The 60,948-nt window shown below is 35.4% G+C and overlaps 3 protein-coding genes across 7 annotated transcripts; 1 reads left to right on the plus strand and 2 right to left on the minus strand.

The window, feature by feature from the left end:
* Positions 1-18,232: 18,232 nt before the first annotated feature.
* Positions 18,233-22,716, minus strand: LOC127809185 (AAA-ATPase At3g50940-like). 3 transcript variants are annotated; one of them, XR_008025090.1, is made up of 3 exons: positions 21,590-22,715; positions 19,806-20,378; positions 18,235-19,433 (listed from the first exon to the last, which is right to left on the minus strand). XR_008025090.1 is itself a non-coding variant. In XM_052347936.1 (3 exons), the coding sequence occupies exons 1-3, from the start codon at positions 22,574-22,576 to the stop codon at positions 20,086-20,088; spliced, it is 1,209 nt and encodes a 402-aa protein (XP_052203896.1). In that variant the 5' UTR covers positions 22,577-22,716; the 3' UTR covers positions 19,939-20,085. The 3 variants fall into 3 exon arrangements, 2 of the variants coding, with proteins under 2 accessions (XP_052203895.1, XP_052203896.1); XM_052347936.1 differs by lacking the exon at positions 18,235-19,433 and having other exon boundaries at positions 19,939-20,134; positions 20,206-20,378; positions 21,590-22,716; XM_052347935.1 differs by having other exon boundaries at positions 18,233-20,378.
* A 4,879-nt stretch (positions 22,717-27,595) lies between these two features.
* On the plus strand, positions 27,596-39,815 carry LOC127809420 (OVARIAN TUMOR DOMAIN-containing deubiquitinating enzyme 4-like). Of its 3 annotated transcripts, none has more exons than XM_052348181.1 (6): positions 27,596-28,429; positions 29,488-29,609; positions 35,835-35,875; positions 36,283-36,381; positions 36,733-36,900; positions 38,634-39,804. In XM_052348181.1, exons 1-6 carry the CDS (start codon positions 28,204-28,206, stop codon positions 38,653-38,655), a joined length of 678 nt encoding a protein of 225 aa, XP_052204141.1. In that variant the 5' UTR covers positions 27,596-28,203; the 3' UTR covers positions 38,656-39,804. The 3 variants fall into 3 exon arrangements, with proteins under 3 accessions (XP_052204141.1, XP_052204142.1, XP_052204143.1); XM_052348182.1 differs by having other exon boundaries at positions 28,346-28,450; positions 38,634-39,815; XM_052348183.1 differs by lacking the exon at positions 27,596-28,429 and adding an exon at positions 28,517-28,757 and having other exon boundaries at positions 38,634-39,809.
* A 16,770-nt stretch (positions 39,816-56,585) lies between these two features.
* Positions 56,586-58,542, minus strand: LOC127810469 (uncharacterized). Its single transcript, XM_052349981.1, has 3 exons — positions 57,415-58,542; positions 57,114-57,317; positions 56,586-56,784 (listed from the first exon to the last, which is right to left on the minus strand). The coding sequence occupies exons 1-3, from the start codon at positions 57,619-57,621 to the stop codon at positions 56,671-56,673; spliced, it is 525 nt and encodes a 174-aa protein (XP_052205941.1). The 5' UTR covers positions 57,622-58,542; the 3' UTR covers positions 56,586-56,670.
* Between the last annotated feature and the right edge of the window lie 2,406 nt (positions 58,543-60,948).

The following is a 60,948-nucleotide window of genomic DNA, read 5'->3' on the forward strand; positions in this document are numbered from 1 at the left end:
CTTCATACTTGGATTCTCACCTAGTGGATGACTTGGAAAATCTGATGGGCCCATGGAAGTCGTACCCCTTCAACTTTGGGATGAAGGAAATGGTAGGCGCTCTTCAAGACCTCGGCGCGATTGAGGAGGTTATGGGTGAGGCTACTGAAGGTGTGCCAGACGTGGTCGAGGCTGAAGAGAGGGAACTTCCAATGGCGCCTATGGAGATTCCTATCGCATCCTTTGGGTGCGCTAGGTGCTCATCTCAGAAATCTCGCTCCCACAAATAGATATTTTTCTGTCTCATTTCTTTCTTTCTTTTTTATGTATCTCGTACTTTCTATTTTCTTTTCAGTAATAAAATTTGTACTTTCAATATCATGTTGTTTCTAACATTCGTCTTCTTTAATTATCTAGTGCAATAAGATTCATACCTTGGGTTTGAATGCCTTTAACTCTTACTGCCAGACTGTGAGTGAAACAATAGGTCAGGACTTACCCTTCATTGTCGGGTCATGCTCTGGGCCAAGAGTTTGGATTCTTTCCCAGTTGTCAGGCTGTCAGCAGGACAATGGGTTATGATTTATCCCTCATTACCAGGTCATGCGCAAGGCAATGAGTTTAGATTTTTGCCCCAATTGTCGGGCTATGAGCGGGACAATGGGTCCAAATTCATTTTTTCCCTAGTTGTCGGGCGATAAGTGGGACAACAAGTTTGAATTTGTTCTTCCATCGTTATCAGGCTGTGAGCGGGGCAACGGGCTTGCATTCATTTTTCCCTTGTTATCAAGCCGTGAGCGGGGCAATGTGTTTGCATTTATTTTTCCCTCATTGTCGGGCCTTGAGCGGGGTAACGGCCTTGAATTCATTTTTCCCTTGTTGTCGAGCTGTGAGCTGCGCAACGGGCTTGCATTCATTTTTCACTCGTTATCGAACCGTGAGGCAACGGGCTTGAATTTATTTTTTCCTCATTAACGGGCTATGAGCGGGGTAACGAGCTTGAATTTATTTGGTTTTCTTTTCTACATGTGAATTTTGCAAATATATACCTAATAAAATAAAAGCGCAAGTAATGAACACATAAGCATTTTTTACGTGGTTCAACCAAATGTGTCTACGTTCATGGCCTCAATTAGGGCTTATATTATTGCTAATACTTATCAGATACAACGTTCATGTATAGCTTGAGATAATTCAAATTCCACGTCTTCCCAAGAGTTTCTCCTAAAATGGTCTAGAAAATACATGTGTTGGGGCTGATTAATCTCTGTATGCGATATGGTCCCTCCCAATTGGCTCATAGCTTCCCATCATCCTTGAGTGCATTAGTTATGGCGAACCTTCTGAGTACTAGATCGCCTTCTTCCATGGGCCTATTTCTTACTCCGAAATTATAATAGCTAGCGATTCTCCTGTGATAGGCAGCCATTCTCATGGCAACGTTGTCCCATTGTTCTTCAATCAGATCCAAATTTTTCATACAATGACTCAGAATTCCCAATACCATTACCTTCCTCATACGCCATCAGCCTAGGGGATTTAGCTGAAATTTCAATGGGAATCAGGGTTTCCATTTCATAAACTAGATTGAAGAGAGTTTCATCAATAGCAATTTGACTGGTTGTTCGATAAGCCCACAGAATGGACGGTAATTCATCATCCCATGTTCCCCTTGTTCCTTCAAGATGAGTTTTTAGGCCATGTAATATAGTACGATTGTTGACCTCTGTTTGCCTATTAGCCTGAGGATATGCCACCGAGGCAAATAGTAGTTGAATCCCCAAGTTGTCACAAAAATTCCTGAATGAGTCACAATCAAACTACTTCCCATGGTTTGTGACGATAACTTTTGGAACTTCGAACTGACACATGATATCTTTTCATATCATTGCTTCCACTTTTTTAGCTGTAATGGTGGCCAATGCCTTGGCCTCAATCCACTTAGTGAAATAATCAGTTGCTACTAGTAAGAATTTCACTTGCCCAGACGCTTGTGGGAAATGACCCAAAATGTCTAAACCCCATGGAGCAAATATGGGCTGGAATACAAGCTGTAACTGGGATATCAGTGCGGACTAGATTGGAGTGTGTCGCTAACACTTGTCACATGATTTAACTTTCTTTAGCGCATCCAACCATAATATGGGCCAAAAGAAACCTGTCCGTAAAACCTTAGTTATCAGGGCTTTTGCTCACCACAAACCCCACTGTGGATTTCTACTAGAGTGTATTCGGCTTCCTAAGGGGCTAAACATTTGAGAAGTGGCATAGTGAAGGCCCGCTTGTACAATACCCCATCAATAATGGTAAACCTTGCAGCTCGTATCTTTAGTCTTCTCTGTAACTCCCTACTTTTCCAATTACACAATGATGTAAAATATAAGCCAACATCACCCCGGGCGTTATGGAAACCCTTGCAAACGGAAGCATTTGGATCGGACCTGAAAGCTTAACGAAAGCTAAATAAAGGGGTTTTCACTAGATTCCTTTATAATAAACCCAACTTGTAGTTATAAACCCAAAAGACACAACTCACTACTTGTAGTTATAATTGCAACACATGCCCAAGCTAGCAAGTAAACCCTCATTATGGCAACTTCCCCATACAACATTTGAAGTGCACCAGTTGAGATATTACACCCACACAACCTGCTCATTTAATACAAGCCCGAGCATCCTAGCTACTATTATAATACATCACTTGAATTACATAATGAAATAAAAACCCGAAGCTAGCGAAACTCCACCTCCTTGCCCACGCTTTGAACTAGAACCTGAAACACCTAATACTTCTGATATACTTGGAACGTGGAACATTCCAGTGGCATCAACCCAAGTTAGATATTACATCTAAGCGAGTGAATCTGAAAAAGGAAATGTATGTGCGTACAAATGCAATAATGCCATTATGAAATCCACCCATGTGGTAGCAATGTCAGGGTGTTGCAATCGCCCTCATGGTCATTGATAGCATGCATATTTATACTATATTTTGGCATTTCACCTCAGTCTTATTAGGCCATTTGAAGTAATTTTTGCTGATCTTTCATTGTTTCTATTTTATTATACTTCAAATCGTCCTTACACTATTTTCTATCTTACTTCTATCAATCCAGGCTTTAGGGAATATTGGATGGGCTAGAGAAGTGGCTCAACTAAAGGAGCTTGGGCTCACTTTCAAGGAGCAGACTTGGGCTGCTCAATTTTGCTACTTTTGGGCTCACTTATTTTCTGTTGGGCTAGGCCCAACCCTAGCCTTCCTAGCTCTTCATTTCTTAGCCATGTATTTAAGGCCTCTTAGCACTTATTTCATGAGGGGGAGGAAGAGAAAAGAGAGAGGATTCTCTGGCCGTTTTTGTTGTTGTAGCATTTTTTCTGTTTTCTTCATTTTGTTCCATTTTGTCTTCCTTGCTGTAATGATAGGCTAGAGCATTTGTAACCGGTTGTGTATCTTGAATCCATGTGGAATCTGAGTCCCGGATGAGCTACAAAAACCTGGTTTGTTGTTTGTTTCTTATTCATTTCCATTTGGTTTAGTTTGAGCAGATTTGTGAATGCATGGAGTTCATGGCAGGTTTGTGTGAATTTGCATGGTTTCATTTTCTGTTAAATGCTTAAGAGAACAGAATGTTATAGTCGGTTGGTATAACATCTCGGAAATGAATATTATGTGCTTGAACGGTTGTTCTTGCATAGGTCCGGATAGGTTGAATAGAGAGTGGATGGTTGCATTTTGTTTATAAGATGTTTCTGTATTCATTTTGTTATTCCAATCATTCTAATCCTTGAACGGTTGTTGGGGATGCTTTAAGTTTGATATCCAGAGATTAAAACATCTAACAAGCTAAGATTTATAGGTTGGACAAGGAAGATTTCACATAGGGGACAAATACACCCGGTTGCATTTCATTTATTGATTTTCATCTATCATTTTGTTTCTGTTTTGTCACTTAGTTTTCTGTCAACCCCCCCCCCCCTAAACAAACAGTTGTTTATATTGGTTCTCTTTGTTGGTAGAAGAAGGTGAGGCTCCTTGTGAGAGACGACCTAGGGTGCACTTTGCTGCAAACTAGAGAAGAGAAGAGAAGATATATATATATTAATTCTGGAGTGGTTCAACAGCCGGTCAGTCATCATAGTCACCCCTGACTCATCGTAAGAGCACGAGTTCTTCCATGATGGCCCAACAACAAGCCACAGTCACCAACAAAAACATGATATATGACAAAGCAGAAGGAATATGCATAGCCAAGGGAAAATAAGACATGTAAGCCACAAAGGCATGTTATGCAAGCCAACATCCACACACAAGTGAAGCAACAAATGCTCAAAGTGTCACAAAACATGCAGGAATCACTCACCTTGATTGCTTTCCCTTTGATAGCACTCTTTACAGCACGATTTCGAGTACTAGGGGTTGTTTCTGCAGAAATCACACGTTCAAGTGAACTAAAACTCAAATATTATTATATGGGGTTGTATATACTTAAAATAGGAGAATAATGGTGAAAATTTAAGATCAAAGGAGGCTAGACGCGCTCTCACGCGCTTCCGAAAGGTGTCTGACACGCTACTTTCAAAAAATCCCAGCTTTGCCTCCTTTTGGTATTTCAGCCATAACTTTCTCGTTTTAACTCCGATTTGACCCCTATTTTTTTCTACATGCTCCTGTTTCATCCCTCTACTAGATTATGGAAATAAATCAAACTTATATTTCAGTTTTACAGACGTTTGGAATGCTTTACGGTAGAGACTCGAACTTTCCGATAAGCCTCATTTCTTCTCCGATTTTCTTCCCCGATTTTGGCAGAACCTTCCCTCTATTTTTGTAGCATTTCCCCTCTCCAAACTCTCTTCTTTACCCTCTTGAATAATGTCTAAATGAAGGCTAAAAAGGCCTTATATTTATAGAGTTCCCCGATGAATCAAAATCTGCCACGTGTCGCGAAGGGATAAGGCTCATCATTTCTCCCATGTGCATCCAACCAAAATGTGCCATGTGTCCTACTTGGAGGCTAAGAAAAAGACTTTGGACTTGGACTTTACCCAAAACTACATTTGATTTGAGTTTGAAATCCAAGATATTTTTAAAATTTCAAGAAACAATACTTTAGCCCGAACTTTTCACGAAATTACGCTTAAACCCTTGCAACTTGGTCCCCAGGCTATTTTTAAATTACACTTTTTGGTCCCTAGAAAATGGATAAATTACACTTAGCACCCCAAGATTTTAGATAAATTACACTTTTACCCGCCTTCAATATTTACGATTTTGCCACTGGTTCAGAAACTGAATCTTTGTCTCAAGGCTTCTACAATCATTTGAAATGACATATTTCCTCAAGTATTAGAACCTAATAACCTTAGGTATCACCTCATATTTGAGTTTAAAAATTCGGGGTATTACATTCTCACTTCTATTGGATCATTGGCTAGTTCACCACTACTTAGATATTGATAGAGGGATGCTTGCCAATCACCTCCTGTATCGACACATGTCACTTTATTTTCTTCAATGCTTGGTCATTGAAGCACCTCAACAAATATTGTCCTTCCGATAGTCTCTTTAGTCAATGCTAGCTTAAACAAGGCATCAGCATGTCCATTGAGTGATCGGTTTATTTGTACCAACTAGAAATTTTGCAACATATGGCCATATCCTTTAAATTCCATAAGTATTATGCCATTATCAGGTTTTTGGTCTCGTACTGCCCATGGAATTGCTGAACAATCAACTGGGAATCACTGTGGGCTATCAACTGTGTTATTTCTAGCCTCCGCGCTAATCTCATCCTGGCGATCAATGCCTCATATTCTGCCACATTGTTGGAACTTGGGAAAGCAAATCGCAGAGAGTATTCCAGCATTTCTCCTTCAAGCAGTATAAGTACTATCCCGGCCCCACTTCCCTGTGAACTAGATGCCCCGTCCACGAACAGTAGCCATTTCGTTTGCTTGTCTCCCCCCGTCTCATTGGAGGGTGTACACTCTACAATAAAGTCTGCTAATGCTTGTCCCTTTATGGCTTGTCGTGGCTGAAACTATATATCATACTCACTCAATTCAATGGACCACTTGGTGAGGCAGCTGGAACATCCGAGCTTCTACAAGATACTTTGCAATGCTTGATTTGTCAATACAATGACAGAATGAGCCTGAAAGTACGGCCTCAACTTTCTAGTGGCAATTAGTAGGGTCAGTGCCACCTTTTTAGTGAAGGTTAACGTGTCTCTTGACCTTGTAAAACCTTGCTGATGTAGTATATTGGTCGGTCCACTTGTCCCTCATTTCTAATCAGTACCGCACTTATTGCCTTGTCGCTTACGCACAGGTACAAATATAATGTCTCCCTAGTTTTTGAATGTGTCAATAGGGGAACCTATTTTAGATACTCGTTTAGTGCCTCAAACAATTTTTGACATTGCTTTGTCCATTCAAATTTTTTCTCGACCCTCAATGTCGAACAAATGGGAGTTCTCTCTCGATTGACTTGGAGAAGAACTGACATATAGCCACCACCCAGCCCATTAGTCGTTGTACGTCCTTAACTGATGTGGGGACTCTATATCTAGTATCACTTGAATTTTTTTAGGGTTCACTTCAATACCCCTTTGTGTGATCATATACCCCAAGAATTTACCAAATTGTACCCTAAAGACACACTTTGTTAGGTTCAATCGCATTTTGTATCGCCTGAAAACTTCGAGCACCTGTGTTAGCTTTTTCACATGTGATTCTCAACTTTTCACAATCATGTCATCAACATATGCTTCCATCGTGTTACCCAGCAACTCCTTAAGGACTGTATTCACCATGCGTTGATAAGTAGCCTTGGCATTCTTGAGCCCAAAAGGCATGACCTTGTAGCAATATGTTCCCTTCCCTATAATAAACGACATTTTTTCCTAATCTGGCGGGTGCATCATTATCTGATGATTTCTTGAGAATGCGTCCAAGAAGCTCAGATGTTGATATCCTGATGTTTCATCCACTAGCCGATCAATCTGAGGCAGTGGGTAAGAATCTTTGGGACACGCCTTGTTGAGGTTAGTGAAATCCACACACACGTGCCACTTCCCATTGGGCCTCTTGACAATGACAACATTTCCTATCCATTCAGGATACAACACTTCTCAAATGAATTCCACCTTTAGCAATTTATCGATTTCTTTTTCTAGCGTTGGCAGCCTATTTGGGGTAATATTTTATTTTTTCTATCAGACAAGCTTAAACTGGGGATCTACATTCAGATGGTGACACATCATGTCTAGGCTAATCCCAGGCATGTCATGTGGTGTCTAAGAAAAGATATCCAAGTTTTCTCGAAGACACTTTACAATCTCCTACTTTATCGGTTCTGGAAGCTGTGAGCCGACATATGTTAACTTCTTGGGATTGGTCTCACTCAAGTGTATTGCTTCTAACTTTTCGACTAGATGGGGCTTCTGGGCGGCCACTCCTACCAAAGACATGTGTATGGCTTGTTCGAGGATACATAAAGTCTCCTCAGTCCTTTTTCCCTTTGTAGATGACACATAGCAAGTTTGTGCCTTCTTTTGATCCCCTTGAACCTATCCTACTCCTTCAAGCGTGGGGAACTTCATCAATAAGTTGCAAATGAACACATCAGCCCTCATATCATTGAGCAAGGGTCGACCCAAGATCATGTTGCATATTGCTGAAGGTGCTCTGACCACCATAAAGTTCGCCTGTCAAGTCACGCTTTGGGGATCCGAGCACAACATGATTGGTAACTGAATAAACCCTACTATAGGGATAACTTCCCGAGTTAAGCTGTACAGAGGGGAGGACATTTCTTTAATTGATCGTGGGATATATGCATTTGCTCAAAGCAATTCCAGTAGATGAGGTTAATAGAGCTATCGTTATCCATAAAGATTCTACTAATAGGGTGTTTTGCAACAATTAAAGAGATTACTATCGGATCGTCATGTGGAAGTATTATATCACCTCTATCATTGGGAGTGAATGTAATTGGTTCCTTATCATCTCTAACCTCCATCAATGAGTTAACCTGGTAAGCCTGACGGGCATATGTCTTTCGTGAGGCTGAAGTGTCTCCAGCCAGAGTTTCACTACCCAAAATAACATGGATGGCTTGGTGAGTTGGCTCATTATCTAGAGAGAGGTCTTGCCTGTGATCCATCTCCCTCTCTTGTTGTCTTTGGTTTTGCCTCTCCTGCCCCTCACGCCTATCTTCCCTTCGTCTGGGTTCCCTACCTTCTTCTTCTTCATTCCGCACATATCTTTGAAGATGCCCTTCCCGGATGAGCATTTTAATCTGATTTTTCAATTCTCTGCAATGATCCGTATAATGCCCACGAGTCCTATGGTACCTTCAATATTCTTCTTGATTTTTTTTCCCATGAGTCTATCAACTCTACGAGACAGCTTAAGGAGACCTACCCTTATATTGCTGTAAGTATGGCTAATCGAGGCTGCAGAAACTTGGTGTACTGATTAAACTGATGTCTAGGTTCATCTACTCTCCTAGCCCTCTCCTATAACAGGATAGAGTCTTTTTCCCCTTCGTGCTCTTTTCTCTTTCGCTCCCTATCTTCATTTTGCCCCACATTTCTCATGATCTTAGTGTGGCGGATATACCTGTTTTCTCTGACAAACAAGTCTGCCAGGGACGTTGGGGATCTAGGGAGAGTGACTCTTGAAGCGAGGTCATTCGTGTCCCCTAGAGCATGGTAGACACTATCACCTGGACCAAAAAATCATGAACTTCGAGGGTGGCATTCTGAAATCTATCCTCAAACTGACGCAGAGTTTCTTTATTCCCCTGTCAAATGCTAAGTAAGTATGTAGTGTCTTTTTTCCTCCAACTGTTAATAACAAAGGCCTTAATGAATTCTATTCTAAGTTGCCCAAATGAAGAGATAGAGGTCTCAGTTACTTGAAGGTTAGCCACTAGGTTTATTGGTTTATTATCTTGAGATGCCTTTCCAGATAATTACCCTTATATTAATCGAAAAAGTATTTGGTAAAAGGGTCCGTCTTATTTATGAGGACATCAAGGAACATTCGAGGTGGATTATGTCGTGTTTTAGCTGCTAGGATTTGCAAGGAAATAATAAAGGATTAAGTTGGCTATATAATACTTTAGTCGGCAAACAAAGTGAATGTGGAGATTGAAATTTTTGAAAGGTATATTAATTTTAACCCTTTTCTTCTTCCATTCATTTTTCTTTCAAAGTCACTGCATATAGCTTGGTCCCTTTCTGATCACAAAAGCCAAACTCCTCTTTGTTCAAATAAATTAGGTAGAATGAGGAGATTATAGTAGAATTTATAGTATATATAAGAAGGACAAAGTGGAGGGAAAGACAACATGCCTTTGTTTGTTTTGTGCACTATAACAAAATTGTCTTTTAGAGAAAATACAACTCGCTGCAAGTTTTTCCTCACAAGCATTTTATGACTAAAAATAGGTAAATAAATCAACAGAAATAGTTGTGTGAGAGAGAGAGAGGGAGAGTCTACCCTCAACCGGCGAATCGGGGATCAAAAAGGGGGAAGAAGGCGACAGGATTGCTGCGAGGTAACGACGGTTTCAAGACGTGATACCAGCAACCAACGAATCGGCGATCGAAAACGATGGGGGAAGAAGGAGACGGGACGCTTGGAGTCTGATTGTTGCAAGGCAACAGTGGTAGTGTCAAGATGAGTGTCTGCTACAACCAGAGCTTGTGACGTAGGGGTCGCCAGTGGGTTGGCGTCGATCGCTGGCGATCCAAGGGTCCAATGGGAGAGAAAGACTGTGGTGGGTGGGTGGGTGCGGGTTAGGGTTTGGGGGAAAGGGGAGAGAAAGAAGAGGGGAAGGAAGGAGGCTGATGCTCGATGGCGCCCGTTTATATTTTATATTTTTAATTTTTAATTTTTTTAATTATATATTATATATATGCGAGCGGTTCGATTTTGAACCGAACTACCGGTTTACCAAACTGCGAACCGTGAGGTTTGGCAATTTTCTAAACCGAACTGAACCACAAATTCAAAAAATTGGCCGGTTCAGTTCGGCCAGAAACTACGGTCCAGCGGGTTTTTTAAACACTCTTAATGTCATCGTCCTATCCGTGCAATAGTATCAACGACTTGTAGTTTTGAATGTGATCATAAGGATCACTTTTGCCGGAATAGGGGTGATCTGGGGCATCTTAAATTTCCTGGCAGTGGCTTCTCCAATATATCCGCAGTAAAGGGAAGTTTTTTACGTTGTTATTCCTTTGTGGCTAGGATTAATTTCCTCCGTTCAAGTACCTCTTCAACTACCCTTTTCATATCATCCCGTATACTTACTATTGTTTGGTTATCTTATCTTCCTCCCTTTGGCGTACTGGCTACAATTTCATGGTACCTCCCCTTTTGTGGGCTCCTTGCCTTATCCTCCATTCGTGGATTATCATTTCTTTTGGGCGCGACAAATATAACACTTTACTGAATTGGATTTTTCATGTAATCTATTATATAGATGGCTTACTCAAATGTGACCAAGTCATTACTCAACTAACAAAAAAGGCACAGAGTCTTTGCATTACTCACTCGATTATAAGGTTAAGATTACTTGACTAACATAAGACTTCACTCAAGGACCAACATTGGTTACTCGATTGCATTTGGGTTTAGAGACTTAGCTAAAAACCAATCTATCTTCACTTGACTAAGACATATATTTACTCAATTGATAAAATACATTAGTCGATTTTAAAATGAGACTCACTCGAGTAAAAAGATGCTCAAATTTATATAGCTTTAAAGATATTCGATTGGATTATACTAATCCATTGGGCCATGGGCCCACAGCTTGGCATCGAGCCCGACCCTTAGACTAGATCTCGACCCAAGAAGCTCGGATAATCTTTCCATCTAAGCCAAGATCCTTGCTCCAGTAACAGATCCTATCAACTCTGAGCAACTTGCATGTTGATTCTCATCACTACCATGTATCTTGGCCCTCTATCCTCCCACGATGACCAGCGATACGCAAGGCACCTTCATCTTTATATACACCAGCCTGATCACAAGCCAAGGTATGTTCTTTCCAAGCCTTACCCACACTTTGTTATCTCAAACTCTCATTGACTTCAGTGTCAGAGTGCTTGTAGGTGCCAGGCACCCTTGCCGAATCGCGACATTCTTCCACCATTGCTACCAACCCGTTGGGCCAAAAGGAACATCAATTATTCAAAAAAGCTCACTCGAATGATGAAAAATCCTTACTTGATTTTGAAAGAACCATACTTGATTTAGTTTTAAGATAATAGAACTTTGCATAACATACTCCAGTAGGAACTTATGATAATTGATTGGAGCAATTCATATACTCAATTGTTTTTGAAAGAATGTCGAGTAATACTCAATTGAGTTTTATCAAAAAGCATTTTTGATACTTTGTTGATTTTCATAAAAGTTTTCTCACAAGATTTATAACATACTCGACTGATACAAAAGTATACTCAACTATTTTGAAAATATTCCAAGTATGAAATTTCCAAACTCAAGACAAATTTAAAATGTTTTGGAAATTATCAATAAACCAAATTTACTAAAAAAATATTTGATCACCAAAATATTCTCTTAATAAATTAAAATACAAATTTCTCAACATTTTGCTTGGACAAAGATTATGAGCTTCTATTCTCTTTTAATCAAGTATTTTTTTCATGTGCAATCGAGTAAAAGTTGATCTATAATCAACTGTTCGTGAGTAATAATCGAGTATCTTATGCATATTTCTATATAATCAAGTGTTTGTTGAGTGTAATCGAGTGCAGTCAAAACTTAGTCAACTAATGAGCATTAATAGTCGAATAATGACCAAATTTACTCAAGTAAAGGCCAATATTAGTCAATTATTTTTGTGATAAACCTTAAAAATTGAGCCGTTAAACCAGCCGTTATAAGTGCTTTTAATGCACTTTTGACAGTTAAAGCTCTAAAATGACTCCAAATTTTAACTCATTCATTTATCTTGATTTTTGAATATTTTAATGATTATTTTATGGAAAAAAAGGTTGCACTTGCAGATTTCATTCTATTGACAGTAAATATAAAAATAGATAAAGATGAAGAACAAGGTTGTTGTTATAATACTTTCTACAGCTGCTTTGATCCAAAGAGATTCTTCAAGCTTTCATCTTCAATTAGAAAATGAGGGAATGAGTGTTTATATTCTTTACATTCTTTCTATCTCTCTTTTCTTTTGGAGAAGCTCATATTGTTCAAATTGAAAACTTATCTTATCTTATCTTTGTTGTGGTTGGTGTTTGATCCCTTAAAAAGCACAGTGTAAAAGGTTTCAGCTACTTCTTATAAAATCTATTTGTTTTTGGTTACTACTAAGCCATTGAAAAGTAGAGGTTATAGTTGCACATGTTAAAAGCTAAGATTATAGTTGAGTCTACAAAACCTATAGTAGATTGTTGAATTCCTTAGTAAGGAGCCAAGGGAGTGGAGTAGGTTGATTGAGCTGAACCACTATAAAATTCCTTGTATGCTGCATTGTTTATTCTCTTTTATTTCAGTATTTTCATTCTATTTTTAGCAAGAATTATCTTACATTTATCTTGTATCAAATTTATCTTACATTTATTTCATATCATTTTCTATCAAGGATATATTTAAAACATTAGTGTTCATAGTTTGAAAATTCCAAACCGTTTTATTCAAAGAGTCTTTAAAATTAAAAAAAAAAAAATGAGAAACCCAATTCACCCCCTTTTGGGTGTCTATTATTTCTCACAAAAAGTGTCACATGCAATGTATCAAATATAAGTATTAACATGCGCAGATTAAGGCATCATGGATTATAATTTTTTTTTTCAAATACAAAGTTAAGGAAAATTAAATCAGCTATAAGTGTCGACATGCATAGATCAGGCAACATGGATTCTATTTCCCCAAATGCAATTTTAAAGAAATGTCATCACGATAGTATGTAAAGAATACCAGGATGATTAGAAATATGAATGCAACAATTATCACCATAATACAATTTATCCACTCATAGTGTTATATTAGATTTGAAGCTCCCTCAATTGTCTCTTGGCTGGGTCACGTTAAAATTACCTAACAAAATTATTAAACTACGTGAGAATTAAATAAATAAAAAATACAAAATCTGTAATATTCCACTATCTAAAACGTCTATCTTAACTGATTAACGGGCCATGGATGGGACGAGCATGAAAAACGGAGTGAGGTGAATATAATTCTAATGCTAGGACTTTAATGGAATATGATGATTAAGTTTTACCAAGTGAATTTTGATTTTTGAAAATAAACTTGGGCCTAATTTGAAATAAAATTGGGCTTGGCCCAAATTAGGTTTGTTTTAGTTACTAAATTAAAATTGGAATTGGTTAGCCATTGGATTTGGCTGACCAAGGGTAACATACATCTATTTTAAGAAGCAATTAAATTAGGGATATCATAAGTTAATTTAAATAAATCAAAAATTAGACAAAAAAAGAATATCATATCCTAATCTCAATAATATGTATTAAATTAGGAATTGGATAACCATTAGAATTGGCCATCCTAATTATACTTTATTAATGTGGGCATTAAATAAATCTGGATTGAATTAAAACAGGAATTAGATAACCATTGGAATTAGCTATCCTAATTACCCTTTGTCAATTTGGGATTTCAATAAATCTAGAATAACTTGGTCCAAATCAGTTGCAGCCTATCCATGAATTGGATTAGGCTTACACCCACAACCAAACACCCTAAATTAATTTTAGGGTTTGGAAGTTTGGTAGCCAGGTGTGCACGTGGGTGTGTAAGTATTAGGATAGGGACATTGGCCGACGGCGGTGGCTTCCGACCACTGTCGTCAGAGTCACCCAGCCATGGTCAATTTTTTATGTTTAGGGCAAGGGTTCATAGCAAAGAAGAATAAGAAGAAGAAGAAGAAGAAGCCAACGCAGAAGAAGCTGAAGAAGAAAACGACGTAGAAGAAGTAGAAGAATAAGAAGACGATGCAGAAGAAGCAGAAGAAAAGGCAAGATCGGACATGGCGTCCAAGATGTTGGGAAATCCAGAGAATCAATGGCAATGATAGAAGAGATAAATGAGAGGAAAGACCAATCTTTTTTGCTCGAATAGATTTACAGAAGAATTACAACCAGAATCTCTCTGTAACAAAAAACTCTCAAACGAATCTCACACACTCTCTGGATCCTCTCAGATATTCTAAACTGAGATCTATCCTCTTACATGGGATTATCCCTCTCACTGGGGATTCCTCTTAAACTGGGAATCATTCATGATCCTCTTACATGGGACTCATACATTTACAAGCAAATGGAGAAGCTATTTATAAGAGAGAGATGGATAATAAGTCAACAAGATTAGGCAGATTGCCTAACTCGCCTGATGCTTCCAAACATGCCAAACTTCCCACTGCTTGACAAAGCCAAAATAGCCTAACTCCCTACCAAACCCACTGCCAACATTCAAACCATGTGGCTTGACTTCTACACAAGAAGACAAGACCAATCCAAGAGAAAGTAAGGAGGATTCAAAACCACAAACCAAGATACCATTAATCTTGGTTGTGGCACAACCCCTCACAGAATCAAAATCAATGGAATAACGACACAACGCTACGCTCTTGTGATTTTTAGCCACCCACAGCACTGAGAAGAAGAAGAAAAAGAAGAAGAAGTTGAGCGAGAGAGAGATATCATGAGAGAGAGAGAGCAAACGATCACAAAAGAGAGAGTGAGAAGAGGGAGTTAGTTGTTGAAGAGAGCATAAATTCGCGTAGGGGGTTGTCGTTGCTACCATGGAAAGGAATGCTACGTGATTGAAGCCAATCTCGACATTGTGATTATGAATGGAAGATAAGAAGAATGAAAGTTTGATCCATGCCATCGAGGAAGGAGTTGGCAACTGATGCAAAGAAGAGAAATGGAGCTTGGAGCCCTAGGCCTGTCTTTGCCCACGAACCTGGCTCATCCCGATCCTTCTTGAGAATAAGGCCTAAATCACTCAAATCAATCTTAGTTACATCCTAGGTTACACGGAAACAAAAATAGAAAACATTTTTGATATGAAATAAAAAAATAGTATTTTTTTAAAATGTAGGAAACGAAAATGCAAGGTAAAATGTGAATTTTAAAAATATAGAGGTTTTTCTACAAATTTTAAAAATGTAGAGGTTTTTTTTTTTTTTTTTTGCAAATATAATTTTTAATATAAAAAAATTATAAAAATAGCAACTAATTTTTTTGGCTATATAAATTTTGTAAGTACTAAGGTGAAGCACCACTCTAATTCACATTAGTATAAGAAATTAAGAAGCAAAAACAAAGCAGTACATTGTCAATAAAATCATAAATAACAAAGTAATCCAGATCTAAAAGGAACACTAACCCAAATAATAAAGTAATCAGTAAACAAACACATAGCTTAGACTTAGAGAAGGAACACAAACACATAGTTTAGAGAAGAAAGGAATAATAACAGTAAGCACATGAACAAAGAGAGAGATAAGGGGTTACTTTGAGAAGGAACGACTGGCCTTCAGGGACAAGGGAGCCAGAATTGGAAACTGGAAGTGAGGGACAATTGTTAGTGAATGAACCAGAATCAGAAGCGACAGGGGCTAAAAGAAACGATCGACAAAAGGAACTGGAAGCGAGGGAATAGTGAAGAATTCTCCGGAAGAGAGGGAATGGTGCCGAGGGAGAAGAAGAAGAATCGAGAAAGATGTGACTTCAGGATTCATGTGTTGGTTGACAGCAATCGTCGAAAACGCATTTTCGACAAATTTTTGTAAATTGTGAAATGACCCCGAACCATTTTGCAATTTACAGAAACGGCCCAAACACTGTTTCATGGCCGTTTTTCGCGTTTTCAAAACAGGAAACGGTTCAAAAACATCGAAACGACGTCTCACAACCATTTTTGTGCTTCAAATGTTACATCCATATAGCTTATTTGTAAACACCTACTTAGCATTTGTTAAAATGAGCAAGATAAAAAAGTATTAAGATAAGATTGAAATGCTTTCTAAACTAAAATATGAAATGATCAATATAAGACAGGAAAATATTTCAAGATTTCTATCAGACTGTTTGTTAAATTTTTTGGAGTCTATTGAGAATTGTACGTTTTCTTTTCATATGTTTGTTAAATGTATACGATAACCATTGAGATAAGAGTTTTTTACTAAAATATCCCTATTACTAAATTCATTCAAAACTGTATGTTTACATCAACAACAAATTTATGATTAAAATAGTATTTTATAATTAATGTGAATTGAAAAAAATAAAAATAATGTTTTATTTTCTAAATCTATATTCAAAAATAAATTTAAAAATACTTAAAAAGTAGAAATAATTATTGGTGGAATTACAATAATTCCACTTAAATAATTAAAAATGGCCAAAACATAAAATAATAAAATATAAAATAAAAAAACAGACTAGCAGACAAAGGAAGATCGAAGAAGAAGAAGATCGGAAGAACATTGCAGGAAGATCAATGAAGCAAAGAGATTGAAGGAAGATCGAAGAAATACCAACGGACGGACAAACGAAAAGCAAAGAGGGAAGACCAACAATCACTGGACGGTAAAGCGAAAGAGAAAGGGAGACCAATATTGGTTAGACGGTTCAGTGGCAAGGAAGAAGATGAAATGAGAGAAAGATCAATGGCTGAACGAACGGTGGGAGGAAGAAGATGAACAGTAACTTTCGGGGAAGAAGATAAGCAGTGAGAAAAGAAATGGGTGAGTGATTTTATACAAGGGAATATGCATAATTTATGTTTATCTGTAAAATATCAGATAAATTTATTTGTAAAAGTCAAATAAAGAGTCACATGATAGTTTTTTCAGAAATAGTCAGATAAATTTAGCAAACACGTTGGAAATGACAAAAGTCCGAGATGTTTTCCATATCTTTAATTTTTCACCCCATATCTTGGTTAACAAACACTACCCTATAAGATAAACTAACCTTTTAAACATATTATACCAAAAATAGAAGCTTATCAAATAAATCTTTATAAACATAAAAGGCCAAATATATGAAGTCCAAATCAAAATCAAAACAAATAATATTGCAAAAAATCAAGGCCATATATAATTCCCATTGTAGGCTATCTCTAATAGTTCCCAGTCGCTATCTCCAAATTTGGCGAACGAATGCCCATTTTTCTCCTTCAATAGCGCTCGCCATCGCCATTTACAATCACCAAATTTTTGGCAAAGCTAAAATGGGTTGCTAGCATTGGCAAACGACTTCTTCAAGGTGAACTATCACCATCTCTCCCCCCTTCCTCCATCCCCACAACAACTTTCAATGGAAAAAAAGAAGAAAATGATGGGCTAGAAAAAATGACGACATCGACCAGAAAATAGAAGGATCAACCAGATTCGGCGGTTATGGTGACCAACGGCGGTTGCAGCGGCCATCGGAGACCAATGACAAGCGGCGACCATAAGCGAGCAGCGAGTAGCGACAACTATAAGTGAGTAGCGATGACCAGCGGCAGCTTGCAAAATGATTGCACAGAACTTCTATTGCGTTTGTGAGGCTTTTCTAAGTTTTTTTATTTATATGTGTATTGGATAAGTGATATTGTGTATTTGATTATTGAGTTTGTGTACGTCCGTATTTGATTATTTTGTGTATTTAATTATTTATTTTGCGTATGTGTGTATCTGATTATTTTGTATATTTGATTATTAATTTTTATATTTGATTAATAAGTTTGTATATGTTTGTATTCAATTATTTTGTGTATTTGAATATTGATTATGTAGATGTGTGTATCTAATTATTTTGTGTATTTGATTATTCATTTTGTGTATGCATGTTTTTTATTATTTTGTGTATTTTTGTAGTGTATTTTCCATGGAGAAGGATAATTACTATACAATTCATGATTTTGTATATTTTTTTAATATCGTAATATTTATTAATAAATTGTAAAATAAATAATAGAGTTTTATAGTAGTTAAAAATATATGTAAAGTAAAATAAATAAAATTGAAGGTTATTGATAAATAAATGAAATAAGGAGTTTGTTATGAATCCCTGTGAAATAAATCACACAACCAAACAACCACGGTAGTACCAACGATCCAAGAAATCCGAACAAATCAAAGATACGAAAATGAACTCAACACACACAACACAACGAAATAGAAATCAGAAAAGGCATCTACGTGTTCGGATCAAAAGATCCTACTCACGGCAAGGCTTCACCCTAGTCAATCTACTAAAATATGTGCATACATATTTACATAGGATTTATAGAGATAAACAATACGACAGAAACAAGAACTCTCACAAGATCTTACAACACTCAAGAACAATACACTAATCAAAAAGCTTAAGCGATACAAATGCATCAAACAAACAGAGTACAAATCTCAATAACCAAGCAACCCAAAACTCTCAATCTCACCAATCTCTCACCCACCAAACCAAGTAAACAGGTGATATACTTACAGAGATTAAACCGAAGATTCCTTGTGTTTCCTACCTTTCTGTTCGTCGTTCTTCTTCCGATCTTGCTTCTTCTTGGTTCTGCTCTCTCTCTGTGATATGCGTGATTAAGGTTTCTCGTGTATGTGTAAAAGGTGCAAGAGAAGAGTCATACCCACTTTGATTTCCCCCCAATCTTATCCATATATATATATATATATATATGCGGGCCAAGGACATGAATGGGATAAATAATGGGTTTGACACAATAAGCTTGGGCTTGGGCTTGTTGGGCTGCAAACACCAACGACCCAACCCAACTTAATTATACACAACCCAAATAACAAATCCACATGCAAATGAAATTACGGCCACGTGAAATGCACATGAAATGAAACCCAAATTAACTATTAACATATATCAATTATTTTGAATCATATATTAATAAAGTCAAATAGAGAAGAGAATAGGGAATATTGTTAGAGCAGACACAATTTTTGAGATAAAATCATAATAAAGAGTAAATTGTTTATAATATAGGAGGTGTTTGGCTTACCGGTTTGACCGCTTAAAAGTTGTTACAACTTATAAACTATTAAGAAAAAGTTGGTGAGGTGTTTGGGTGCACATCACCAGCGTTTAAGCTAGGTAGCTTAAACACTACGTACTACCACAGCATTTTGCAAAAGCTGGTGGGGGGAGCTTTTGAGAAACGCTGCTAATTTATAAGTTGCGTTAACCAATCATTTTTGCTATTTTACCCTCATCCTTTTTGCTAATTCCCAGCGATGTCTTTCTTCTTCAACCTCTGTCCCCTGCCACCTGTCGCCTCAACTCTTTCAACCACCACCGTCGGCTATCGCCATCACCCCCACCGATCACTTCCTATTGACCATTGCCCCCATTTGCTTCAACTTCTCCTCCGTCGCCCCATCGACCGCTGCCTGTCGCCGTCCCCACCCTCATCTCCTCCGTCTGTGTTTTTTCTCCCCGTTACCATTGTTTGTGTATATGTATATATACAACACATAATAATATATATTATTGTTATATATAATACATATAATAATATTGTATTAATATATTTTTAATAATCATATATAATTTATCGACATTTAATAGTAAAATTTTACATCATTCAACATTATATCTATTTTGATTTTTTTGTCAAGTTTTGATAACTTATCAACTTTTTTAAATCAAACACATAATTATTAATTGATAATTTAAAATTATATTTAATCAAATATATTATCAACTTAAAAGTTATTCAATTTTTAAATTTTATATAATTTAAAAATCAAATAGCTTAAAAATTATAATAAAAAAAAGGGGTAAGCCAAATACCAATCGTGAGATAAGAAAAGCTGCTGGGTGTCAGCCCTATTGCCGCGTTCATGTGATAACGCGTAATTTATCGTAGAGATATCAGCTTTTGCACGTGCTCTACTGTGAGCTCTTTCTTTTTCTCAGGGTCTTTTTTCTTCCCAATTTTGCTTTCGCTCTTTGTTTTGGCTTTTTATCACCCGTTGCAGTTTCTTTGTCTCCTTCAATATTGGCTTTGATGCGCTGTGCTTTCTTGTCTTGCAGGAACTTGATCAGTCCGGCAAGAGCTATATCTGGCTCTTCACTTTTCATAAGCTCTTCTGCTATTTCTGCTGGGGTTGCCTCCACTTCTGTTATAAGATTCTCGATCTCAATGAACATAAAGTGACTGGTTATGTGGAGATAGTTGGAAGCAAGCAACCTGAACCCGTCAGCAGTGCAGTAGGACATGTGGATGTGCAAGTCCATTCGGCCCGGTCTCAGCAATGCTGGGTCTAATCTGTCTTTGTGATTTGTCGTGAATACGATTATCCTCCCATCGCCACAATTCGACCAGATCCCATCAGCAAAATTCAGGAGCCCCGACAATGTCAACTGTCAAAGAAAGATTATAGTCAATATGGATGATACCTAGCTAGTGTTAGAAATAACTCAAACCAAATTATTCACAAAAATAAAATCGGGCTTACCTGATTTGCACAGTAAAAGTCGAATTAGTTAGGTTAAATTACTAATATCAAAAATGAAATCACAAATCAAAGTCATTTATTTTCCAAAACCTAACATTCATTGCATTTGAATGTTTGAGAGTATTTCCAGCAGTTTTCTGACCCATTATCAAAAACTTTTTCAGTCATTTCTGCATCATCTCTTTTTTGTATATACAAACAATATATATACTATTTTGTTTGAGAAATCCTCACTCATTTGTCCACTTCCATCATGGATGGAGGAAATAGGGGTTCAACTAGCGATTGCAGTTGCTCTTTTTGTCATTGCAAATAGCGATTGCACCTCAAATTCTGGATCTAAATTTGGATTCTATTTCTTCTAGCCCAAAAGGATGGTCAGATAAGGGCTTGCAACGGCAAGGGATAGGCTCCAGCGAGCGGTCTGCCGGGAGGTAGTAGTTGTTCCATCTGCAACTGCAAACAGCGATTGCAGATCAAATTCTGGATTTGAATTTGGATTCTGTTCCTTTCGGCCCAAAAAGATGGTCGGATAGGGGTTTGCAACGGCAAAGGATGGGCTCTGGCAAGTGGTCGGCACCTATAAACACTCTGACACTTAAGTAAATAAAAGAGTGAATTGATAAAGTATCAGTAGATTAGAAAAGAACATCCATTAACTTTGAGGAGAGCTGATTTGTATAGGAGGAGAAGTCCTCCTGCATACATGCATCATGTATTTGTAGGATGATGGGACTGAATATACAACGTCGACGAGACTCCTTGACAATGGTATGGTGCCAACGATACTCTCATTAATATAGATAGGATCTGTCATTAATGAGCATGGGATCTTATGCGAGCATGAGAGTACCCAACGTGGGACTATAATGATATTGTTGTAGACTAACACAGGGCCAAGATTTGGCTGCGAGTCAAGGGTCAGGCCGAGTGTCGAGATTGGTCTGATACGGTCCAATTTCGATTCGAATTTTCATTTGGAGTTCTGGAGACCTTTTTGGGTGGATGGAACTGGGTAAATAACTCAGAGTTACCGCACCTAGCTATCAGATTGAACTGAAGATTTAGTAGAGTTTGTTAAAAAAAAAAAAAAAGAATGAGCTTGAAAATTTTTACCTGGCTGTCAAGCTGTCCCGGTGCTGTGTTTTTGTTACGTCGGCTCTCGAAGTCGGCGCTGCAGTCAATGTCCTCTATCACAATAATTGATCGGCTTGTGGTACGGAGCAGAGCCCTTCTGAGATCTGAATTATGACGGAGACTTGTGAGCTCCAAGTCGTAGACGTGGAATTTCAAGTAATTGGCCATGGCTGCAATCAAGCTAGATTTGCCTGTGCCGGGCGGCCCATACAACAGGTACCCGCGCTTCCATACCTTGCCAACCTGCTGGTAGAACTGTCTTCTCCTCACGAACCTGTCCAAGTCCGCCATCAGCTCCTCCTTCAGTGCTGGATCCATAGCCAGCGTTTGAAAAGTGGATGGATGGTCTAGATTCCATGACCCCGATGGTGAGTGGAGCTTCACTACCTTGTTTTCTTCTTCCAGGTCCTTTGATCGCCGTAATACGAGGGGCAAGTAAGAGCTCAGTACCTTGTCCTTGTACGTCTCGTGAAAGCTAAGCTCAATTGATATTTGCTGAGTCTCCTCAATATCGACGCTACCGTCCGTAGCGCCTGTGTTTTTCTTGTCAATAGATACCATCTGCCAAACGAGCTCGATACCTTGGAATGTATCGATGATCTTCTCCCCCTTGTTGACTCTGATAGTGAGCCCCTTTTCACCTGGTTCTTTGGATACCTTAAGCCGTTTAACAGAAGGACCGATCTTTGTCTGGAGGTAGATTTCAGAAGCCTGAAAGATTTCATTGTTAGAGAGCCCATTGTTATATTGGGGAAAAACTAGAGTCATTTGGGATGAAAGGTTTCCGGTGAATGCTTGAAATTTGGATAGGATTTTCTCTCGGAGTTGTTTGGGTATGAGGCGGCGACCCATGCTCTGGACTTCGCTGATCACTCCGTTAACCAGCATTGCCGATGCTTGGAAAGAGGTGTATGACGACAGAACTGATGATGCTGAAGGCATGCTTGATAATGAAAATATGGCCATGGCTCCTGAATGGGAATCTCTACTCTAGCTATTAGAATACCCTTTTTTATAAGGATCGAATTGCGCACATCCCAAAATTCTACTGGGTACAATAATTGTAGAGAGAGTTTGGCTAAAAACCGTGACTCGCAATAAATAATTAGAGCATCTGGGTGAAGCGTCAATTGCAGTACCAATTATAATTTGACGTAGAAACGTAAGGAATACCTCAAAATGGTATCGAACACAATTTTTAATCATCAAATTTGATATTGAGTAGATAATGTAACACTAAATTTGGTATTATACTATTCACCAACGCTAAATTTTTTTTTTTCATTTTTTTTCAATTTTACCCTCTTTGTATAATTTCAAAATAACTTATTCCTTTTATATCTTTTATCACTTTTATTATATTTATATATTTTGATTAATAATTAAAAATATAAATTAAATTATTATAAAAAATATATACCGACAGAAGTATTTTATTAAGATCTATAAAATGAATATAATATTGAATATATTTTAAAATATTTAATATATTTTATAAATATCATATTAATATAAAATGAAATATTTTTGTTTATGTATATGAACTTTAGTATTTTAATAATTGCTTAATAGAAAGAAAATATTCTTAATGCAAAAATTCAATAATATAATGAACTTCCAAATGAATTCTCTTTCATTTTTGTAGAAGGTTGATGATGAAATAGATGGTAGTGTGTTGCCTTTTATAATAGAAAAAAAAAAAAAACTTAATGAAAGGTAAGTTATCATACATTAGATAGAAATGAGTGTTATGTAGTAAAGTTAGTTGTGAAATAAATAGGAAAAAAATATGTGGATAAAAGAAGATAAGAAAATTAATTGAAATATTAAGTGAAAAAAATATTTATGGGAAAAATAGTTTCTTTGATTTAAAATATTAGTTGAAAAATGAGATGGATAAATAATTAGGTGGATAAACAATTAGTTTGATAAAAGTTAGGCGAAAATAATTAATTAAAAAATTAGTAAAAAAATTAATTAGAATAACATATTTTGAAAAAAAATTAAAAAAAATTATGACTATATTTTTTAATTTTTTTATAAAATATGACTAATTATTTTTAATTATTATACTATTAATAGTTATTAAATATTTATTTATAAAATATTTTTTTAAAGATTCTCTTTTACACTAATTTGATGTTGCACATTAGAGACAATACCAAAATGGTGTTAAAATTTTTGGTATAAATTACTCTTGGACACCAAATTAGCGCTCAATTTGGTGTCCAACATCAGAGACAACACCAAAATAGTGTTAAAATTTTTGGTATAAATTACTCTTGGACACCAAATTAGCGCTCAATTTGGTGTCCAAGATCGGAGATGCTCTTAGCACACTAAAGAACAAAAACAATATATATATATAATTATGGGATTAGGATTTCTTAAACATCCCCTAATCAAACTGATCATTAGATATTCTATAAATAGCATGTTTAGTTTTGGTGGGTCAAGTAAATAGGGAATAAAAATATTTTATAAAATATTTAGGATAAAGAATGGCGTCACCTCTGATTTCTAATATTGTCATTTCATCGTTTAATTCATAAAATACAATGTAGTTCTATAAATTATTTGTAAATTTATTTTAAAATAAATTATATAAGCTACACTCGAGATTTAACCTAATTACTAACTACCATTAACCTCTTATTTTAAAAATGACAGTGACCATTAGTATTGTGTGCCCTCGTATTAAATTTAGATAACATTTAGCGGGTTTATTTGTTATTTTATGCATTCATTATATCTTTGTATAAATTAATAAAAGATAAAAAAAAATATTTAAATTTTCTTCAATCAATTATACGAGTGAGTTCATAAATTTTTTGTATGAGAATCTTATTCTCAAGGTGTTAAGATTGTGTGACGGAATTATCTGATAACAAAACTTTTTAAATTATTCTTATTCCTTATATTTGTTAGATGAAAACTCTGATTAATCGAGTATGGACTAGCAAAGGGATTATTACCTCGTTCGGTATGGGAATACTAATGGGAGGGTTCTCGCTAGTAGACTTGTGGGTGGTCGTTGGGGAATGATCAACCGAATGTGATCCCAATGACTAACCACATGACATGGTGGATAATAGTCAAGTCATCAGGTTATGATGGTATGATGATCCTTAGATTTGAATCGGCACAGTTGTTTTGTGTATCAATGTACCGGATTTGCTAATGAGTTAAACCATCTAATTGGGATGTGGAAACGTTCATCTATGCGATTCCGTACTATTGTTATATAGAGATAGATGTTGGGAATAAGATCTATCGCCCTCATCAATATTTGATTAGGGTGAACATTCTATGTAATCTACTATTAATGTGATAGGACAGTCCATGATCAGAACAGATTGAAAGTCAGGAAAAGTGTTTTATTAGGTGTCATCTAATCACATTAATAAAGTCTGATACATAGTTACTGAGTTTATGAGTTTATCGCTCAATGACTCTCGTTCAATCGGGACGTTAGGTGATGGAAAAATTATAACATATGGTAATCGTCAGCCATAATAGATTCACTTGAAGTGAAATTTCACTACCACCTATATTGTTTTGAACCTTTATTAAGCATCATTTAGGAACTCTCGAAACGTCATTGAGATTCAGAATTTCTGGCGATGGGTCAAAGGGTTGACCGATACTGAAAGAGGTTTTGGTATTATCTGATTGTTAATGGGTAGTGAAGCTAAAAAGTCACATACCATATAATGTTACATTTGGTATCAATATCATGTGCTCAAAATACCTCTAGAAGTGATTGGTCAAAAGTTAATCATTGAGCCCAGCTATCAATAATTGAAGTTTAATGATTGAAAGAGGAAAATTAACAATTAATTGAATAGTTAAGAGAGGAGAAAGAATGGTTGAGTGTGAATGATTAAGAGCAGAGAGAGAGAGAATTATTGAGGTAGGGTATGGACGATGAATTTGACTTGAAATTGAATTTGGCAAAAGTGATTAATTATTAAAGAGAAAGACAATCTTCTTATTGGCATTCTCCTCTCCTTTACGTCTTCTTCTTCTTGTTGTTCTTTTAAAATTCTTCTTTTGTCAAAAATATTTTACGAGTAAAAGTCATGTGTAAAATTTTCAAACGCGAGTATAGTGATATGCGAATCTTTATGTCTAGTACAAAAAGAGATGAACAAAATGATGTTAGATTCCATACTACGTGTGGACAGACTATGACCACCACAGCGTGAGGTGGACACAGTTTTAGTACATAAATTATTTTTGTACCCCAACTTTACATCGGCCAATAGAAATATTTTACGTATAAAGGTCATGCATAAAATTTTGAGACATAAGTACTGATGATACACGAAATCTTTGTGTTTAGCACGGGAACAGGTGACCAGAACGATGTCATACTACATACTAAGTGTGGACAGATTAAGACCACCACAGCATGAGGTGAACACGATCTCAATACAAAAATTATTTTTGGACCCAACCTTACATCGGTCAACAAGTATAGTTTAATTTATATTTTCAGAGTTAAAATATGTGTGCTGCATAAATACCCAAGTTATGTATGACATGTATATTATATTCCGTTATGTGTATCTGATACACGATAAAAAATTTATTTTTGTCTATACCTCCACACTATTGATTCCCAACAGTGACATCCTTTGTTAGTACATGCTTTTTGTATTCTCTCTTTTAAAAATAATATATTTCCTTATAATTCAACTAGTAATATGATGTATATAAGTTATATTTTATTTATTATTATATTAGATTAATACAATTTAGATGAACATATAAAAAATTGATAACCCGCCCAACTGAACCAAACCACTTATTTAATTAAGAATAATACTAGGAGTCATAATTGTACCATTAGTTATATGGCACTTCCTTATTAGATGAGATTAATGAGACCATGTGTTATTATCTTATCTGCATAACACTTCATTTAATGAGAATATGATACATGACTAATGATACCGTCATCAATCATGACTTCTAACATTACTTTTTAATTCAAGGCCCGTTTAAGGGCTTATGATATAGTTAAACGTAAATAATATTTTATTAATTTTAATTTTAAAAAACTTCTTTATATTAAAATTATAGTAACAAAAATAGTTAATAATATTCTATAAGTTAACCATGCATTTGAAAAAAAAAATACTTTTTTTTTTATAAAATTTAGTGTCGTAGTGTGTTTTATTTATATGATTATAATTTCTTTTAAAATTCTTAATTTTGAAAATAAATCTAAATCATATCATGTTTTAGAAAATTTTCAAGATTTATATTTTTTTTTTCAAATTATCATCACGTAATTTTAACTTTTCTACATTATAAATGAAACTAAAATTATCTTCATAAACTTTAAATTATTCAAATCTATTTTGAAGAGAGAAAATAGCCTCATCAACTAGATATATAAAATAATTAATTTTTAAAAATAATTCAATAGATAATTTAATTTTCTCATTTTCATTCTTATTAAATTATTTTTGTTTCTTATTGTACATTTTTTCAAAACTTTAATTCTATGTTTATTTACTCTGTAATATTTTTAGTAAAAATATAAAAGATTTAAATTATTTTATTTATAATTTAAAAAAATGATCTATTACAATATTGATGTTTATATTTGTATGTTATAAATATTTATTAATCGTATTAACAGTAAATAGCATATCATATTAAATAATTATGTTTAACAAAAGTTAAAAACTTTCAATTTTATATATTATTAAAAAATAATTACACTTTATTTTAAAAAATTTATTAATTTTTGATAAGACATAAAAAAAAAATTGACACAGGAGAGGTGGCAGATGACAGGAGAGATTAACGGGGAAGAACATGGACAGACAAATTGAGAAGAGGAGGTGAGGACGTGGCCCGTCGGCTATAAAAGTTTAGTAGGTGGAATCCATTTTCAAGCTTGTCTACACTCAAAATTGAAAAAGTAAAGTCATTTTATTGGGCACTCACAAGTCACATATCACGTAGTGACTCAGTGACACATCACTTACAAGTCACACATCACTCACAAGTCACACGTCACCGTGGCAGCCGCCAACAGCAGCCAGCAGAGAGTCCGGTGGCCGGAGGGGGCAGTGGTGCTGCCGAGAGGCGAGGTGACCCTCTCTCTCTCGCCGGCCGCCGTTCTGCAGCTTCATGAACCGACCGGCGTCCGCCGCCGCTGCCTCCTGCGGTCTCCGTCGGCCGGTCGGTGCCGGCCTCCTCCTCCTGGGTGGTCGGCGGCCTACTGATTCCTGAAGGCTGAAGCTGGCCCAGGAATGTTTTGGGACCCTCCGTTTTGGGGCCCTCCGGTCGGTGCCGGCCTACTGAGTTCGAAGTGTGGTAATGGAGAGGTGATGGATAACTAATGGAGAAGCGATGTATAATAAGAGTAATAAATTTAAAATATTGACTGTGAAGTTGAAGTGTGGTAATCATTAGTAATAGTTCTCGTCGCCTGAATCTCCAACGGTATGATTTTAGTTAAAAATAAATAATAAAAAAAACTTGATTAAGAAGAGATGGGAGGTGACGACTGATGAACTGTGCATAACTCAGTTGGGGCTCCAGAGCTAACTCGCATCTCTGTGGTTGTATCAATGATGAAAGAGCATCAAATTCGATTCTGCTATTGCCAGATGTACGCCCATATTGGAAAAGTACGATGTCTCTGTTACCGTTCCCTTAGGGCTCACGGTTGTTGCCGTAATCGACAGGTATTCTTCCATTCCGAATCAAAATACTCCCCCAACTCGATGGTACTGATCGATATGTTGTTTGCTTATCGTAAACCCAAGCCCATGCCAAAATCAGCCCCTTCTCTCGGTAACAATCTTCGATCAATTCGTATGTGTTTTGCTGCTGAGGCAATTTTCTGTTGTAATTTTTTTCGAAAAACGGGAGAAAGACGATAAGTTTTTGTGTGCTATAAGAGGATGCTTTTCTTCTTATGTTGCGTGGGCGGTTCTTAGTTCTCTTCTTGCAAGTTATGCTTTCTTGCAAGTTTTATCTATCTATCTATCTATCTATCTATATATATATATATATATTTTTTTTTTTTTTTGTTATGGCTCTTCGTGTTTGCTTTTATTTTACATTCTGAAGATCCTCTCTCGTACAGAAAATTCTGGTACCAAAATGGATTTGGGTTCAGGTGAATTTTGCCCCTATTTCTTCTCCTCTTTTGATTGAACAAAGCTGCATTCTGATTAAAAATGTAGTTTTTTTTTTTTTTTTCTAATTTCTAGTGAACATAATTTGGTGTTTGATGTTTTCTGATGGACAAGAATGAAAATTTACTGAATAACGTTTGAATTAAGTTATTTCCGAAACAAGGACTCCTTGTGCTTGAGGATTACCCATGGTGGTTAAACAAGTCGATGACAGAATTGTAAGTTTTATCCAGATTTGGTTGAATTCATATCTGGATGTCATTTAAATGGATCAACATAGTTTAGATAAAGTTATAAGGTTATACTAGTTGTTCTTCCTCTCGAAGGATGAACATGCAGTTTGGATTTTCATCTTGTTATTGATATTCCGGGACATCATGCCAGTTAACAGATCCTGGGGTTGGGAATTTAGCATCTGTATCTGTTTATGGCTTTTCGAATGACCAAACCTGCATTGTAGAAATTTTAGTCAACAATTTATTTTGATTTGGGGCATAAACTTCGTTTTGATTACATGTGATCATGATTATCTGAAACTGCATCTTTAATTTGTTATTCAGAGTGTGAGGGGGTGGTCCTCCGATTATCATCTCCCCCAACAAAAAATTGATGACAACATCCTTATTATGTTGACATGGAATATGCAATAAACAGCTAAATTTGTTGATATTGTCTAATTGTAACAAGTTGACACTCTGCATTTTGTTGCAGGGATATCTGGAGATGGAAGATGCTTGTTCCGATCTGTAGTTCATGGTACTTGTCTGAGGGCAGGAAAGCACCCTCCTAGTGAAAGCCTTGAAAAAGAACTTGCTGATGAGCTTAGAGATAAAGTACATGCCTTATTTCATTTTATTTCCTGTGGTGTCCTAATCAGTTTGATGCTTCAATGGCTTTCATTCATGCTGTTCTGTCGGCTCCCAAAAGATCTGACCAAGTCTTCCACCAATTCGGTGAGAAGGTTAGAGAGAGAGAGAGAGAATTAAAGAAGTTTAGAGGGAATTAGAAGAATGGAGAGCAGAGGAAGAAAGAGAAAAGAGAGAGAAATTCAGAAGAATTTTCATATTCTGTAATGATAGGTCCTGCCAAAGCTAATTTAATAGTTTTGTAAGTAGAATTCTCTTAGGGTGAGAATGAACCACCATAATTGATTTGAATCCAAAACTTGCTTTATTACTACATTCTGGAAGAGTTTAAATACACAAGGGAAAAACAACTTTTCCTAAACTTCCGACCTTAACTACTGAAAACAAGGACTTCAATAACTACTAGAAAAATAATAGCTAACAATATTGGACCAAGTCTTCCAATGGTTACATGCCAGCAAATCCCCTGCATGTGACATTCCATGAACCACGTCCCCTACATGTGTCATGCGACGAACCTTGGATTCTTGATAGGAACACGTAGCGGTCTTCTTGGCTTATCACGTAACTCCTCAGGTGTGGACAGCTCGTATATATAAGTTGATCCGGCCACCCATGTGTGGGTAACTGCCTCCACGTTCTAGAATATATAAGCAATTAAGCTATTTCACTAAGTACAAGTTCTTATAGCTGTAACTAACTAGGTACAACTCCTTATTGCTATAACTTCCTAACAACTACTCATCATCCATAGACTACTCTAAATGAGGTACCTCCCTACATAATTGGTACACAACAATTTCCCTCTTCAAAATTTTCTTGTCCTCAAGAAATGCAAAGAAGGTCAGCAGCTTGAGGGAATTGCTTGAGTAAATTCGGAAGGTATTCCCAGGTGTTATTGTTTGGATGAAGGTTGGACCATTGGATAAGGACTTGAGTGATAGGGGCCCCTTGTTTATAGATGACTCATCGATCCACTATGGCTGGTAGTTCCACAGCACTGCTGTCTGTGTTAGGGAGAGTAGGCAAGGAAGAACTCATTGCTTGTGTTCCCACTAATTTCTTAAGGAGAGATACATGAAATTCCGAATGAATGTTGGAGTCTTCAAGTAGTTGCAGTCAGTAAGCAACATTTCCAATTCTAGCAATAATTGGAAATGGACCATAGAATTTAGGATTCAATTTTGAACTGGGCCTCTGCAATATGGCCTTTAGGTGGCCTGGTTTGAGCTTCAAGTACACTGCATCCCTAACCTGAAACTCCCTTTCACTTCTCTTCTTATCTACGAATTGCTTTATGCAGTTCTTGGAAGTAGCCAACTCATTTTTCAATAGTTTTTAAGGCATGCTACCTTTGTTGCAGATAAGTGTCTAGGGTTGCCACCATAGATGAATTGCTTAGGGCTGGTAACAGGGGTGGCTTGTAACCGTAAAGAGCCTCAAAGTGGGGATATCTTTATGGAATTATGGTGGTTGGAGTTGTACCACTACTGAGCCAGGGCTAGCCATCTGTGCCAAGTCCTAGGCTATAGGAAGCAGGTGCAATGCAGGTAGGTCTCTGAATATTGGTTTACTCTCTTCGTTTGACTATCAAACTCCGGATGGTAAGTGGTGGACGTGTGTAGTTTGACCCCCAATAACTTCATCAATTCCTTCCATAACAAACTTGTAAAAATTTTGTCTCAGTCATACACTATTGCTTGAGGAGTTCCATGGAATTTCACTACCTGGTCTAAGAAAAGTTTGGCTAATTCTTGAGAAGTGTAGGGATGTGTTAGGCTGAGGAAATGAACATACTTTGTGAATCTGTCTACCACAACCATTATGGAATCCCTTCCTTCTAACTTGGGAAGTCTTTCAATAAAATCTATGGAAATGCTTTCCCATAGCTGTCCTGGAACATCTAAAGGCTGTAATAGATCCGGAGTGGCTACTATTCCAGACTTACACCTTTTACAGATATCATAGCCTAACACAAACCCCATCACATACTTCTTTAGTCCCGGGCAATGAAAAAGTTGTTTGACCTTATGGTAGGTATTCACTATACCTGAATACCCCCCAATGGGAGACTCATGTAATGCCTTCAGTATCCTCCTCTTTAGATGATCATCACCACCTATTACCAATCTCCCTTGATATCTAATTAAGCCATTTATAAAGGTATACCCTGGTTTACCTGAAGGATCCACCACTAGCTACTCAAGTAACTAAGTGTTCTTATCAACCTCATAGCTGGATGTCACATCTTGATACCAATCCGGAACAACAGTTGTGATTGCGGCAAAACTACCCTCTTCATAACACCTTGACAGTGCATCGGTAGCTAAATTCTCTCTCCCCCTTTTATATTGTATAACATAATCTAGGCCCATCAGGTTTCTCATTCCCTTCCTTTGCAACTGAGTATATAACCTTTGTTGTAATAAAAATTTCAGACTCTCATGGTTTATTCTAATCATGAATTTGCTCCCTTCCAAATAATATCTCCATTTGTCCACTACCACCAACACTGCCAATAGCTCATTCTCATATATACTCAAATCACAATGCTGAGGGGCTAGAGCCTGACTGAGAAATGCCAAGGGTCTTTCCTCTTGCACCAAGACAACCCCAATCCCATTAGGACTAGCATTCGTTTCCAAAATGAAAGGTTTACTGAAATCCAGTAACCCTAAAGTTGGCACTTCACTCATTGCCTTCTTGAGTTTATCAAATGCTTCCTCGACCTTAGAATCCCATTTGAACCCTTCTTTCTTCAGCAACTCAATAAGGGGATGGCTAATTACCCCAAAATCTTTTACAAATCTTCAATAGTAGCCAGTTAACCCCAAGAAACCCCTAAGGCGCTTAACATTGGTAGACCTAGACCAAGCAACCATAGCTGCCACCTTGCTTAGATCAATGCTTACCCCGACATTTGAGATGATGTGCCCTAAATACTCCACCTACCTCTATGTAAAGGCACATTTTGAGTCCTTAACATACAATTTGTTGAATATAAGGACCTCAAAAGTGGTTTTCAGGTGGTCTAGATGCTTGGCAAAAAAGGGGCTGGGGCGTTGGTGAGTCCAAAGGGCATCACGGTGAACTCATGGTGCCCTTGGTGAGTTTTGAAAGCTATCTTAGGTATGTCTTCAGGCCTCATTCGTATTTGATGATAGGCTGCCCTAAGATCTAACTTGGTGAAAACAGAAGCATGTTTAAGTTCATCAAGAAAATCTTCCACAATGGGTATGGGAAACTTGTCTTTGATGGTGATGGCATTTAGTTGATGATAGTCAACACAAAACTGCCATGAGCCATCCTTCTTTTTGACAAGTAACACGAGGGAGGCAAAAGGGTTACGGCTTGGTTGGATGATAACTCTTTGTAGCATATCTTTGATTAATTTTTCAATTTCTGTTTTCTGTCTAGATGCTGGTTCCACATTAGGCATAAGGTTGATGGCATGATCATAGGGTCTTTCTGGTGGTAAGGATTTTGGTTCAATAAAGAGGTCCCTAAATTCAAATAAAAGCATATTAAGTAAGTCAATTTCATGTACCTCCCAATGGTCTTGCAAGTGGCTGCTCACAGTCACTTTTAGTTGCCCTTCCTGCTCTTGATTTTCCCTTGATTGCTTTATGGCATGAATGGAAAATAGTTGGGCCACTAGGGAGAGTTTGTTCTTGAACAGGCTTTGCAACTTCCTTCTCGAGATCATTTTGCAAATCCCTAACTTGGAGATACTCGCAAGGGTCCTTTTACTTCCTTCTTTCTCAAAAGTTACCTCTGTCTTGTTGAAATTGAAATTGATGGGGCTTACCCCCTTCATTCAATCCACCCTAAGCACAATATCACACCCCCCCCCCCCCCCCCCCCCAAATTTCAATAATCTCAAATCAGCCACAAATTCTTCTCCATGCATCTCCCAACAAAATCCCATGCAAACTGATTGACTAAGGACCTTGTTACCATTTGCAATAGTTATTGAAAGGGAATGAGTGTTAGTGATCTCACAATTAAGCTTTTTGGCCATGGTCTCATCCAAAAAACTATAGGTACTACCACTGTCAATAAGCACCATCAATTGACAGTTTTGTACCTTTCCTTCCACCTTGATAATCTTACTGTTTGCTAACTCCTTTAAGACATACAGGGAAATCTCTCCCTTATCCTCTTCTTCGGCCTCCGATGGTTCTTCTCCTTCCACCTCTTCATCCTCTTCTCCCTCCAACAAAAGTAATTGCCTCTTACATCTATGTCCTGAAAAATATTTATCCCCACAATGGTAGCACAATCCCACTTGTCGTCTCTAATCCATCAACTTTCCTCCTTGTGCTGCCACAGGGTTAGTTGCCGGTAAGGCAAGTATCCCTTTTTTACCTTGCCCTGCCTCCTTACTAGCTGTTACGTTCCCTACTTGCCACCCACTAAGGTTTACCCCTCTCATCTGTATCCTTTACTTCTTCATCATGTAAGCTTTATGCCTCCTTACTATTGTTAGTTCTTGCAACTGGGCACTTTTTGCTAGTTGTTAGATGGTTCGGGGTTGCAACATCTTCACCATTGGCCTCATCTCATCACTTAGACCACTAATAAAACTTGATACAAAATATTCTTCTGTTAGGTGGGGATTATGAATCATCATCAGTGACCTAACTCTTCAAACTTGAGCTAGTAAGTCTGTACTATTCCTTCTTATTTGAGTTTATTGAATTCTTCGATCACATCTATCATACTCCTATCCCCAAATCTCTCACACAAATCATCTGCAAACTCATTCCATGAACAACCCTCCTTCACCTGGATCCACCCTTGGAACTGGACATCTCCCATGTCATTGAGGTAGGCAGAAGCTAATGTAATCTTCTTTTGATTGGGCACATTATACATAGTGAACATCCGTTCACAATGTCTCACCCACCACCTTGGGTTCTTCCCATCAAATAGTGGTATCTCCAACTTCAGTGCAAGAAAACTTGATTGATTATGATTAGCATGAGTTCCCAGTCTCCTCTCTAAAATGTTCTCCCCCATAGTCTCCGGTTCTATTTCAAACTCTGATGATTCTATTGGTTGATGTCCCATTCCCATTCTGGGATGGATGGGTTTCGACTGCTCCCTAGGCGGAAATTCAATAGAAAGCCTTACCAGTTGTTGACTGGAGAACATCCTCATAAATTGTTGCATCTGTTTCATCATCTGGTCATGCTTCTGTTCTCATAACAGATTGCTTTGTTCCCAATTCTCTTCCCGCCATCTTGCCATCACTCTATCAGTCCTTGTCTCCACCACCATTTTAATTGAGGATTCTAGAGTTCCCATCCGTGTCTGCATATCAGCCATCTGTCGTGACTTGTTGCAGCTGAGACTCCATTTGCTTCATCCTTGTTCCATTGGCCATGGCGACGAACTTCAGAGAACTATCACCGGCCAAGAGTGTTGCTCTAATACCAAAATGTCAGCTCCTGAAGGATCTGACCAAGTCTTCCACCAATTCGGTGAGAAGGTTAGAGAGAGAGAGAATTAAAGAAGTTTAGAGGGAATTAGAATAATGGAGAACAGAGAGAGAAAGAGAAAAGAGAGAAATTCAGAAAATTTTTATATTCCATTAACTCCTCAGGTGTGGATAGCTCGTATATATAAGCTGATCCGGACACCCATGTGCGGGTAACTGCCTCCACATTCTGGAGTATACAAGCAATTAAGCTATTTCACTAAGTACAAGTTCTTACAGCTGTAACTAACTAGGTACAACTCCTTAATGCTGTAACTTCCTGAGTACAACTACTCATCATCCATAGTTTACTCTAAATAAGGTACCTCCCTACATAGCTGGTACACGACATGGTCTTCCCTGTTAGCTATTGTGTATCTAGGTTACCATCCAATTGTTAACGGAAGTTGAAACAATTCATTTTCATGTGCAGAGCATAGTATTGTGCATTTGTTTTCCATTTTATATACCCTAAAATTAATGAAATTAGTGAGCTTACTTACTTGCAAATTAGCTGGTTAAACTTTGGAGAATGCAGTTCAGCTATTCTGTTCCTCCATTCTTTTCTTTACTGTTGGTGTTGGAATTTCTGGCATCACTGACTTTCACTTTCCTCTATTTTTACTTTTCCAATTTCTCCGCTTAGTTTGTTCTTGCTTTGTATTTTTTCCTATTGATAATCTGTTTTTTTTTTTTTTTGTTTTTGACAGGTTGCTGATGAATTTATCAAGAGGAGGAAAGAAACTGAATGGTAAGATGTCTTTCTGGATCCATTTAGATTCATGTTGCAATTTGATTTGAATTGTTTCATTGGACAAGTCAAGTATAGGCATTTTCATTTTTTCCAAACTCAAAGAGCTGTGGAAGGGGGAGGATTTTTTTTTTATTTTTTATTTTTATGTTGGACTTGTCATTGGTCGATCTTGTTTTGGGGCTTGAATTCATTGAGCTGACCCACAGTGGATATAAGGCTTGATAGGTTGTTTAATCGTTTAATTTTGCATTGGACAACATTTTATTGTTCATAATAGGAATTTGACCACATTGTTGTATCTGTCGTCTTTTGGATTGACCCTGAATATTTATTTTGATTGCTTTTTATCAAGTGGAACCTTGTTATTGATTCTTGGCAATAATTGAAAATTCATGGACGTTCAGGTTCATCGAAGGTGATTTTGACGCATATGTTATGCAGATGCGACAACCACACATTTGGGGAGGAGAACCGGAGCTTCTCATGTCCTCGCATGTCCTTCAGTATGTGGTTCTGTATGATAATTTTATATCTCAATTAAGAGCAGCATCTATCTAATCAAGAGCTCATCAATGTAATGGTGTACATGACGCATTCTTGAAATCTTCATTCATTGAACTTCAATGTGTGGTTTCTTACATGGACATGGACGTTGTGTTGTTTCCCACTGTCTTAATGTACAATCCGTCTCAACAATCATCAACCAGTCCTTTTATGGGGAACTTTCTAATCCGATTGTTCCAGTAACTGCTTTATTGCATTCAAGTTATTAAGACTGCCCCATTTTTCCTCTTATAGGATATGTTGCAAACCCCTTTCTAAATAAAAATAATTTCTGTTTTTAATGCCTGCAGGGTTCCTATCACAGTTTACATGCGGGATAAAAAGTTTGATTCTCTTAAGATTATAGCAGAATATGGTGAAGAGTACGGATCGGAAAACCCAGTTCGTGTTCTATACCATGGTTATGGACACTACGATGCATTGCAGAGTCCTTCTGTTACCACCCCACAGACAAAGTCGTAAGATCTTTATTCTCTCTATTTGAAACTGCCTCTAGTTGGAATGCTTAATCAACCTTTTTCTCTTTGGCAATAGAAACTAATCTAGAACCTGTCTCTTTGTCGTCTTTGGTTTGGTGGATCTAATCCATATAGCTGCTCAATGATGAGCACGGGTAAACAAACAGTGAATTTGAGGCAAGGCTGCTTTTTTATGGTCCATCTTGGCTGAGTTTAGAGACATTCATATATATTACAAAAAGATACTAGTAGTAGTATGTTATTGGTAGTTGTCCCGTCGTATTGGATCACAAGATTCCAAGGAAAAAATGCACCTTTAAGTCCAAAAATGTCAAGCCAGCTTCTCTGTGGGAAATTCAAGACTTTCTTTTTGATGTTCACAGTTCACCCCTCTGCTTTCTTCGGTAGTATTGAGTTGTCGCAGGACAGTCTCGCGGGCTCCATTATTCTAGTTTTTTTGGCCTATCTTTTCCAGTCAAATTTGTAGAGTAAATATCTCACACAAAACCCACAAATTAGATCGAAGAAAATTGCAACAAAACAGTGAGTTAAAAAAAAAATGAGAAATTGAAAAAAAAAAAAAAAAACAAAACTCCCTGTTATGCTCTGATGAATCGCTGGCGACAGAGGAGATTAAGGTGGGGCTTCAAGACTCAAATTGATCGGTTCAAGTCCCACTAAGGTAAAGTCAAGAATCGGTCCCAAAGAAAACCCAAACCAACCTTAGATTGAACCCAAATCTGTCCAATCGGAAGAAAACCCCAACTCGAGAATGACAAGCACACAAGGTCAAAAAACCCCACACAGGAGAATACCTATGACCACTTTTTTTCTTTTCTTCTCACTTTTAACTCTCTCTCTCTCTCTTCGTCCCTTGAAAAAACCACCCCCCATATACACAATATATAGATAACTATCAAAGAACCAGATAGCATTTTACCAAGATGAGGATAAGTTCCCTAGGTATCTAGAAGAGATGAGATGAGGGTGAGAAAAAAAAGGAGAGAACAAACCTAGGAGTTGAATGGCTTGGACAACCAAGTCTTCAACTTCTTCATCAAATAGGCTAGATCAAGATAAGATGGATAATGGGCTTTAGATAGGGCAGTTAATGGGCTTAGACCAAAATGGATTGGGTTTGGTTCTTGTTTGAGCAATTGGGTCAAGCTCGTTTTCCTAAAAAACAAGATAAATTTACTTAGGTTATCTTCATATCAGGCTTCTTATAAGTGGATTTGGACTTTTTTTTAAATCTATTAATTCTGGGTCAATACCTATGATAATTTTATACTTACCTGATCTTATCATAGTTTTGCACTTATTAGGTATCATACCCCAACAAAACTGATTCTCATGCACACATGCAGTACCCACGAGGCTTTCCCGCTTTGGGAAAGTTTTGAGACGATTGTATTTGTACTATGTCTCATTTTATTTTTATTTTTTTTATTTTCTTTTATTTTAACAAATAGGCTCTTTCGGTGGTTCCCTTTACTTATTATTGCTTTGACACTTAATTTTAACACTTAGAAATAATATTCTGCAATAATATATTATACATGTATTATGACACGCAACACACATATCAATACACTAAGTATCACCTCAAGTATCAAAATTAAGTGTCTAACTAATATTTTTATTTTTTTATTTTGATAATTTTGAGTTTTTCCATTAAATGTGCTCTAATGGCAGTCTGACACTCCAGTTTTTGGGTTGATGGGTGTTGGCAGATACATGAGAAGATGGAAGTGATGGTCATCGCTTGCACTGGATATGGACTCTTTTATCTTATGCATCACCCACCAACCATTTTAACTAAAATTCTTTGGCCATGTAACAAAATGTCTCCTTGGATTTGCACTGAACTGCGGCGGTATTAATATTTACCTTTTAGGGCTACCAGATAACCACGTCTTTCTTCCAGAATGGTAGAGATGGCAACTGGGTAATGGTAGAGATGGCAACTGAGTCTGGCGGCCCATGGGCTGGCCCGTCTCATAGCCTGGCCCGGCCTGGCTAGAAGAATGCGGACTGTGCCAGGTCAATAATCTGTGGCCCGTAGCCCACCAAAATGCCCCATGTGTCTGCCTACCAAAAAATAAAAAAAATATTTCAAAAATTATGTACAGATATAAACATATTTTAAACTAATTACTTATAAACATTTTAAAAAATATTTGTTATATAAAAAATATTTAAAACATAATTTATTAAAATATTATATTTAAAAAATTAAAACATAGTTTCTTAAGGGCCACTGGTCGGCCCGACAAGCCCACAACCCTGCCTGACCTGCCTTGGCCCATTTATTAAGGGTGAAAGGCTGTGTTGAGTCCCAATTTTCATTGTCCAACCCAGCCTGACCAGGCCTGCCTCCCTCGCAGGTCAAATTTGATTTGACCCGCCAAATAGGTGGGCTAAGCGAGAGGTGGGCCTGGCCATCCGCCCATTTGACATCTCTACAGAATGGTTTGGATCTCATGGCTCCATTTTTGTTTCAGCTGGTACTGTTGTCAACATCCTTCTGCCCAGCTGGAACAAATTAAAAAAAAAAAGAAGAAGAAGAAGGTGAGGTAACAAAAACTTTTGGAAGAATTAATTTACTAAAAAAGTTATTTTTAATACAGTTTTCAAACTTTAACTGGGCCTTAATTTTTTGAAAAAATAATAGAAACAAAATGTATATGTATTTTTCCCAAGACATCGGTTGTGTTTAATTTTTTTATTATTTATTTTTTATATTATATAAAATACAGATATCATTGGATACTCTTCATCATTTCTCAAAATTGAGGGAGATGCCATGCAGCAGTGTTTTTGGGTACACGTGCCCCCTGTCTTTAAATACCAATTGCTCTGTCTGTTTCCTGATATTATATATATATATATATAAACCCTAAACCCTATATTTGTAAATAAATTTGATACATAATTTTTATAAATTAACAAAATTTTTAATAATTTTACTTTATAATAGTGGCTAAATTTATTATTAATTTTAAATAAAATTATTATAAATTTCATTTCTCACGTCAGTTTATAAAGGTTGTTTATAAAATTTATTTGTGGATATAGTATTTTGTATACACAAATATGATACACTTTTCTAAAAAATATTAAGATTAATTATAAAAAAAAATATCTTTGAGATTAGATGAAATTACAAGAATTAATTCTGATGTTTGAGAAATAATAATTATTATTTTTTATGTTAAATAAAAATATTAAATTATCATTTTATCTTTTGTCTCTCTCTTCTTCCTTACTCATCTCTTCTTTAATTTAAAAAATAAAAATAATAAGCAATCGACACTAATTCAAAGAGAGAGGAGAAACTCAATTTAGCCTAGATTCATCGTAATAACCATTTGGGTTCAACATGAATGAATCCAACCACTTGTGTTCATAACAAATGAACTTATTAGATTCAATTCAACGAAGTAGAGAGAGAAAGAGGTTGTCGCTATTTTCGTTGAACCATCAATGTTATTTCATTATTCAGATTTAAAAGATGATTATTTAAATCTAAGTTCATCGCACTAGAGAGAGAAAAAAAAAAAAGACATTATCACTATCTTTATCGAACTATTGCCTATATTTTTATTATTCAGATCATTTTAAATTTAAAACGATTATTTAGATTTCGAAGGATAAAATTTTAGAGAGAAAAACAATGATGCCATCATTGATGTAATTATCGTCGTTTCTCTTGATTATGAATGAAAAATAAATAAAGGAGATATTTGAGAATAAAAAAATGAGTAAAAAATAAAAGTCTTTACATATAAGAATATTTTGATTATTTCTTAATGTTTTAAGGGAGTATTCTAATAATAGAAGATAAATTACAATATAACATTAAAGTTAAGAAAAATTTATAATAAATTTTAAAATATTAAAGATATTTTTTTATAATATGCCAAACTTGAAGTGTACGAGTTGTAAATTATTTTAACACACCACTCCCAAGGTGTTCCTCCATTTGTCGTAGCCTCAAGCCCGTGGTGTCCAAGACGGTGGGGCCCACGCGAGTCCTAGTTGTCTGCCAACTTTCTTGAATGAATAATTATAGATTAATTGCCTGTGCATTTTCTTTTATTTTTTTTTATTTTTACGAGACCCCTCCCTTTGGTTGACCAGTGGAATGTTACTCAGTAAAAGAAATAAATTTTAATTCTTATATCTAATTTTTATTTTATTTAAGAATCATATTTAACTTATTTTTTTATCTCAATAATACTTATTAAATAATAATATCACAACCTTAAAATGGAAAATGAAGTGACAGGCGATGATTAATATGAGCAATAATCAAGCAACTTTGCACCTCATTATTCAATTATGCTTTTAAATCTATTATATAATCATTTAACAAGAATTATGGAGGAATATAAGTAATAATCCCTATTTAAACTAGGCTAAAAACACATCCATGTTCTCAAACTTTTTCATTTTAACCATTTATGCCCCTTAATTTGATGATGGACTTGTAGTACCCCTCAATTTGCAATAAAAGACTTATTATATCTCTCAAGTTTCAATTTTAGACCTATCATGCATCTCATTATCCAGTCAACACCACACGTGAAATCATGTGCGATTGAGGTGCATTAAGGCAACACCCATTTCTTTTCCTTCCTTATTCCAACGCCGATGACTTCTCGTTTTCTTTCTTTCTCACCACCGACGATTGGGCAGCACCCACAACACCTATTTTCTTTTATTTCCTCATTCCTAGCGCTGGTGACTTCTCGTCTTCCTCATTCCTCCTTGACGACGACAACTCACCTTTCTCAAGCCCACTGACTAATCGAATTTGCCTTGGCCGACGAAACCCGCGACGAAACCCGATACCCGAATCGGGTTTCATCAATCAAATTTAACCCTTATCTGAAACTCGATTTCGAGTTTCATCCTTCGATGAAACCTGAAATTGGGTTTCTGTGTTCTCTTTGATCAATTGTTTTCACTTGTCACCAGTGGTCGCTATGGTCACGGCTCACTGACATTTCAAGCTTGGTGCTTGACATAGGTCGGATTGATTGCATCATTTGTCACCATTGTTAGGTCACGACTCTTGGCATGGTTGGACAAACCAATTGCGTTGGGTTTTCCTAGCTATGGAGGTATGCTCGAGTTGTTGACAAACAAGGGCCAGTGATTAATTGGTGGCCGTCAACGACAATGGCTGACTTCTCGTCGGTTAGTCGTGGGTCGTGGTTTGCCGTCGTGAGTGCTTCATGCCCTTGGTCGTGGTCATGGGTCGCTATGATCGCTTTCAACTTGGCGATTCACCATAGCCGTGGTTAATGACTGCCATGGCCGATGGTTCGTGTCTCACCATGGTTGTTGGCTCTCTATCATGCCAATTTCAAGTTTCATCAAGGGATGAAACCCGATTCTCTTCTTCATCGCCCCTATCACTGTGCACTATGTGTGTGTGTATATATATATTTAACAACTATTGTGCATAGTGTGCATGTATGTATTAATATAAAATTTTGTCCAAGCATGTGTATGTCTCGCTTAGGATTTTGAGATTTGAGGGATGTAATAGGTCTCTCTTTGCAACTTGAGGCGCACAATAGGTCCCCCGTCAAGTTAAAAGGCATAAGTGCTTAAATACGGAGAGTTCATGGGGAAAAAGATGTTTTTAGCCTTTAAATTAAAAATATACATACGATGTGACTATTAAAAAGTTAAGGCAAAAGGCATAAGTACGTCATCCAAGTTTGTCTTTATAGCTATTTTGGCCCCTCAATTTTAAAGTGGACCTATCATGTCTTTGAACTTTTAATTTTGAAACAATCATACACCTCATCTAGTAGTTGAGTGTGTGTGTGTTATATGCGCTCTAAAAAATCCTAAATATTTTACCATGAAATCATTGTTTCAAACTCCAATTGCTCATCCAAACCCTTTTCACCGTTCCCATTTCTAGCTTACAAATACTCTCATTCTCTTTGACTGTCCCCTTATCATCATTCCCCCCATGTAGACAAGTTGCTTAATGCTTGGTGTCGTCATCAATTCACAACACCGATTGTTAAGAAACTGTCAAGTTGCTCAGTGCTTAGTGTGTAGTGCCTCCGTCGATTCACAATTTTGATTGGTCGTTGTTAAGCTCAAGGGTAAGTAAATAAGGTTTTGATGATAATAAAAATATTATTATGATATAAATGTATTTTTTACTCATGTAAAAAATAAATTTATTTTAAATTAAAGGTGGGTGCAAAAAGTAATTTTATTTTGAATTAAATGTGGGTTATTTTTAGACATATTTTATTGTTTTAATTCTTTATGTCTCAAAATCTTATGTTTGAATTTTGATATCTTGATAAATGTATTTCTTACTTATGCGAAAAGTAAATTTATTTTGAATTAAATGTGAGTTATTTTTAAACATGCTTTCTTGTTTTGTTTTTTCTTGTCAGGAAAAACCTAAAGAGTTTTTGAATTTCAAACTTCATGTTGACCCTCTCTTTAATAGCTAATTTTTTTGGAAGATGCATATATATAAGGTAAGTATGGAGGCTCGAGTAGAATAAACTTGATAAAGCATTCAAACAAAAATAAGAAGGTTCAAAGTGTAGGAAGTGTGTTGGCTGGTAGAATTCTCAACCGTTAATGAGTTGTTTGTAATTGTCTCTGGTTTTGAGTTTATTATTTTACTCACTTGTTGTGTGGTGAGTTTATTTTCTAATAATGTGCTAGTGGTTCTTATTTAGACGAGAGATTGTATGTTAATTTTAACTCCAATTAAAAGATAGCGTTGATTCTCCCTAATAGAATCTCAAACTAAGTCATCTTGAGAGAGAGGAATAGATTCTTTAAAGCTAAACCTCTATAAATATTTTCTTGCTCTCTGTAGTTGCTTGATTTTATTGTACTTATTCATATTACAATCACTACATATTAAGATCACAAATTTAAAAGTTTTCAATAAGAGTTAAAATTATTATTTTTTGAAAAATCCAATTCACCCCCTCTTAGGTATTTTTCTGGGCAACAGTTGTAAATCGCTAAGTTGCTTATTGCTTGGTGTTTGGTGTCACCATCGATTACCAAATCTGATTATTCACTACCACTAGGGGTATGATTTATTTTTATTTTTTTTGCCATTTTATCTATTTCTTAGTCTTATTTCTGGTGAATCTCGTATTGCTTTGTTTTTTGAGTTGGAAACCAATGTCAGTGAAGAGAAAACTAGCACTAGTGAATTAATTATACTACATTTTTTATTCTTTCTTTGTTTCATGATATTTTTGTATATCTCTCTATTTCACAAAGGGGAAAGTGGGCTCTTCTTTGTTCAATGCAGTTTTGGGGTTCTTTTGGGTTTTTCTTATACATTAGTTTTGATATTAGTTAGTGTTTCTTGATGGTTTATGTTGAATATGTTGATGGTCCCTAATTGAATTTATTTTTTATTATTATATTATTTAAATAATTTGGAAGGTGTTACACATGGCTGAAAAAGTTGTGAGATTAAGGTAGAATCAAGGGGAACTTTTGTAATTGATTATGGGGTGAAAGAGGTATGTTGGTGGCTTTTAAAATGTAGACATTGTGGACCTAGATAAGCTATCATTTTTTGAATTACAAACTCATGTCAGAAAATTGGGTTACACCAACCACTTTGGCATTTACTATGTGTGGGTTATAGGCAGTGATGTTTATCATTACACTTTGATTGAGGGAGATAAAGATGTGATAAATTTTTGCACAACAATTGTAGATGATGATATTATGATGTATTTGTTGAGCATATAGATAGTGAGGCTAACCTTTCAACAAATGAGGGTAATAGAGTGCAAGAATATGATCTTGAGGGGTTTGGGGAAAGCTGGGAAAACACTAAGGAAAGTAGTGTTGATAGTAATGGGGGCAATAGTGAGAAAATGAATGACTCATCAAAGGAAGATAATGGTGGATTGTAAGATGATGATGTGGCAGGTGGTCAACTTAATAGTAGGGTTGATGATGAGTTAAGGATAGCTAGAGAAAGGGTGAGGAATTATAAAAGGAGTATCGAATCTACAAATAAGGAGAATGTATCATTAGAGGAAGTAAGTATTGATGCGGGGCTCCAAGGGTACTTCTTGTGAATACTACATCTAGGGGTGTAATTGGGGGTGACAAGCCTTATGAGAATAGCTCTGATCTTGATAGCAGATGAGGTATTGAGGGAGATTCTAAAGATGAGTTTAAGGGTAGCAAATAAAGAGGATACAGAAGGAGAAATATTTGTTATGATCCGAACACTAAAATTCCTTACTAGGAGGTAGGTATGATTTTTCGTAGTCTGGATGAGTTTAGAGAGATTGTAATAGAATTGTCTAGCAATGACACCACAACTCAAGGGAGGGGTGAATTGAATTATTTAAAAAATTGATTAAACTTCAAATCTTTTTGACAAAAATTGTGGATTTAGAAAACAAAATGGTGATTGCTAGGAAAGTTTGACAAAGTAAATGGAATGAAAAATAAAAGCAATAGAGACACAAGCAGAATTTATAATGGTTTAACCAAATGGCCTAATCTACTCCCTTAACTCCTCACTAAAGATTTCAAACCCTTCACTAAATCTTCATACTTGATCACAAGTAAGCTCTCTAGTCCTCAAGACTAGAAAATATAACCTCTTACTATACAAGGAGTCCCTTGTTGAGAAATTTGTACTTTGATTTATGGAGAAAATAATTTTGAAAAATAAATTTTCAGCAAATTTGGTTTATTAATGATCACCAAAATATTTTATTGGAGAATTTTATGCTCATATATGTATGTCTTTCAAAATAGCCAAGAATGGTTTTATATAAGTTGAGTATGATATAGAGCTTGTGAAAAATTCTTTGGAAATCATCTATGTATGAAAAACATTTTGATTATATACTCATATTAGCTTTGAAAGCAAAATAATCAAGTACAACTTTTGAAAATATCTTTTTAATCTAAGAGTGTGTTTGATTGCACACATTTATCATAGAAAATATGTAATTATTACATATATTTTTTTATGAAAACAATCAAACACTCTTACCTTTCTATGAAAAATATGTGTATGATACAAGCATTTAAAGGTTTTTTCTAGAGAATTCATTTTCCAAGGGGTGGGGTGGTTTTTGTTTTCTAAACAATCATTATCTAGAATTAAATTCTAGGTAATGCAATCAAACACACCCTAAGTAAGTTTTTTATTCAATCAAGTATTGCTTTCAAAATAATCAATTATTGAAGTCATTCAATCAACTATCATAAAATCTGACTCGAGTATGTTCATACAAAAGCTATGTTTCTTAAAACAAAGTTGAGTATGATATTTTTATAATCAAGTATTGATTCTTCACACTCAAGTAAGTTTTTTGAGAAAATTCAATATTTCTATAGCTATAAAATCTAAGCATATTTTTCAATCAAGTATTGTTCAGTGTGCTTTTCAAATTAGTCGACTACATATTTTAGAAAAATCTTTTTTAATCGACTATTAAGGTTCTCCTACTTGAGTGCTTTATGAAAATTCTTTGTTATCTCAAAATTCAGTCTAGTAATGAGCTATTTTTAATCGAGTATCTTTTGGTTTCAAAATTCTGAGTATCCGTTTAATTGAGTATAACTTTCTCATCAATTGACTAAAGTATTTTTATAATCGAGTATCTATATGCATTAATGGAGTAAAGGTTGGATCGAATTTGGCTAAGTCTCTGGTCTTAAGCATAATCAAGTATCAAATATCTGTACTTTTGTATATGCATCTATTAGTCGAGTAAGTTTACCCCGTAATAAAGTAAGCAATGCAATATCTCTGTAACTTCTGAGTTAGTTGAGTAATGACTTCATCATACTAGAGTAAGCCCTATCTATAATCGATTACTTATAAGGTCCAATCAAGTGAAGAGTTATATTAGTCGAGTAAGCCTATAAGTTATAGTCGAGTAACTGGTGTTTATTTTTAAAAAATATATCTATTACTTAGAAAAGAAAAAAAATGACATTTTTTATTGTTAAAGTTTATCTCTTTATTCTATAAAGTCTAACAATGTTCTCTTATATAAAAATGATAAATATGGTTATGCACAGTGTGTAAAATGTTTTATCTATTTAATATGCACATGGTTTTAACTAATTTGACTATTATCAATCAAATCAAAGAAGTTGTGAGTATGTGTAGGTATCAAGACAAATTCCAGTGTCAAGCTTCTATAAAAAGCCAAGTGATGTAAAGGGGCTGCTGCTGCGATTGATATTAAGCAAGCGTAAGCCACTGTTGTCCGAGCAATACCAAGTCCAATCCAAATTTAGACACAACGAAGCCATGTTCTTTCGAGCTAATATTCACTACTTGAGTGATTAGTCTTCATGTTCATTCCTTCTTCACTCCAAACGATTATTTGGTAAAGTTTTTCATGCAAATATTCTTAAACCAAATACTAGATTAAGAAAGTTGAGTGCTTTATTCATTCAAATTCTTATAACTCCAAGCAATTATTTGGTAAAGTTTCTCATGCAAATATTCTTAAACCAAATACTAGATTAAGAAAGTTAAATGTTTTATTCATTCAAATTCTTATAACTTTCTTATTGTTCAGGAGAATGTTTGAAATCATTGTATTATCTTATATTTTTCTCTTAAGAAATTCTTTCACAAATCTTTTGTGAATCTCTTGTAAAGGTTATGCCTAATTCTTTAAAATGTCGTGGTTGTGGATAAGTCTAGTTATTAAAAAGTCTCATGTAAAGGTTACAGTTGTTCTTGTAAAAAAGATAGGGTTCATACTTAACTCATTAAAAACAAAGGTTATAGTTAAACTTGAAAAAATTATGTATGGGTTATAGTTGAACTCTAAAAACCAAAATCTCATAATGGATGTTTTCAAAATTCTTAATGAGCTAACATAGTGGACTAGGCTTGTTGGCTGAACCACTTAAAAATGTTGTGATCATGTGATTTGCTTATTACTTTTTGATGATATTATTTTTCATCTTCCATGCAATATTTTCATATTCAATTCAACTCTATAACATCAAGCAAAATGCTTTCAACTCTTTTTCATGTTTACTTCTCAAGTACAATATTCACTCATAGTGCTTGATTTTTATGTTCTTAGTGGTATTGTTCTTCTCTTACTATAAAATGTTGTTTTATAAGCATCATGCAATATTGCTCTTTTCATTGCATTTATAAATGTCTTTAAAGCAATCGAGTAATCAATGTTGATACTCAAGTATTTTTTTTCAAGATATTTGAATAAACTTATCTTTTCATTTGTGTAAGCAAAACAATTATTTTCATCTTAAAAATGTATCTTCATCTTTATCAAAATACTTTGCGATTTAAATTGATTCCTATAAAACATATTTTCATATATTATACAATGTATTCTAATTTTGTGCCAATCATCATTATGTAAATTGGTGTCAATTTTCAATTGCATGTATAAAGGTTTTCAAACCTCACTGATTTCTTATATTGATTTTAGGATTAACATTTAAGAAAAAGTGAATACAATCATATTGTTATTATGTTAACTATTTTCTTATATTTATATTCAAATGTTGTTTTTCATTCATACATACTTATTTTGTATTTCAGGTATGTTTGTATTATCTTGTATGAAAATGTTTTAATCTATATAAATTCCATATTGAGTTGCTGCAACATCTTTTTTTATGCTATGAAAAGTATATTTCAAATTAGCCTTAATGCAATTTATTTTTTAATATCTCAAAAATATTCAAAACATCTAATTCACCCTTCCCTCTTAGATGATCTTTTAGCTCTCTAGCAACCTTGCTAGGAAAATGGAACAAGATTACAATAAGAGAGGATCTAAGAGATGAATAAGTTACAAATTCTCTCAAAGATTACAAGGCTTGAAAGCAATAAATACAATGAAGAATCAAAGCCTTAAAGAAAGCACATTTTTGAGCACTTTTGAACACTTGAGAGTAGATGAAACAATGAATGCTTGTAATAAATTCTTTGAGTTTCATAAATGATCCACCAGTCTTAAATTTATAAAGCATGGCGAGCGATTTGAAAAAATTTGGCCGTTAGAGGTAGTTGGGGCCATTAAATGAGCTTCCAAAACTAACCATTGGAACATCCGTGAGAAAAATAATTAATAGATTCATAGAATCGGTTGACATGTTAGAGCAAATTTGAAAAATGGTTGGCAGGAGAAGCAAAAATGGTCGACATGCTGAAAAGCTGTCGATCGATTTTTATGCACTAGTTGTCGATCGCACCTAGCCAAGAGCAAACATTTGACCGATCAATAGCCTATGAAGGTTGATAGACAACAAGGACCAAAACGGGCGATAGTTCCTTTAGAATCGGTCGACAGTTTGTCCTTTGCTTTTAAAAATTTTGCTTCATATCTTCAACACTTTAAAACCAATTTTGCTAAAACAATTTTGATTGAAGCCCATGATATCAAAACTTGATTTTTCAAGTGCCCTTAAGATAAGTATGTTGTTGAAAGGAGAGTTAACCTTACCATTAGACCAAATGAGCCTAAAAGGGTCAGGTTAATTGTAAGGAATGGTGTCTATGGTTCTTATTTGCTAGTGTAGATAAAAAAATCAAATAAATTATTTATCAAAACTTATAACCCTGTGCACTAGTGTTATAAAACTAACAAAAATAAGTTATGCAATTCAAAGTTCATTGTTAGGCATTTTAGGAAAAGGATTTTAGCTCAACTTAGGATCAATGTTAGAGAAATTCAAAAACTTGTAGAGAGTCCTTGAATGTGTTTATGGGAAAAACAATGTGCTGGAAAGCAAAGAATAAGGTGCTTGGAAGTATGATAGGTGATTACAAGGTTGAATATGGTAGGCTGCATGACTATGCTGACGAAATTAAGATATCCAATCCTGAATTTGTGTTTTGTTAAAGTGAAAAGGGGTGAAGATGGGTTGCAACATTTTAAGAGATTTTATGTTTGTTTTGATGCTATTAAAAATGGGTTTAAGGATGGGTGTAAACAAATTCTAGGGTTTGATGAATGCTTTCTCAAGAATCCATATAAGCGTCAACTTTTAATTTGTGTATTAAATGATGGTAATAATCAGATGTCTTCAATAACTTGGGGAGTTTTGGATATAAAGAACAAAAAAACTAGAACTAGTTCACCTCTACCATGAAAATGGACCTTGGTATCAATATAGATACTAGTTGGACTGTGGTTACAAACATACAAAAGGTATACTATTTAAACTTATAGTTCAATTAATTATTTTTCATTTACAAATTATGCTTCATATGATGTTAATACATGAATTAAATTTTTGCATGGTAGGGTTTGGATTTTACAATTGTTGAAGAGTTATTTGAAGTCAAGCATAGGATGTGTGCTAGGCACATATGTTACACCGGGCTAAGAAGTGAAGATAAAATTTTGGGAAGTTCTAAGGGCACTTTATGAGTAATTGTTAGAAATTGAATAAAATGAATAACTTTGAAAAAGAGATAGTTGAGGACCTCTTGTATTATAACCATAATACATAGTGCAAGACATTCTTTAGAACATATTGTCAATGTGATGTTGTAGAGAATAACAAGTGTAATACCCCATGTTCATATAAAGTTGCCACATAATTTCGATGACTTTAGAATACCGAAAAATGGGTTTGATAGTAGTTATATGTACCAAATCGACTGCAGGGAATGTCTCGGAATGAAATTATCTAAAAAAAATTATATGGTCTCGACGAGCATATCGAGATAGGATTTATGGTATCAAAAGAAATCGGATCGGGAACAATTTTCGGTACAGCTAAAATACAGTCGCCATTTAGGTTGTAAAACCGAATTGTTGTAAGGGACTCCCGAAAAATTAACGGTCCCCTAGGGAGGCTTCGATTTTGCATAATAAACAACCCTTCAGTGGTTTCGGGATCAAAACGACAGTTCGGTAAGGACACTGGGGAAAAATCGTCTATTTTTAACTAAGCTTCAAGTTACTAATTTTGGATTTTCAGTATTGGAATGCAATGAAATTCAGTGTTTAAGAATGTAATTGCAATTAGGTAATTGTCCTAATAAATTTAGAATGAAATGGGAGGTTTAAAAGTATAATTTCTCTATTAATATAAGTGTAATATATATATATATATAATTATATATATAAGTGGGCGTAGTAGTGCTCGTGTGTGTGATGACCAACCTTTGTGAGATCTTCATGGCTGAGATATTGGCCGCAAAATAGGGGGATTGTGGCAGCGATTTTGCTGAGTGGCAGCGAGATTTGAGGCGAGATTTGTGGGGATTTTCTAATGTGCGTGGCGGGCAAGCATGCAACAGTGCTATAATATATATATATATATATGTAGGTATACGGGTGGAGTGGTGGCCAAGGCAGGAGGTCTATAAATTGATGCGTTTTGCCCGATTAAGAGTAGTGAGGAATCGAGAGAGTGGAAGCGATCGAGTAAGAGAAAGAGAGAGAGGTCGAAAGAGCTTGGAAGCCGCGGCCAGCAAACGTTTCAGCGGCCATGGCAGCAACTCGAGCGGCCATAGTCGCAATGCAGGGGCTGCTGGCAGCAAGCACGCGAGCAGGGGCGATTGAGGCAGCGGGTGCGCGAAGGAGGCTGAAGGCCGCGGTGATGGTGCGAGCAGGCCGCGAAGGTAATGGAAGCACGACCGAAAGTGGTTGGACACGCAGCAAGCATGGCAGTGCCCAGGTGTGCGCTCAAGGAAGCTGGTGGTGACGCAGGTCGATGGCAGTAGGCCGCGATGGCGCGGCTGCGAGTAAACAGCGACCGGAGTCGAACGGGGCAGCCGCGAAGGCGGCTCGGGCATGGAGTTGCAGGCGCGCGGCACTATGCGAAGAAGCCGCGAAGAAGAAGAAGAAGAATAAGAAGAAAAGAAAATTAGGGAAAATGTCGAAAAGTCCTAGAAAAATCCTGAAAAATAGGAAATGAAGATGTAATGATATCCCGAAGATTTTGGTGAGAAAAACAGTCCGGGCACGCTTTTCAAGGATGGGGCACGCATATCGAGGAAATTCGAGATGTTAAGTTAAGCTTAGTAAAATTCCTTAGAAAATTTCAGAAATTCAAGAATATTATTTTATGAATTATCGAAGTGAAATATTTGAGAAAATATTTTAGAAACATTTAATCTGGATTTATTGAGGAAAAATAGGAAGAAATAGAGAGAAAATTATAGAAAATGTCAGAAATTATGGAAGAATAGGTTTTAACGTTTATTTAAATAATTATGGTGATTATGATACTTTGAGGCTAAAGTTGAAGAGACTCGTGCAAATTTTGAAGTTGGCACGCAAATCGAGGCGATGCATGAGACAAGGCACGGAGATCGAGGTAGCCCGATAAGCTTGAGAAGGTAAGTGGTACTTCCTCAAAAAAATTTTCATCATATTGACATACTCTGATATGTATCCATCACGTAGACTGCACACATGACATGACTATGTAATGCATAAATACACGTTGATATCATTGATCACTCGCATTTGAGGCCGTAGGGAGTACGAACTGGCACCGCTACTTTATCAAGGGTGCACCCATACACCTCGGCTTCGAAAGAGGGGGCCGCAAAAATGGTAGGTAGCATGAGGGGTGCAGTTGACACCTACGATGAAAGACATTGCATACACACATGACATAACATTATGTACTCTTACTTAGATGGTTCATCATCTAACTTGGGTTTTGCCCCTGGAATATTCAAACGTTCCAGGAGGAAATTGTCACAGATACAAGGATAAATGAGGCATGAAATGGCACTTAGCAGAGTGCAGGAAGAATGAAATGTAGGTTATGTAGCCCATGTATTTTTGATTCTGCTACTTTAGATTCTGAACGTTTTGAGAAATGTCGAAGATGTAAGAATTTATTTATGATTAATGTTAAGATATCAGGTTTCGATCATTGCTTCCGCATTTGATGTGTATAGTGATTCTCTTTCGAGAAAAAATTGATTGGAAGTTCTGGGACCGATTCGAGGTATGATGTGGTTTAGCTTTAATGTTTGAAAGAAAAAATTATTGTTCCAGAATTGTCCCAAATTATAACGCGCCCGAAAAAGCGGGGCGTTACAACAAGAGTGAAACTTTCAATGGTTGGATCCTCAGTGTTAGACTGAAGTCCATCATCACTATGTTAGAAGAAATTAGACTGTAGGTGATGGAAATGATTGCAACAATGAGGTAATTTATAGATACATATATTTCAAATATTTCACCTCATGCCATGGAGAAGTTGGAGATGAACAAAATCTTAGAAATGAAGTGTCAGATTCGATGGAATGGAGATACTGGTTTTGAGGTTTTAGAAAGGGAGTATGGTCATAATGTAGACTTAAAAAACATGACATGTACTTACAAGAGTTTGAACTTGAAAATAATACCTTGTCAACATGTTGTATGTGCTTTGTTTCGTCGAAAGTTGAATCCTGAGGATTACATTGCAAAGTGATATAAGAAAAAGACTCATCTGAAGTCATAAAACTTCTGTTTGCAACCAGTTAGAGGTATAAAATTGTGGCTAGATTTAGAGAATCCCACTATTGAACCAGTTGAACCTAAGAAACAACTGGACAGACCAAAGCTAAAGAGAAAAAAAAGATAGAGAAGAACCAAAGAGTAAAAATCGGTAAATATTCCAAGATAGGTTTAACAATAAAGTGCTCCAAATGTAAGGAATTTGCCCACAATAAAAAGGGTTGCAAGACAAGTTTGAGTCATCATGAGGTAAAGTTTTGATTGACATAACTTATCAAATTTTCATTACATTTTACTGGCATTTAATCATTTTTTATATTTTTATGTTTCCAGCAATCAATAAATATGAGTCAAGGAAATAAGTGCAATACAAGTGCAGTTGGGATGGGTCACGGATACCATATTAATAACAAATGCTCATTTAATCTTTTTTCTTCTGTCAAATCCTCAAATATGTGATTAAATAATTTGGTTGTTGATGGTGTTTTTCCCATATTTCTTTTTCTTTCTTTTTTATTTGTTTTTCTTTATGATTTTTGTTGTGAGTATGAATATGGCCGTTTGAATGAGTGAAACTTTGAATTTAAATTTATTGTTGGAGTGAACAATCATTTTCAGTTAATTTTGTTTGGATGTGCATTAAGTGGGAGGAAACAACTATTAGATTAGATTTGATCATGCGCAACGGAATAAAATTATTTTAGATATCTCGTTTTTAAAATTTTTACAATTTAGAAAACGAATAAGGAAATAAAATAATACCTTTTGATGAAATCTGATTTCACCACAAAGTTACCCGCCATAAAATCCTCCATGCGTAGAATGCCAAGTCGGTCAACTTGAAACCACTTTTTAATCCAAGATCATCTCAAGAGAAGAAATTTTTTTTCTACGAATCCATATAGAAATTTCTAAAAAATTTCTAATTTTTTTTTTTCTGATTTATGGTCACCTTGATTCAAGGTTTATGGTCATATTTATAAGAATCCATATAGAAACCCTAGGGCGGAGTTGGGTTAAGCTTAATGTGTTAGCATTAAGACCAATCCGATTATGAATAATATTAATAATTTTATTTACAATAAAATTATTTATTTATTCTTATTTATCCCTATAAAATAATTACGCCAATATTAATAATTTTTAAAATTACTAATTTATCATTATTCTCTTAAAAGTGATTTCTTATTGGGTGGAACTTTCTGGGTTCACAATTATATTGACAACGAGAATAGTTTATTATTAATTCTCATAAATCATGAGTGACATTTAACAATATGTCATGACTACACAATTAAATGTAAAGCGGGTATAGTGAACATTTTACTACGATTCTATACAATATAATCCATTTATCATCCTATATCTTGATAAGATATGAGATTATGGCACTACAACAATTTTGGGTTTACGAGGCATTTAAAAATGCCTTAATATGTAGTTTATTGGGGCATTTTAGCTATTAGGGCGCTAACAAAAGTGTCGCATGTAATCGTGCCCTAAAAGCTTATTGAGACACTAACAAATGCTGTGTAAATCCACCAAGATATCTCCCTGCATTTTACATGTAATGGCATTTAAAAATGCCTCGAAAACAACTGTAAATTTATGCATGTAATGACATTTAAAAATGCCTCAAAAATAATTATAAATTTATGCATGTAATGGCATTCAAAAATGCCTTGAAAACAATTGTAAATTTAAGCATGTAATGGCGTTTGAAAATGCCTCGAAAATAACTGTAAATTTAAACATGTAATGGCATTCAAAAATGCCTCAAAAACAACTATAAATTTAAGCATGTAATGGCATTCAAAAATGCCTCGAAAATAACTGTAAATTTAAACGTCTGATGACATTTAAAAATGCCTCTAAAACAACTATAAATTTAAGCACTTTTTTTTTCAAAATAGATTGATCTGGTGAACAAATTTTTGAATTCTAAAACCTGATATCAACCAACATAGACACAAATCTCTTCATCTAATTTAGTAATCCAAACCACATAATAAAACCACTTCACATATACATATACAAAACCAATACTCCATGGTCTATGATTGATTTGTCAAAAAAAGAATTACTCCAAAAATCCATAAATCTAACAATTATCATCATTTGTCATCCATTATAACACCAAAAAAAAAATTAACAAAACAACTAATCTCCATGATCTATTGAACTCTAATCATCACTTTCATCATGTTCAACCTACACAAAGAAAGTAAAAATATCTTAGTAAAATAGAAACAAAGTTTTTCTAAAGAAAGATGAAATCAACAATATAAAAGTATAAATGTACCAAGAACAATGGCCATGCAACATGTGCTCCAAGGGCATCTCCAATGGTTTCGAACATTCCATATCTTCTTATCAATTCTTCATCCCACTCTACTGCCACTTGAATATGTACCTCACACCAATTAGGTCTTAGTTGTGATCCACCAACTTCTGTGGATGGATCAATACTCCGGACAATTCCTTTTGCTACAATTTGAGTTGGGTCATTTATACTTTTCAAACAAACTCTATTTTGAACCTATCAAAAAAATAACAATGGATAATACAAGTTCAATATCCAACAACATCCTCAACAAAAAAGTAACATATATAAAACAAAAATTTAAGCAGCATCACACTACTTGTAAAACTCATCATAAATAGAATAATGGAAAACAAAAGGAAAGAAAAAGAGAGATGAAACTAAATAGATAGAAAAGACCGTCGAATGGGTCAAAGCCTAAAGTTACAATGTCCCAAACAACAATTTTAAGTCGTAGTACTCGAATGTGCATAACTACTACAATGAAGAAGATAGTAAGAAAATTACTTGAATTGGTTGGCGAGTTGAAATTGGTGAAGAAAAACCCATATTGCTCTGAAGAGATGACACAAGATTAGAAGGGTTCGAAGATGGCGTAGGATGACTATTACTAGGTGTTTCTCTATTTTCCATGCACATAGCTCTCAATTCTTGTAGCTGTTCATTCATATTCATGTATTGTTCCTTCATCATCTCCAATTCATTCTTATAACTCATAGCAAGTCTATGAGACTTTGCACGACTAGGTATTGGACCATAAAGATCTGAAGGACAAACACCTAAGCCATACATACGTACATGCCCAGCTTTCTCCTTTCCCATAACTTGAGAGTAAATATCATTTTCATTTTGGTCATTTCGTGGACCTTCTGGAGCATTAATAGTTAACTCACGCATTGCTTCCTACAAAAAAAAAAAAATTATATTCAAAGAATAAATATAAACAAATGGACAAATAAATTATTATTATTTTTATTTAACTATTACCATTGCTTGACTAGCTACATCATTTCCCGGAGTTTCACCTTTTGAGTAACACTCAATGAACAAGGTAGAGCGTGATGGGTAATAGCCAAGTTCCTTTTTCTGCATACAATGTAAATATTTATATATTATATAATAGTTAAACAAAGATATAAAATTGAATACTTCCAATCATGACAAATATAATTAATGAGAAACAAAAATAATATTTATTTCATTAAAATTCAATTATACATAGCGTTTTGAAAGGAAGTAGAAGTTACCTTTTTCTCTGCCACTCTAGCGAAACTCATCTTACCCTTTCGGTGTACTATTTTTTGATGTCCTCGACTCACTTTATTTCTATCACTAACTCTCTAGAATACATGGCAAATTTTGTAAGAGTAATTAATTGAAAAATACCACAAGTTAAAGTATAACTTTACACACACCTTTGATGCATCAGAATTCCAAAAAGTTACCAACTCCTTCCATTGGTCTTCATGAACTCTTTCAGGAACATTTTTCATTTGTTCAACAAGAGATACATTTGGATCATAATAGTTTGTTTTCACAAAAGATTTCCAATTTCTCCACTTTTTGGCGATAGATTTCAATATCCAATCCTCTTGACCAGGAGGAAGCTGAAACTTTTCCTAAAAAAAAAAAACAAATCAATTTGATAGAAGAATAAGCATGAACAATGATATTATACAATATTGTTATAATATAAAGAATGAACTACACCAATACCTGAACTTGGGTCAACATCTCTTTTTTATAAGTTTGAGGTACTTTGATCCAATTCTTATAATGTAATGGTGCGTATCTTCCATTGCGTGCTATAGCCCCCAAGAAGTGAGCTAATTCACTTGATGACTTTTCATCAATAGGTTGCCCTAGGTCATTAAATTCAACTTGAATAGCCTCTTGCTTATCTCGAGCCCAAATTTTTCGCATAAATGTTGGCCCTCGTACATTCTTCTTGATACCATTGTCTATTCCAAAACATTATAGAAGTATAAAGTGAAATGAGCAAAGCTGAATTAGAAAAGTTGATAGATTACCTGAGACTATATTGGTTTGAGTGTTGCTTAAATCTCTTCTTGACTGGTTTGAGTCCAACCCATCAGACATACGTCCAATTCTAGTTCTTGGTGCCATCAAGCTGAATTTGTGTGAATGTAGCAATACTCACTGTTATATAACAATGATTCTATGTACCAAACTAATGGAACAACACACAAATAGTATTTAGATAATTGAAATAGCTAATTAAGACAACACAATCTTGATATATAGTTTTCTACAACGAAAAATGAATTAATTGAAAATAAAACCCAAAGGAGAAAGCATTAAAAACTACAAACTCAATTTAGAAAAGCATAGAATTGAAAGTCGTACAAAGTTATAACATAAAAAAATAATAATGAACCATATCAACCATAAGCATCAAATTCATCATGCTCCCTAGCCCATGTAATATCAACATTGATGTCACCATCTTGAATTTGAGGATTGCATGCATGGCTTTGCAGCTGAGTCTCTATATCATCCTCACATGAATTGACTTTTTGATCAAATTGGTCTCTAGGTGTGGTTCTTATTACAACATGCCAGTCTTTTTCTGTAGGGTCTTCCACATAAAACACTTGTTGTGCTTGAGAAGCTAAAATAAATGGCTCATTTGTGGGCATGAGTCTAGTGAAATTGACTAAGGTGAAACCATCATCATCTTCTTTCTTTCCACTTCTTTGAGAAACCCAATCACAATTGAATAGCGTCACTTTTTTACCACTGAGATAATCTAACTCTAAAATATCATTTAGAACTCCATAATATGTGACATCTCCTGATATGGGGTTGTTATCCCTCACGCTAGCATAACTTTCTGTCTTGGCAATAACAATAACCCCACTATTTTGAGTTTTTCTCTTTTCCTCAACTTCTTTCACACGAAATCTAAAACCATTAATAATAAAACCCTTGTACTTTCTTGCAACACAATTAGGACCTTGAGCAAGAGCTCGAAGCTCTTCAGATATATCCTCATTTCCAGCAGCAAACATTTCTCCAACCTAAATAAATGAAGGATAAGATTATGAAAACAAAAATAAATAAATAAATTAAAAAAATTGAAACCAAGGTTACTGAATAAAAACTTACCGTGTCACTAAACCATGAAGTAAATTCCTCGGTGTGTTTAATAGCCCTTTGTCGTTTAGAAAGTCGAGGATATTGATTGTTTATTATAGTCTCATGTTGTCTGTGCATATAGTAGAATATAAGGATACAAAAGAGCTATTTATACTCTATTAAAATTAATGGAAAATAATTATTGACTTACTGAATAAATTCTTGAACTGCGTCACAATTAAACAACACATATTTATGTGCCATTTCTAATGTTTCTCTATTTAAAACAACCATATCTTCTTTTCCAAATGATCGTCCTTGCATTGCAAATATTGGTAACTCAACATTGCTAACATTTCCTTCATCAGAATTTCTACTTGGCCGATTGAATTTGGTTTCAATGTCATCAAAATATCTAGAACAAAAGGTTAAACATTCATTTGCTAAATAACCTTTAGCAATGGAACCCTCTGGATGAGATCTATTTCTTACATATGACTTCAATGTGGACAAATACCTATAAGATGCCCAATGATGAAAAAGTAATTATGTTTGCTTTCAAATGAATGATATCTAAATAAAATTTGACAAAATAGAAGCAATCAGTATTACTTACCTCTCAATAGGATACATCCAACGATAATGTACAGGCCCAGCAAGTTTAGCTTCTGTTGCTAAGTGAATTGGTAAATGCACCATAACATCAAAGAATGATGGAGGGAAAATCCTTTCTAGGTGACAAAGTATTAATGCAATTTGGTATTCCATTTGAACCAAATCAACAGAGTTGAGTGATTTCGAACAAAGATTTTTGAAGTACTGGCATAACTCAATCAAGGGCACTTTATCGCTATGCCTCATTAGAATTATTTTATTAAGGTATTTTTTTAAATTATGTCTCAAAATAGTATTTTATAAGGCATTTTTTAAAAAATGTCTTAAAAAAAATGCCTCAATAAGTGTTTTTTGTTGTAGTGTGGACATGTAAGATCTCTCAATCTCATCATATGATCAAATCCAAAATCATTCTTGACTAATATGACACAATTCATGAAAAACACATTCCATCGTTATAATATCTCAACTAAGAATTTATCGTCAAATGATTATTAGATCACATAGGATATCATCATCGCAAACCTTGAAGTGATAGATTCCATGTCTGATATACACATATCTCATGCACCACTTGATTAGGCACATAGATATGTATAATCATTCCTGATTAAAACAATTATATAGCATCGTTGATTCCCTAATCCACCAATGCATAGGTATCATGTCATCTCAGATCTAAGTAGTAGTTGCACATACGTAACTAACATTAAATCATTGACCCGTGAGTAAGAACCTATGTTATTCAATGTTAACAATCTCGTTCAATGAACTCGTTCCTGTAATGAGTATCCAATCATATTCCTTTCATATCTCATATAGAATCACACGATACTCACCAATTTTCACCTTCAGTATCTTATATTGAATAAGAAGAAAGACGATGTGCTAGTTTTTACGAATTGTTATTATCCATGTTAGGAATTCTATGACTATAAACTTGTTTATAACATAACAAATCGTGGATTAACTATTACTCATATCCTTAATACTTAAAGATGATATCCACTCCTTATTATACTAATGAATATTTGTTCAATTTAAATTATATTACATTTTAAATCAAAAGCATAAACTTGTCATTTTATTAATATTTAAAAAATTACAAGATCAAGTCTCTTTGTATCACTAACATTAGTCACAAGGGCTCATGTCCAACAACATCAACTTTTGTTTGGTTAATGTGCACTTTGGTATTTGGTTAATGTGCACTTTGGCATAGAGCAATGGGTGTCAAATTCCTAAAGTTATAATTACTGACGAAGGTAAATCGCAAGAAAAAGCTATTAAAGAGGTGCTCCTGATGCACGACATTGTTTTTGCTTGTAGCATGTGCTAAGAAAGATTCCAAAAGATCTTGGTCATAAAGTGAGTAGCTTTGAAATTTTCATGATGAAATTTAACAAATGCATATGATAGTATTGGAAAATTAAAGAGTTTGAAAAGAAATGGTGGAAAATGGTCGGTAAATTTGAGCTTAGAGAAAATGAATGGTTTCAGTCACTTAATGAAAATCGTAAAAAATGGATTCCTGCT

This window comes from Diospyros lotus, chromosome 9 (assembly GCF_014633365.1).
Source record: "Diospyros lotus cultivar Yz01 chromosome 9, ASM1463336v1, whole genome shotgun sequence".
Taxonomy (NCBI): Eukaryota; Viridiplantae; Streptophyta; class Magnoliopsida; order Ericales; family Ebenaceae; genus Diospyros; species Diospyros lotus.

Bases quoted from the DNA above. Each gene is read 5' to 3' on its own strand.
- LOC127809185 (XM_052347935.1), bottom strand. From the start codon at position 22,576: ATGGCCATATTTTCATTATCAAGCATGCCTTCAGCATCATCAGTTCTG. The intron at 20,379-21,589 runs GTAAAAATTTTC...TTTCTTTGACAG, and splicing joins CGGGACAGCTTGACAGCCAG to TTGACATTGTCGGGGCTCCT.
- LOC127810469 (XM_052349981.1), bottom strand. From the start codon at position 57,621: ATGCGAAAAATTTGGGCTCGAGATAAGCAAGAGGCTATTCAAGTTGAA. The intron at 57,318-57,414 runs GTATTGGTGTAG...TTTTTTTTTTAG, and splicing joins AGATGTTGACCCAAGTTCAG to GAAAAGTTTCAGCTTCCTCC. The intron at 56,785-57,113 runs GTGTGTGTAAAG...CATTGTATGCAG, and splicing joins GGAATTCTGATGCATCAAAG to AAAAAGGAACTTGGCTATTA.
- LOC127809420 (XM_052348181.1), top strand. From the start codon at position 28,204: ATGATGAAAGAGCATCAAATTCGATTCTGCTATTGCCAGATGTACGCC. The intron at 35,876-36,282 runs GTAAGATGTCTT...ATGGACGTTCAG, and splicing joins AGGAGGAAAGAAACTGAATG to GTTCATCGAAGGTGATTTTG. The intron at 36,382-36,732 runs GTATGTGGTTCT...TAATGCCTGCAG, and splicing joins ATGTCCTCGCATGTCCTTCA to GGTTCCTATCACAGTTTACA.